We start from the raw sequence: 72,089 nt of genomic DNA on the forward strand, positions 1-72,089 counted from the left end.
AACACAATATTCCGATCTTAAATGGTATTTTTTATTTTGTCGGTGAAAACCTCATAAGCTACAATTTTAATTTTGAGTCATTCTGAATTAATTTTTTTTAACTTTGCTTATTCAGACACCACTTGCAGTCTTGCAATTATTTGAGTACTGACGGTAGTAAAGCCTTGGTCCTAATGGAGTATGTTCCTACAGTTTCCCGCACAAGTATCTTGCGTTCCTCTTCCTTTGGTACCTGAGGAGCATGAATCATTCCTATGGTTGGGCATTTATAAAGTGTCTGTGCATTCCCTGGTGTCTAATAAGGAGATACCATGATGTAGACCTTCTCAGAATCAGTTCTTATGGCATCCTTCTTTGCTCAACGTGACTAAAATCTGCAGGAAATGCTCTTTTGAGATATCTTTCTGCTATAACAAATTTAGCTGAAATGACATGACTGTCATAAAAGATACAATAGGGAACAAAGCAGATACAGCATGTTCCCACAACCTTTTCTCCCAAAGCAAACCAGATAAAGGCTGTTCATTGAGTCAGCCTCACTGAGTAGCATTCCCCATACACTGCTCTCCAGTGGTCCATCACACAGGCTGCGGGGAGATGCAGGTGTCTTAGGAGCCCTGTCAGAAAAGAGGCTGTCTGCCAGTAGGGACATAGGCTTGGCAAACAGGGGCGCTGATCCACTGCCACAAAACCCACAGTGACAAATAGCCTGCTCTGTCTGCATTCCTAACAGCTGCTGCATCCTCTTTTATGCATATAGAGCTGTATCTCTCTTAGCTGTAAAACAGGGCTATTTGCTTGCTGTGTGCTACAAGCACAGCCGTAATATTGATTATAAGATGCTCAGATATTAGAGGAAAGAAGGTGATATAAACTGCTTTATACCATATAATAGACAATGTGAATGTTTTAATAGGTTTCCCAGGTCATTCTGTAGAATTTAATAGGCTACTATGTCCTTGTGAGTCTACAATTAAAAAACCTCAACAAAACAACAGGACCATAGCCAAGCAAGCCAACTGTATTAAAAGCAGAGTTCAATTTCTATTAAATTCTGTGGTCTAACAAATAACTGTTTTGGTGCAGTGTCATGGCTGATAAACTCCAGGAAGCTTTTCCAAAGAGAGGGTGCTTGCGGAAACAACAGTTTTCTGAAAAAGAGGAGGAAAATTATCAAGTACGTGAAAGCCACAAAGATAGGAAGAGCTGACAATTAAAGTAAGATCAAAACAAAGGGAGGACATACAGAAAGTGACTTTTTGAAACAAGTTGGACAAAGTCCTTAACAGTTAAGAGAACAGTAGCAATAGCATAAAGAAATACTAAGGATGGTGGAAGTGAGAAGGAAACCTGGAATGTGGAAAACATGCAGTGGGTGGGGGAAGAACAATTGTTATGATTTATGTGCTTTGGCTGGCACAAACTCACCAGTATGCAGTTGCTAGTTTCTAAGACTCCTGTGATTCAGTTACTTGTTTGCTTTTTCTTGGGTTTTGTGGGGAAAAGCCTCAAAGCACCACAACTATACCTTGAACAGTGTGGCTAATCAAAGGGTATTGGAATATACTATATATAGAAATAAGCCAAGAACTATATTTCATTATTTATTTTTATCAACATAGCATCCCTCTGCCCAAGTTTTATATGCTGCCAATAAACAATATTTCTGTTCAGGGTATGTTAACGTGCATACATATTATTTGTTCTGCTCTAAATGGATCTTGTTTGCCTTTAGGTATTTTTTTTTCTGTTTGTTTTTTGTTTTTTTTTTCCTCCATATGATCCATGCATGGATTCCAGGAAGAAGACATATAATCACTTTTCCTTCATACAGGCCAGAACAACTTTCTAAAGCAGTTTGGTCCTGAAAGGTCATCAACAGAGGATATGCCATTGTCCTAGCTAATAAAATTAGGGGAAACAAGGAGCTGCCTCTTGCATTATACCTTTTAAGTGGTACAATTTAAGCTTTGTCAGGATTTTTCTGGGGTCAAAGTCCAAGGGACTACTACTGACAAAGATAAGCCTTCCTTAGCCATGCCTGGTGCTGCTAAGGGCCTGGGTGAGGACAATTAGAGCATTCCCACCTGACTTGGAGCTGCTGCAGGGCAGACCCTGCCTCCAACACTGGTAAACCCAAACTGCTGAGTGCTTTAGCTTGAGTTCTGGAACGATACAAAATGAATTAACTGCAGAGTTTTCTTCTAACTGTTCTGCTGCTGACTTCCAAGTGTAAACAGATACTTGTCAAATTTTGCAACTGAGTAAATAACTCTACTCTTTTGAGTAGATACATTGGCAGTGGAACTACTCACAAAACCACCTGTGTTAATACTCTCATGGTCATGCTCTGTGAATTGCATTTGCCCATGGGAATGCCAGAGGTATCTAGCAGCCTTGTCCGCTTTCATCCATTTGCTTTCACCTCGAGACAGTGAGAGGCTGTCAGCAACTTCTGGGGGCAGCTGGAGGCAAACAGAGGGAAGACACTGGAAAAGTCATGGTGGTAAAAACACCTACAGTTTTCTTCTGCTGTTGCACAAAAGCGCTTTATGCTGGAAGGTGTGTTTGCTAGTGACAGTGAGATGTGTACAAAAGCTTTTGCCACTCCGTGGCCATATCTTCTGTTGCTGCATAACTTGTTGGTAGGTATTACTGCTATCCTCAAATACATACTCTTTGTACCTAACACAGCTAGATTAAGACTCAAATGTATTAGACATAGCCCTAAAAAGTCTGAAAGTCATAGCCCTAACAACCTTATTTCAGCAAGAATGGCTGTAAAAAAATATTTCTGACCCAAGTCACAATGTGACTGAAGGATACCTGACGTCCAGTGATATCTTTCTAGCTCTGCAGCTGGGCACAAACCAAGTTGTGGTTGTGTGAACCATTCACTGTAATGGGTGATAAAATTTCTGAAGTGTTGTAAATTATGGATCTGCTCTGTCATGTTTCTTTGGTGAAGCAGATACAAGTAGTCTTTCACTCAAGTCCCCTTGACCAGGCAAGTGGTTGAATCACCATCCCTGGAGGTATTTAAAAGATGGGTAGACGTGGTGCTTAGGGATGTGGTTTAGTGGTGGTTTGGGCAGTGTTAGGTTAATAGTTGGACTTGATGATCTTAAAGGTCACTTCCAACCTTGACGACTCTATGATTCTAAGATAATGTCATTCCTTCCTGGAGAGAGAGGGTGGAAGCTGCCCAGCCTCCCTCCCCTATTTCTAATTGCCCAGAAGAAACTGGTACTGTGTACCTTGAGAAGTAGCAATTGTGAGCCATGTGACTGACCAGTACACCCTTGAAACGAAAGACCGCTCAGAGGAGATGCGCCAGGGTGATGTGCCCATGAAGCTCAGGGAATAATGCAGGGTGACTGACCACAGCTGTTGTTGACCACAGCTGTTGCAATCTCAGCACAAAGGGGTTTGGAGGGTGGCCTTTGTTTTAGATAAACTCTGAGTTCATTAAAGGAATGTGAATGTCTCCCTGAGTTAGCCAGACCAGCATGGGTGGAAAGAATATGTCGCTCAGCCCAACATAGAGTGTAAAAACTGAAGGGAGCAATGCATTTGGTCTGGCCTCAGCCCACATAGTCATCCCTGGTGACTGGGGATGCCCAGTGTTGTGATGCCGAGTATATTCTAGAGACTGGCAATGGGAATCACATTAGGATTGTGACTGAACTGTGTATTGCAATTGCTGTATATTTTGCCAAGTGTAGCTTAAGTCTGCACTGTATTACTCAACATAATTTTTATCGCTCTGCTAAATTAGAAATGATCTGTAACATCAGATTTCTTTAAATAAGTAAATTTGATATTAAACATTACACCCTCCAAGTATGGAATATCTAAAAGAACCTGGTCAAAGAATATTGAGCTCTGGTACCACCAGAGAAACGGGATGTGGAAGAGACCCTCAAACTCTGTGCTACACTGTAGCATACAATAATTATCCTGCCTGTTTATTATAATTCCTAACAGTTGTTACCTGCATGCAGATTAGATTGAGCTGTGTGATTTTGTGTGTGTGGTTTTATTTAGCAAATTCAGGATTTAGGCTTCTGGCTCTCACACTGGTGGTAGGAGAGAGAGGAAAGAACTCATTTTAATACCTGAATTATCTAGTTATACCTTTCAGTTTGTGGTATTTGCATGTTCTCTTACTAGTGATTATAATCATTTTTTCTACTCTGATAAGAAGACTTTTTTTTGCATTGCTTTATTTTCCTGATTTTTTTTTTTCTTCATTTCTGCTTATTGCTGGGCTCACAAGTAAATCTCCCTAAATAGCAAAGAAGCACTTGAAAGTAACTTGCATGCAAGGAATAGGACTAGGCTGTGCACACCCTCCCCTCACTCACTTTCCCTGGATTCAGTGGAAAGGAGGTCTGCATCTCTTTATAGCACCAGTTCTCAGTACATCTGTTCAAGTGGAAGATCTGTGAGCTAAAAGCAGGAGGCCATCTAATATTTCTTTTCACTTCCAGATTTTCTGTGCTTACGAGTATCAATTACAAGGTTTGTGTAAATTACAAAGATGATGAATTTGGAGAAGCTACATTATGTTTAAAATGTCTGTACAGGGATAATAAGGAGATTGAGAAAATCTGCTTTAGGAAGTGTCAGAGATATTTCCAGATAATTGGTGCAATGTGTGGAAACCTGAAATCAGCACTGTTTTTTGGGGTTTTGTTTTTCTTTTTTTTTATTTGTTTGTTTGGCTGGTTTTTAAATATATATAAACTAGTAATTTAGGAGTGCATTGCAGGAGCACGTTAAATTAACCATTATTAGATGAGGAAATATTAAGATTATTAAGATAATAAAAACCAATTAGTGTAGGTTTTTTGTGCATAACATGGGGCTCATATAGAAAAGCTATTATACAGGAGGGACAACAAATATTTGGGGGATATTTCAGGTAGAAGCCAGAGCTTAAGGGTCTTGAGCTTTTTTGCAGCAGGAAGAGAGCACTTTATGAACAATGTACTCTTTGAAACACAGTGATATGATGCTAAGAATTGAAAAAGCAGTTACACTGAGAGGATTTCAAATAGTGTATAAGAAGTTTGCCCATTAGTCTTAAATCCTTTGGGAGTAAGTTGGGGTAGCTTGAAGAATATAACTTTGTTTATTTGCTTATTTAATGATGGAAACAACTTGTCTGTTTGCCCATGTTAGAAATCTTTAGATATCATTTCTGGAAGATTAACACATCTGATTTTCTCCTGGTTAAGCAGTAAGCTAGAACTATTTTCATTGACATTAAAAGGTTGACATCACCGTAAGGACACTGCAGAGTTGATGAGAATCACTCCCAGTTGGTATCTCAATAAAGGATAGCATGATTCTGTGAAACTATTTACAGTGAGCAGTGGAAGATGTCATTAATATTAAGGCAATGCATTTTCATAGCTGTACCAAGCTTCTCAGACAGCTTGTATTCTCACATGGTTTTAATTTTGCTCCTGTGGCTGTGACAAATGATTAGAAGTTTATCACAACTTCAGGCAGAAATTATACAAGGTCAATAATTTCCCCATTATAACTTTATGACATCAGACACCCTTATAATCCCTGCATCATGTTCATTTAGCTGTTTCCTGGGCTGTTATCTGAGTCACTGCTATTGATTCGTATTGGTTAGTTTGTTGCTGTGTCCAAACCCATTTTTTCAGATTAGCCTCCAGCTGAAGCCAATTAAGGGGACCTTCATGACACGTGTGTTTCCCATCTGGTAGTTTATTCAAATGATCTCTCTTCATTTACTAATCCCAAATGCTAGTTCTTCATATGACAAATTCTTGTCCTTCAGAATGACTTCCATCCCACAAAGCATAGCTGTCAACCTAAATTTCACTTGATTCTTCCATGTGATAGATCTCTTGGAGATGCTATATGTAGCCAACATGGTATGGTCTTCACTCACCTCCTACTTCAGGAATAAGTAGAAGTGGTGTTTGTTTTGACGTGACCTATGGGCTCAAAATACGATAACTTCAGCTTTGCATGGAAATGCCTAATTGCACGTCCTTTGTATGTATCAGGTTGCCTGCCTGTTGTTGAGTCAGAGGTATTTCTACAGCACATCTCATCTAATTGTTGTTGGAAATAATCACCTTTTTTCAAATAGAAAAGTAAATTCACGGTCCCCATACAGTGTCTGTCTGCTGTTTTCTGTCTTCCCTAGACTAGGGGTTATCGTTTTGAAATACCTTCTTTGGAAAGACTATAAGCAATATCTGCTGGTTTGGCTTTTTTCAAAGTTTCCCAGGTTTTGTATATTACAGGGCCCTGAGTGCACCAATATGCCTTAATTGCCCTGATGAGCCTCACCTGAGACCTCCACCCCTCACATGTGCATCCAGAAGCCTTATGTAAGCTCAGACCTGGGCTATCAGTCCCGGTCTGAGCTGGAAGAGGAAGGTGGTGACAACAGCAGTCCAGTTATCATCGGATGAAAGTAAGGCGATGGGTTTGGTCTGTGGTGAGTGTGGGAAGCCTAAATAACAGCAGCTCAGGCACAGGAATGGGAGCAGGTACACCTGTGATATAGCTCGGAGCAGGACTGTGGGCCTAGGCCTGAGTTTAAACTATACCCCTGGATGTATGGGCACGGGCGCAGGTATTGGGCGCGTCTGGCCCGGGCAGGCAGGATCTGTCGGTGCACTTGTGGCCCTGACTGTATGTAGTTAAAATGCATGTTCACGTGAGTTTCTGTGGGGAGTTATATGCTAAAAGAGCAGCTGTCAGCTCTAAAGGCAATCTAAGCAGGTGTGTTCTGATTTCTAGTTTTTGTAGCGTCTGTTTTTTGTCTTTTGGTTTCAGACAGATCATTTCCAAAAGTGAATGTGATAGTTCAGGAAAAACCTGTGAGTTTCACCTGGTTTTATCTGGGAGAAAATGACTTGGTCCAAAACCATTAATCAACCTTTGTTTTATTTAAAAATTGGACCAAATTCTCTTGAATGTAATGATCTTATGTGCACCTTTGAGCAAACTGGGTCTGAGCTTTGTGCTTGTAACAAAACTGAAATGAGACCAAGGCTCTCAGCATTCTGTTTCATTGCTGATGTCTTGCAGCGCACCATTACATATCTGTGTATAGAATATCTATAGTAGTCATTAACGTGGGCTCATTGCAGCCTGCCATCTGTAGTGGTGACAAAATGAGCTACATTATTGCCTCAAAATGCTGTGAACTCGAAACAATTTTGCCCTGCATCTTCCTCAAAGCATGTGCAAAACAGTCAGGGAAATTAACACTACAAGGAATGCTTCTTTCTTTGCATTTTCTGTTATGTCCCTTTCACACATTCAAAAACTTGCTGTAGTTTTAAATTCCCCTCCAGGTAAATATAAGGAGATGTGCTGATCCTTGTCTTTTCATAATTTTATTTTATCTGGAGTTTGTCTTTTTTTTAGCTTTTTTTTTTTTTTTTTTTTGGCTGGGGGTGACAGATTTTATTGCCACCCTTTTTAAGTGAGTGTTGCTCAGACTTGGAGTGAAGGGTGTACTAGGTGCCTTTGGCTCCGTACCACTCAAGAGAAAACATATTGTAAGCCCCTGCTCAGACACAAAACAATGCATTTGTTCAGAAAGGGTGAAGACATGAAAGAAAGCTAGGATAAGGATAGAGACAGTTTCTGGGCATAAAAGGGTGACCTGATCTTGTAAGATTATGGAAGATTAGTGTTCGATCGAGGAGTGGAGAATAAAACCAATGGATTAAGCACAGAGGTACCTGTCTCTGGTTGTGCATGGCAACAGTGTTAAGGTTCTGCTTAACAGGAGAATTACACAAAAAGGCTGCTTATGCTTTCTTAAGTCTTCCATATTTGGCAACATTGCAAGCCTCAACAAAATCTTGGATGCCTCAGAGAAGCGTACATCCCCATTGGTCTGGGGGAGCACCAGGTTCTCTGTCGTAATTTTACAAAGTGTTTTTACAAAAGTTTTAAATGCTTTTTTTTTTTCCCAAGAATTGTTCAGAAATTATGAGAGACGGTAACCCCAGAAAACTTCATCAGACCTGTTAGTGCCCCAGCCCCTCTCTCCTTCCAGCTTTCCCCTTCTTTCTGAGGGGGGGGGGGGAATCCTATATGTCTTGTTTCTTCAGTTCTAAAATTTTCTTTTTCTTTCATTTTTTTTTTCCAAATATTCATTTTTGTTCTCTTCCCACTGCTGTACTATCCTGTTTGCCTTTTCTCCAAGAAGATGCTTCTCAGTCCTGGCAGCACTGCTGCTTTTCTTGAAAACTGCTCTGCCCTTTGCTTCCTCATTGTAATTTCTGCCTTAGATTTGACCACTAGCTGTAAGTTCAGTACCCAAAGTTTTTCATGGTGCTGTGATAAATTGCATAAAAGGTAAATTCACTTTGCTTGAGGTATGTAGAAAGAAGCTAAGCTTTGTATAGCCACAGTCAGAAACTGGCGTACTCCAATATCTATGTGAACACATATGTCCATGGAAAAGCATCGTGTTACTATCAGCATAAGTGGCCCTATTTACTACTGCTGCTCCTTTTTTTTAAATACCTTTTAGATTGGCTTTTGAAACTTTATCTCAATAAAAAGTAAAAAATAAGTTTAAGTTGTCCTTTGGCTGTCATCTAGATACAGCGAACTCCTATGCTTCTAAGAAAACAATACGTATTGAAGTTCTAAGATTTCTTATAAAAAGAGCAGTTGAGTACTGTGTTGTCCCTCGTGGCTCTGCTTAACATGCAGTAACGGAGCACTGGGAACTGAATCAAAATATATATTGAATCTATGATTACACTGCTTCCTGCACACCTAGTCCACAATTCCTGGAAAACCCTATTGAGATCCATCTGATTGGAAGATGCATTGGCAAAGAAGACAAAGTTAATGTGTAGAAAGGTTAGAAGGTACATACTTTTGCTTACAACTGGATCATATCCTACTTTAACAGTCTAGACCTCACTGTAGAGACTGTCAAGATCTGCATGGTGTGGATGCATCATTACCATGATGATCTTGATTTTTTTATAAGGTTGACTCTTATTCATTATTATTTACATGAGAAATAACTGAGGCTTTAGGAATGCTTCTATTGGTTAATTCTGAAGACAGAGTTACCTTCCTTGGAATGCTTGCTTCTCTCTATTTAACACCATTTTTTCAGAAAATGAAGGAGACTAAAAGGAACATGAAAAGCTACCTTGGAACTAATTTTGAACCTTTTAAGTAAAGCTTAAAGAGGGATTTACTTTAAAAATCTACACACACCCCACCCCCTGGCAGGATTGTAATGACAACTGGAATGTATTTGTCAGTATAGATAGTGGGGGGTGGCAAAGAGGAAGATATGGCTTGTAGATTTGTTGGAAAGCACTGCAATCTCATAGATATGATGGGAGATGAGACAACTTTCTAAACTTCAAAACAAGCTAAATGTGAAGCTTCCATGTGACACTGGTTCTTTGTTGTTCTAAAAGAAGTGAGGGGTACCCCGCAGGCAGAGTAGTAGTAACCAGATCTGCTGACTTTTACTGTAGTCTGGATAATCTTTGTTGATTGACTGTACGCTTTTAAAATTTCTCATTAAACCTGTCTCATTGTCTTGAATCTAGAGACAGCTAATGGCTGAATTTTTATGGGGGGATGTAATATGCTTTCGAGACAAATACATGCAACCATGCTGCCAATCTGTCCATCTTTCAGTTCTCAGTAGCTTGGGAATGCACTGGACGTGTTCAGCCAAATTTGATAGAGGGATATTAGTTTCAAAGGTGTTATGCAGTGCATATTGGTGGCTCAGAAAAGGCTATAGTGCATGTCTCCCCCTGAAGTGGAAAGGTTGTAACTAGGCATCTTTGCCATTCCAGAAAGCAGCAGCCAGCCAGACAGTCATCACACATGCAACTTAAGTTTGACAGCAGCAACTACTAGTCACTGTGGTTTAAAATGTTGTCTGTAGTGTCTTCAGTTTTATGCAGCTATATGGGTCTGGGAACTAAGAGAAGGCAGGACTGACATGGAAAGGGCATGGAGGACAGAGGGACTTGTTAAAGGATGGAGGACACAAACAGATAGGACGTTTGCTTTACTTATTTGTGGTACCCACAGGACAACTTGCTTAGCGTTTTTACTTTCTTTTGTTAAAAAATGTGAAAAATTGCCTAATAAATTATTTTAACCTAGAAAGGGTCTGGTGTGACCTAAGAAGAAAGTAGTGCATTGCAAATGTCCATACTGGATAGTAACATCTTTAACAGCAAAAGCAGAGTTTGAATAGAATAAATTGCAGTAAAACCTGAAAGAAGGCATTAGATAGAGGATTATGTTATATAATTGAGATGAAACCAGTGTTCTCTCCTAAATTGGGTAGTACAAGTGTGAAAACTGCTTATAGGGTTATTGATGGGAGTGCTTAGCCTGCTACAAATGTAAGTGTACAACAAAACACTTTTCAGTACAATGGTGAATGGTTTTGGTTCTGACAGGACACTTACTTTTTTAAGTTAAGTTGCCATAACTGCAGAATGCCTAGAAACCCAAGCTCTAGGGTTGTCTTTCCTTTTAGGTCTGTATCGAGGCTGGCAAATTTTATACAAAACCAGGTTCTTGCATGTTTGATTTAGTTCTTTGTGAAATGATAAACTGATGGCAAAAATGACAGATGTGTGGAGAGGCTGGAGTGGTATTCACCTGTGTTCCCAGGGTTTCTGTGGCTGGGGGAACCTTTAGCTGGGTTGAGGGATGCATATTACAGGAAATTACTGTATTCACAGACCTGCTGAATTGGTAGCAACATCTTCAGTGACACGGAAGCATTTATTCCTCCTGCCCATAAAATAGGAGGTTTCTAGACATGTCCCCAGTATGTGACTGTCCTATCCATCAAAACTGGAAAAGCAGGAGTGTGATGTGGAGGGAGCAAGTAAGATTCCCAGCTTCTGTGCTGCCTGGTTTTGGAAAAGATGAGCCTGGGCTTGCAATGGGAGAACTGAAATCTTGCCTCTACCACAGACCTATATAGTATGGAATACTTTGAGTGAGTTATAGAGTCTTTGTGCCTCCTGTTAGTACTATAGAGGTTATGCCACTGCTTTACTTCAGAAGTGTGGTGAGGGTAACTGCAATTAAGAGTTGCTGGGTGCTCAGCTGTTCTGCTAGCAAGAGCCAATTAATCTCTTAGCTACTCTTAGGGAAAGTGAAGGGTGAAAGTTGGGAAGGAGCTTTCAGGCTTTTATAGTTTCATAGGAGAATTTTCCTTCTATCATAGCATGGATGTCTTCTGTAAGAAAGGGTAAAGGATCTGGACTGTGATCACAGTTTACAGACTGGATTAACTATCCATTTAGTCACAATCACTGGCACCGCAAATCAAAGACTGGGTGCCATGGATAAAGCTACACAGAGAAATAAGGAAAAAATCAACGATGTTTCTTTCTGAATGAAACAATAGAAATTCAGTGCAAAGATAAAGTATGTAAAACAGAAAGAAAAAAGAAAACTAGAAACATCTTTATTTCAACTGTGATACTACTGTCATGCTTAAGAGAAATATCTGAAGTAGGTTTTTTTTTTTTATTATTGAATCTAGCCTTGTGGATATACAAAAGAGTGATGGATGGAGAAACCGACTTGTTGCAAGCCTCCAAGCTGACAAGAAGACTGTAGGGAATATAGTTCAGACAAAGACTCTACATGCCAGTTCTGTCATCTGTATTATTAATGTGCTGTGTTTAGTCCCTGTGGAGAGCTTAAACTGAGTCAGAGACAGGATGTGCATCCAGTGAACATTTCCTATGATACTGGACTCAAAGTTGTTTTTTTTTTTTTTAATAGTCTTGGAAGTTAACTCCCTCTCCCCTTTATCTGTCTTCCCTTCCAGAGATTTCCCCAAATGCTTGACTAGCCCTGAATTTGTTCAGCACCAGTCACTGAGTGTTTTACTTGTACTGAAAGAGAAAGAGAAAAAAACACGCGTATGAGTAAAAGGTAGAGGCAAATGAGAATTATCTTTAGCCAGCTATTGCTGGTCAAAGACTTGTGAATAAATTGGGAGTTTGTTTTGAAGAAAGAAGGTGAAAATGTAGGCTTAATGAGAAGGGACTCGGGAGTGAGTCCTCTTAAGTTCTCTGCTTGATATTTTATTTTGTAATCTTGTTTCCAACTATGCAATCCACCTTCAGTATTCAACCTTCTGTTGCTAGGATAAGCTTTTAGTATTTCCAGCCTCGAACTGATGTTTAAATGAACTTAATGCTGACAAACCCAGGGTGGTGTATTCTTTGGAGTAGTAACATTGTAGGTGTTGCGACCTTTTGGAAAACTTGAGTAGATCTGAGTCACTGGCCACTTGATAAACTGAAAGTTTGACTCCAAATTGCTATGAAGCCTGGTGTTTGGTGTCAAATTCTGGAGAGTCAGGGAAACATCAGCCCTACTCCAGCCAGGAAAAGCAGCAAAGTGACAAATCTTTTTGTCTCTAGTTTGTCACACACCATTACCATTTGTACCTCTCAGGAGCACAGTCTTTTGTAAGATCTGTAGCCAGGATTATTTAGTTTCTATAGTCCAGAAAACTGATTAGGAATTGGGTGTATGTTTCACTATTTGAAAATGTAGACTAGATGTTAGAGAACAGGGTAGCTACTTGTACTGCATCCCTACCGTATACTGGACTTTAAATGTTTGGATCTTGTCTCTTTTTCTTTTTTTTTCTTGTTGCTGCTCGCCTTTGACAATCACTTCTCTTCCCTCCTTACTACTATATTTTCTAGTGTTAATAGGATATGGCAACAGTGGAAAACTTCAGTTCAACCAACGAAATACGGCAGGGGTATAAAAGGTTTTGAAAGGCCTCTGTTTGATATAACAATCGGATCTCTTCAAACAGTACTTTGATCTTCTAGGCTTATGTTTCAGTATTTCTGTGCCCTTACGTACGACAAAGTTGTTTCTATAAATTTAACCATATGAACTCTGCTTTATGACAAGAGATTGTATCTTTCCAATTTAATGCCAGAGAATCCTGCTTTATACGTTTTTGGCTAAAGACAAGTGTTACTGTAGACATAGATCCTTCTCTGGCTCCAGATAAGCTGGAAGAAGAGACCAGTCTCCAGCTGGCTGTCTTTGTCACCCTGAAAGAATACACTGTCCTCTGGTATCTAGCAACTGAGCTGCTTGTGACATTTTCTCTAACCCTGTTCCAGTCAAGATGGACTGGATTAGTGTTAGCAAAGACCTGTTATTAAGCTGTTCATGCTAATCAGATTTATTTTGGCTAAAACAAGCGCTCAGAGAAGTAGCTTAGGTGGGAGGTCTGAGAGAGCAGTAGCTAGAGGGTGGAGGGAAGCTGTGACAGGGACATAGGCTGATGGGACCTCTTCTGCTGTGAAAGCTGAAGTTGAGAAAGAACTTGTAGCCACAGCCCTAAGTTAAAGCTATTCAAAGTCTGATGAGAATATGGCTCCACACTGCAAACGCAGTCTGTGTTTTTTTATATGGCGGTGAACTCTTTCTTCTCTTAGGCTGGAACGTTCTCCAACTTAGGTGCAATGTATTGTTTCAAACTTGTTCTTCCTAGCTTTGGCTCATCTCTTATGTTTACTCAGTAATTTTAATTGAGGAGCAACTCAAGTGTGTGGCATGCTGTCTCCCCAGCCAGCCTGACCCTGGGAAGGTAAGGCTTGTTCTCCGGCCATCCTCAGAAAGGAACACTTTTTATCATCAGCACTACACAATGTTTTATAACTGGGGAAATGAGCAATTTATTAAAATGAAATTAAAGAATGGAGAGAAATAGAGAGTGTTTAGGGCACAGAGGATGAAGTTATCCAAGCTGGAACATAGCCAGGATACTTAGATTAATTTCCACATTCTTTGACCATATTCCTTGGGATTAGTAATGAGAACAAATGGCCATTTATGTCTGAGTTGTCTCTTTCAGCCTGTACAGGAGGCGAACAAAGAATCCACGTTGCACATGGGCTCCAGAGTTTTACTGTATTTGGAACATTTCAGCTCAGCTCTCAAAACAAAGATCTGGCTATTCAAAAGTGTTTGCAGCTCTGATAAAACTCTTACTACTAACTGGTAAAAGTTAGTAATGGAGCAGCTCATTAGGCAATACTACCTCTCTCTGTATATTAAATGAAGAATGTTTTTCAAGTAACAGGAAGCACCTAACAGTATCTAATTATAGAGAGTAGTTGGTAACTATGTCACTTTTATTTTAATGGCACAATCAATTTTATAGATGAAAGTTTGAATTAAAACTTAAGGAAACTGTAGTTTTAGGCAGACAGCCAAAGTTTGAATTACTGTACTTAGTAAATTGAGGGGAAAAAAATTATAGAAGTTTACACGTGTCTTTATTTTTTACAAGGAGCTCTTGATTGCTTTTGTTTTATGTCTCTCTTGAAATATTGACTAGAAATCGGGCGAGAAATAATAATAAACTAGATGGCTCCAACTCAAGTGGGCAACACTGGGAAAATGTGTGTATCGTCTCACAATATATGTTAATCAGGACTGTGGCTGGATTTTTAAATGAAGCTATCGTGGATTCATGTGATGGAAGCCATTCAGACCTGCCTCTTAACAAGGATGATATTTAGGTTTTTCTCTCGCTTCTTCTGAAGCTGTTTGTTTTTTTTTTCCTCTTATTTATGCTGAAGATATACTTTTTCCTAGCTGAAGAGTTCATTTATACAGGACAGTTTTGAAAAGCTATGTGATCTCTCTGTGAAATTGTAGATACAAACGCCCCTTAACTAATACTGAGGTGTAGAACTCAAATGTCTCTGAACATACAATTTTGTACATAGTAAAAAGTAGGTCCATTATTAGTTCTTTGTGTGGGGAGTGGTAAAAGTATATCTGAGGGGTTTTATTTCAAATAGTGCTTGAACTGGCTATGGATGAAAATACTAGAGCAATTTTCCATATGCTAAAAATCTATATCTTCTCGAAAAGTCTCATAATTCAGAATTGTCTTATCTGGTTGACCTAAATGTGTTGTGTTTTTTTTTTTTTTGTTGTTGGCTGCTTTTTTTTTGTTGTTTTGTCTTCAAACAAGCTAAATGTCAGGATACTCTACAAATATTTGATTTTGGAGAACGTTGAACTGTCTAAATTGTATTTAAAACAAAACCTGTTGAAGAATGACTCTTACAATCAGTACTGTAGGAAATGGAGTAAACGTTCTGAATTAAAGTTTTTTCAACAATAGATAATTAATGCAGTGCATGGAAGAATGGCTGGAGATGATTCTTTCTTCTATGCACTGATTCTTTTAGTTACATACCTAAATAAAGGACCAAAGCTGTCTCTCCCAGGCTCCAAAAAATTATTTTCAATCAGTCAAAACTAAAGTCAAGAATTTCTAATTTTGCTCAGTGGTCTAACCAGGGAAATGCAATACTGAGCTGGTGTCACTTGAATTAGGCTGTGCTTAAATGCATCACAAAGACCCAAAGGTCTGCATGTATATTCTATAATATAAGTAAACTATAATTGTAGTGAGTAAAGGGTTAATACACCTTTAAACATATGTTATTCCATCCCTGGTAGTTTAATAATATTTTAGGATTACTAGTAGTGATTTTTAAATATGTTCAAAGCTTGCAAGCTGTGCATTCCAGGCTTTCTGGTAACAGCTGGAAATCCCTAATTATAGTTCACAGGTTACACATTCATCTGGCAAAATCTGTAAATAAACCCTGAAAGGCAAGAATTCCGCTTCCATAGTTAAATTCTGAATGCTGCAGACTCAATCACCAGGCAATGGGCAAATAACTCTCCAATAATACTACCTTTCAGTATGCCAAAGGATGAAAACATCCACCCCTTGTCAGATTAAGAAGGGATTATGATGTTAATATTTATGACATGCATGGGAGCTTGTTGGTTGTTTGCGAAGTGAAAATATTTTAAGTACTTGGATAAACTGTACCTAGTTGCTTGCTGATTTCTGACATGGATAAAGACAAATGAAACTAAGTTAAGCTTCCGCCAAACAGCAGATCTGTCTCTAAACCTGTCTGTCTCTTTTCCACTTATTTCGTGAGGGCTGAAATCTTGCTAGTCCAAAAGACGAGGCAGTGGATCCAGAGTGATTTTAAACTGGAGTGAAGATATCTGTGGTCTCTGCTTCCCACAGCACAGTGGATGACATACACTTAATTGGATCTTAAAGGTGGTCTGGGAGCTGAGCTGTTGCCTGATTTCTCACTCAGGCTTGCTAGAGGACAGGTTCTTCAGAATCCAAGCACTTAGGCCAGAAAATGTGATTAGGAAATCACGTTTTTAGTGAGAGGCGATAATTCAGTATCCTATTTGTTGAGTCCTTTACCTGGACTTAGAGGTAAACCAATAGCTGATTACCGATCTCTTGAGCCATCTACTCTCCCAAATCACACTTAATTAAAGTAACGAGAATAGTTACGATTTTAAGGGTTTGGAATAATTTCCCAAAGCAATTATATTTCTTCTTAGGGTTTTCAGTTTATTCAGTTAAAGCTTTGTTCAGATTTCTCAGTAGTTTTCAGAGCTGGATATATAATTATATAAGGCCAAGTGAAATAACTGTACCACTCGGTGACAATTAAAATGCCTTAACTTGCAATCTTCCATGGAGATACATCCACCAGTTAGAGGACTCCATGACTGCCAGTCGCCTTGCTTTTGTAGGAGAACTTCTCTATCTGTTTGGATAGAATACATTTAAGCTATTTATTTAGACACTTAACATAATTTAAACAAAATAAACCAACAAAAAAAAAGTAATTTGCCTGTGATTGTTGTACATGAGCCTTACCAGCATTAGCCAGTCTGAGTGTCCTGAGGCACTAGCAGATGTAGTGTCTGATAGAAAACTGTTCTACTGATTTCCTGTTCCAGAAAATATAGGTCTTATTACTGTGTAACACATGTCATTTAGTTGGATAGAAAGATAACATGAGGATGTTAGCATTTATAAAAGCATGATTTAAACTGCATCAATTTCTTTCCTTTTCTTTTGCTTTTTTTGGAAAAGACTATTCTCTCTTTCCTTCAGAATTTGTCCTTGCTTAATGAGACTGAAAAAATCGTACGTTCTGTCCATATTTCTGATCTCTCCTATGCCACTGTAACTACACTGATTACAAGGGGTGCGGAGGTGTTATGTGCTTAGAACTTCTGAAACATTGCCTATGCTTCTGAAATACTGCATCCAACAATTAAAACACCCCAAATTAAAACTGCTTATGGAAATAGATTTCCCTTCTCTGGGTAAACTCACTTTTGTGCAGAGGACCTGAACAAGGTCTAAGCACTGCTGATGTCTTTCATGCACTTGCTCAAGCGTGAATGTATTACTCTACCTATTTCAAAAACGATATCCATATTTACGATGGGTCCTTTTATCCCCTGTTGTTAATGGGGCTAGGTCTTCAAAGACAGACTGCTTTCTGTTGTACAAACGTCACATGTGCCTTTAGTAATCAGTGATTATAGCAGGGAAGGTGAGTGGCTGGCTTGGCTAAGTTGGGGCCAGCAGTAAGGCAAAAATCCCCATCTTCCCAGATCCTGATATGGAGCATAACTGTGTGGCCTAGGGAGCTCAGCTGGCTGCAAAGATATCTTCTCCACCAATTGGAATGCACTGGCAGAAATTTCTGGTGTATATAGTTGCCTAAGAGCCCTATAAACCAGACAAGTTGCTTAAAGGTTGATTTCCTCTCTGTAGTTTTGAATTTGTGTGGTGTTGTGTGTGTTGTTTTTTGGTTTTTTTTTTTTTTTTTGTTCAGCACAGCATCCTGACAGGACACAGCAGAGAAGAATGGAGTTCAGTTGAATATGGGAGGAGAACAGTACATTCACAGTACCTAACCTTGTTAGTGGCTAGTTTAGGGTTTGGCTGATCTCCCTACACTTGTCGCAGTGAGCGGGAATGCAATTCGGATCTAGTGTAGGTAATATAAATATCTGAAGCTAATCAGAATGTCCACTCTGCATTGATATGCCTGTTCTTTGGGATACGTCTCCTGCTTTTGTAGACTCCATGTGGGTCCAGTTGGCCAAACTGTTGGTTATCCTTCTTACAACTACCAATGATAGTCTGCAAACCTTAGTCTCTGTGTTAAAATAGTCTAATGAAGTCTGTCCAAGGATGTGCGCAGAGGTATTCACAGCACAGAGCTCCTAGGGACAGCTCTGTGCTGTGGTGGTTCCCTCCTCGCCTCACAGCCACGGACCAGACTGCAGTCATCATCTTCCCAGTTAAACCCACAGCACTGGCAGATTAAGACATCATCAGAAAACCTGAATAATCTTTTTTTAAAAGGGAGGAAGGGATCTTACTGCTGCCTTGAGCTGTGCATAAGAAGAATATACAATAGAGAATGAGAAGCTATTGTTTTAGAAAACAAAGGGTTTACTTCGTTCTGTCAGTCACCTTCATGCGTTTGCCACTTACTCTTACAGGAATACATCCTGCTATATTAGCCTTACGCAACTGAACAAAAGCCAACATCTTCAGTTGATGGAAGTTTTCATCATTTGTTGTTTCTAAGGCTGTACCCCAGTTACAAACAGTTTGTGTAACCATTCCAAAGCGTGCTGAACAACATTCACTGCTTCAAATGTATGTGGTTTTAACTATTTTTATTGCACATTATATATTGTACACAGTACACCAAATTAGGAAAACTGTAAACTTATTTTTATTACAGATATAGTGTTTCTTACTTATGTGCATGTATATACCTACTGAATGGAAATTTCTTAATTTGTTGTGGTCAGATAATGCAGAGTATTGAAGTGTGCCTTACTGTGTGCAATCCATTTGCTGCAATTTGTTTTGTTGCTAAAAGGGATTTGCTGACTAATCAAGAAGAGTGAAAGAAACGTGGCATTTAATTATTCTATGATGAAGGAATGCTTTATCACAGGACAAATATATATGCCTACATAAAGAGAACAGGTGTATTGTGAAATCATACAGCAAAGTTCTGTAAGGGAGACGAAAAATGATTTTGTGAATGGAATTTATTAGAATCTGCACAAAAGCCTTTAAATCCCTTTAATTTAAAGCTGTAAAACTAGTTTACAAGTGGAGGTACTGAAGACTTATGGTTTTAGTGCATGCCACTCTATGTTTTTATGTTTGAGCCAAACATTTCCACACACACATAGAAAATCAAAGCAATATGGTTTGTAGTACACGCTCTTGTGTGCAGTAAGCTGTGGAGGCCTTTCTGGCTGGCACTTGATAAGAGTCATTCTTGTGAAACAGGCATATTCTCTTAATTATTTATAGAGTTACAGGAAGGAATAATGGATTGGGAAATGGTACTTGCTTGAGGAGAGCAACCCACCTGTGTCTCCGAGGTAATAACCCTGATGCTGATTCTTATGTTGCTCATGCTTGTGCGAGGTCAAAAATATTAAACAGAGTTGCAGAGAACACTGAAACCCCAAACCAAAGAATTATGTTTCTGCTAGAGAACTACCTTTAAAGCAAATTGGGTTTTACTGTTTTTTCTCCCAGTATTCAAGTTCCAACAATATCTGATGACATTAGCAAAGCAAATTGCAATGAGGACAGCTGGGAAGCACAATCTCTGAGCAAACACTTGTAAAAATGACCTTAAATATCGGGACTAATGGAACAAATTCTACTCTGTTATACTGGCAGGAAAAAAAGACCCCAAACTGATTTCAGTGCAATGCCTATCTTTGAGCAAAGCTTTAAACAATGTTGTGGTTCCTGGGGGGGTGGGTAGAAGGGCGAAGGAGTGTGTGTTAAAAAGCATTAAGATCCTTGGATGTTTCTATATATAGCCTGTATTATCTTAAATAATTCATTTTAATACTTGATTCTTACATGACTGCCTGACTGAACTGAGAATGTGAAGAATTCCTGTGCTATAGAGTTAACAATTTCTCTTCTATTCAGGAGTGCAAAAGTGCTGAAAGAAGTGTAGTGGGAATGGGGGGCATAGATACATTTAATTTTTGTTCCTGGTGAGAAATCCTGTCTGTAGTTAAATTGCTTTAATCTAAATGTAGTTTAAACTGGGAGAAAGGGTAATGCACTCCACACTTAAGAGCTCCCATACTTACAGTTCTATAATTTATCCTCTGAAATAGAGGAGCACGTGAATCCAGCCTCTGCTGTTGTCCAGGCTTTCCTCTGCTGCTGTGGGATATCCTTATTGCCATTCGGCTGCAAAATTGCCATCTCTGGAGAGGTGTAAATGTATCTTGCCTGTTAATATCACTGCTCTAGGAGGAAAGGAGAATGAGTCTGTCAATGTCTACCTACAGCCTTATTGAAAATAAAAAATAAATTTACATGTACACTTATAAACACACACATGTGTGCAGTTGCAACATTACAAATGGAAGATATCTGCTGTTGAAAGGGGGTTCCTCAAGGTGCCAAAGGGGTATAAACATTCACCTGGGCAGGAAAGGAGAAGAAATGAGAATTTCACTACTTAAGCTTAGATCCTGCAAATAACTGAAGCTATTTTTATTCACAGAGGTGATTCATTCCTATGTGCTTTCCTACTCAAACACCCCTGTTGCAGGTAAGAAACAGTCTCGTATTGTTCTTACAATGATGCACTTTTAAACCTTGAAAGTGAGACCTGGCAGGGTTGTTTGGGGTTTTTTGGTGTTTGTTTTTGTGTGTGTGTTTTTTTTTTTTTTCTGAAAACAAAACATAATAATTCTTTAGCCTGTATGTTGAGCTTCTATGTTATAAATGATAAGCCATTAAAAAAGCTCTTGTATTACCTGCTGTTTTGTGGTGAGGTAGGGTCAGTGACTAATGAAAGTTTTTGTCCCTGATATCCTCAGATACCACTGGTTGTTTAGTTCCCCATCTAGCGTGCTTCTGGGGGTGCTGATTGTACAGGAAATGGCAGACTACCCTGATCAATATGGGCATGATTATTTTCTTATTTTCAGCACCCAGAGGACAGTCGTTAATATAGTGGAATGTCCACAAGGAAATAAGTGAACTTTTTTTAATATATATATATTCATGTGACATTTCTAGTAAATCTTCCTGGATTCCTGCATTTGTTGTTCTTTTTTTGCTATGTGGCAACTTTTGAATCAAAGTATTGTCACTCAATGAGCTAATGTGCTAGCATCACCAGAGACAGTATAGCAGTCTGGGTCAATGAATCTCCGCAGCTTTGAAACTTCAAATTCGTCTCACATGTTAATGAGGTAAAATTTCAAGGTCTGTTTCCTCCTATTTTTTTTTTTTTTTTAATGTGGAAAACTGGAGGTTAGGAGACTTGTTTGTCAAATGCATAAGCTCAAGGTCTATCCCCTTGTTGTGACCTTTACATACGTTAATTTACTGGGTGCTTCATAGGGAGAGATGGGCACTTCTAGGAGGTGATTCAGCCTGCTGTAATCTGAGTCGTCTTCCATAGGTGTCTCCTGAAAGTGTTGAAGATAATTAGACCCCTAAATTAAGTTTCAGTTAGTTTTGTATGCATCCCTCCTCATTTAGGCATTTAGGTGTTTGTACAGCACCTAATGGCATGGAATCTTGCTGTCATTTATGCAGTCTTTTAAGTTCTTCTGTAATACAAACATTAAACTTGTACAGTGTAACTCTAAGACATAGAGCAGAGTTTCTCCTGGTCTGCTGTACAGTATTTGAGTTCAAAATCAAACACCTGGAATGTGGGCTAAGACTGCTGACAATCTACCAATTGTGCTAGCAGCTCTGGTTGTGTAAACACCTGCATTTCTAAGTAAATGTTAGGAAATTCGTTCATTTTATATAGGCTACCAAGCAACCTTCAAATAGGAATTATTTTTAGCCAGACTGGTATGCCAGGTTTTGATATGGCTTTGTGCCATGTGTTTGATTTAAACTGGTAACTTAAGTACCCATATCTCATTTCCGAACACCTGAGCTATGCAAAAAGCTGGTTTTACTCTAAACTTAAATCGTTTTGCGAAGCTCTGTAGCAGAGTATCCACACATCAGAAATGATGTAACCTGACAGTGAAATACGTATACTGGTTAAAACAAAATCATCTATGTCATGAATGAGAAAAACAAAACAGATGGAACTATGTCCTTGGTCATGCATCAGAGGATTTTCAGACTCTTCTAATATAGTGTAATTTAATAAAGGGGAAAACCCTTCAATATTCAAAATGTAATAAAGCAAAATATGTGATTTTGTAATCATGTTGGAATTTAGTATCAGTAACTGCAAAATAAGGAGTGCATTGATGAAATGACATTGGATCTTAGGAAGAACATACACATTGATTTATGAATGATTGAACCGATATATGCTTCAACTGTGGTGTCACCAGTATGCTGACAAAGTGGCTTTATATTAGCATACCCATGGTAAAAGGAAGATTATATTGCCTAACGAGTAGAGTTGTGGTTAAAAGAAAGGCAAATGTCAAAGGACTTTGAACAGCCTGTTAGCCTCATCTGCAAAACTGCTCAGTGCTCAGAAATGGTTCCAAGCATGCAGTTCTTCACACACACTTTGTCTTCCAACACCGTGAAAGATGAAGCAGTTTGGTATAATGATTTTGCTAGAGTGAGTTGGAGCCACAGGGAAGTCGGCAGTCTTCACGTTTGGAATGCAAAACTTGAGGTCACCAGGAAAGCCTCATCCTGTCAAAGGCAGGGAGAGACGCACATGTACAATAGTACTGGTTACCAACTGGATGTAGAGCATGTAAATAAGAATTTATTCACTGTGAGGTGCAGATTAAGCAAGGTAAGGTTATAGACATTACACTTATGTGTAACAAACAATGCTGAATTTCAGATAGTTTGCACAGAGAGATGATTGTATCAGACAGCACCTACTTACGGATAAGTATAGAATCTGACCCACTGCTGTGCTCTGTATTGCCTCCCTTATTCCATTACCTTGGTGGGTAGTCAAAGCCGGTACTGTGTGTAGTATACCAGTGCTCCTCTCAGATCAGAGTAACAAAGGAACATGTACAGGGGATAAACACCTTTGAACTTAAACTGCAGCTTGCAGAGTCACTTCAGCTGCGTCAGTGATGATGATATCCAGTGTTTAATATGCAAGTGTTTTTGTGCTCTTTTCCTCTTACAATAATAAATGCAAACAATAACAATATTTTATATAATAATATTTTCTGTAGTAGGCAGTTGAATCACAGTAATATGGTCAGGATTGAGGAAGAGAAGGAAGGTCTTGGGTACCAGAGGTCCTTGGGGAATTTTATTACTGGAAATGGGATCTTTGCCAGAATCTGAAAAATATCCTTATAGAAAAGACAAGATAAATGGACTCTTAGTATAGGATTGTGCCAGACTTTTAATTTTCAGGAATCTATTTTTTTTTTTTTTAACTTAGCAGAGGGTCAACTTAATTTGTGAATCAGTTGAATAAAAGAAGAAAGAAGGGGGAAGGGTAAAACATTTGACATTTTAAGCTGTAGAAGCCTTCGCAGAAAACAGATTTCTTTTGGCAATCAAGATAAGCTAACAACCATAAACACATTGTCAGAGGGAAAAATTACATTTTGCTGTAACACAAATCATATACAGATGACTGATTTCTCTTTCAAGTTCAAGCACAAAAGGGCTGTTTATATATATTCAGCATCTGACCTAGCTCTTGAAGAGCTGAGCAATGGTGGCTAAAGGGCTCTCAAAATGCTTCTTGGCAAGGAATACGGGATAATAATCAGTGTAAGTATAAATAGCTCAGAATGTTGATAACAAGAGTGAAGTTGTTGCTTCAGATAATTTGCAATGCTTGTCCACTTACATAGATGCAATAGGAAAGTTTTTTTTGTTACAGTACATCATATATCAGTTGTGAAGCTGCTTTGGATGCACACTACTTTTCCTTTGCTTGGGATATGCTAGAAGTATCTGTGTCTATAGAAATCTAGAGAGTGCATGTTTGTGTAAATAAGGAATGTCCTGCGGTTTCTTTAATGCGTGATCCTTGTGTAGACAACTGTCTTCTGTAGGTGGTGCTGGAAATCATGATGATGTAAAAGCTTCAGAGTGTGATGTATTAGTTTATAAAGCTCCTTCTGAATCTAGAGACCACATGCAGAAAGCATATCCTCTTACTCTTCTATTAATTAGTGTAGATAAGGGTAAAGGGACTCTTTCAGCATACTCTGTTTCAGTGGTCTAGTGCTCAACTGTGGAAGTTTGGTTTGTATTTGCAATACCTGCCATTTCCAGGTGGTTTGTATCCCGTACTGCATTCACCTAGGATTGTTTAACTTTCAAGATCATACAAAATCTTGATGTATTCAACATAGTACAGTTTATACTAAGAGGAAGGCAACTATGTGAAAAGAAATATATAAGAAGATCCTCCTGTTATAATTTTCCCCAAGGCTTTGTGCTTCCAGTGGTGCCATACTGACAGGGTGTTTCCATAGCTTTGACGTTCCTGTTGAGTCTTCTTTTAGTTGTCATTCATTAAACAGATGTAATGTGCTGCCTTAAATGGGGTTTCCCACTTAATTTTCATATGAATAGGAAAGAGACAGTTGTCCTTGTTCTGTCCCGCTGCTGCTTATACACCTTGTTTTGCAGGACTCTGGGTTTCTTGGAGAGTCATATGTAGACAAACCTCATAATAGCACAGGAAATGGCAGTTGTGTGAATTTGATTCATGTCTCCTGCAGAAGGGTCTAACCAACAGGTTCTTCAGCTCTAAAAACTGTATAGCAATGTTACTTTAACCTTACAATAACCCTACAGATTTGATACAAGTGTTATGGACAGTATGGATGTGTGACTGCTAATACTGCTCAACTGCATGTAAATAAACATATAATTAGAAATTTAACACAAGACCTTGATTTTTATCTTCTTTTTTTTAATTGGGAAACCTGTAATCTACCTTCTGATATTCCTCTTTAGCTTTTAAAATAACATTGTTCAGCATTCTAGTCTTACTGGTTACTGCATGCTTCATTCCTATTAAAAGCTAAAAAGGTGACAGATCAAAACTTTGGAAAGTGTAGCATGGTCTGGAAACTCACTATATTATCCAAGTGGGATGAACAGATGCGCACCAGTTAAGCAATGTGCAGGACTGTAAACATCATTCTTTTTCTTAACTGAGCAATCTTATTTCAAAGAGAGTGTTCATTTGACTGTTATTTTGTGTGTGTTTAATGTTATGTGATTAAGGAGCCTAGGTCTTACTTGGTTGACACTAAGACTTTTAAAACTAGCTTGTGATTTGCTGGTGCCTTGATCAAATTATGTGTTTCTGTCTGTCAGCTGCGCTGCAGTAACTGTGTTCGTGCTCCTTGCAGAAAAGCACAAGAAATTTTAGAATATCTAACTAACGGTGTCTTGAAAAATTCAGCTTTTCAGAAAGCTTGTAGAATGCTCTCTGAAGGTTGTCATTCAGGCTGAATACTGGAAAATGCAAGTCTCTTTCCCACAACAGTTGAAGTGTACGTGGCAAGAGAGCTTATTCGTGTCCTCTTGGAAAATCTTACAAAGTAAGAGTTGGACAATGTAATGGACCTCTTTCTGAGGAAAGGGCAAAACAGGAAGGCTTCTGAGCTCCACAGAATTAATCTCCAGGCACTTCTGAAGACTTGTGCTTTCAACATAACTCTGTTTTGTAAAATATGGAATATAGAACAAGTAAATAACTTTGAAGCTTAAGGCACATACAACTGGGCTTCTTTCTCTAGGCTATTTCCTAACATATTTTCTGTTAAAAATACTTACACTTTGTTTTTACCTTGCCAGATTAGAAGAACATTCTCTCCTGAAGCATTTAATAACTAAATTCTGGTTTTCCCCCACCCCCTCAGATTGGTTTTACTGTTAATTTAATACCATGTCTATTAGGGTTTTAATAATGGAGACAGAAGATTGAGCAACACCTCAAAAACTGGAAAAGTTTGTCACAGCTTATCAAGACACCAAAGTATTTTTTTTAGTGTATATGTAGTTTCTCCTTTGCATCAGTACATATTTAAAAGTCTAAGCTTCACTGTATATGACCATTTCAAAAAATATTTATTTTTAAAGAATCTCATCATTTCAGAATCATCTAAAAAAAGAAATCTCAAGTCTGCAGCATGAGGAATGGTACATAGACATCAGAAATCTTAAGAACACGTTAAGCTGCTTAATCTTTTTTTTTTCCCGTCAGTGCAGGATTTCTTCATCTACAGTTTGGTCAGTGTAGTGCTAGACGTGTCAGCTATGGATTACCAAGGAATAAAAAGTAAAGGAATGTACTTTATCAATAAGACAAAGAATTAAACCCACCAGCAATAGAAGCTGGGAGAACTTAAAAGCAAGTGTGAGTTAAAGGAATATGTAGTGTAGTCTTGCTGATGAGACGTAAAACCAAGAGCCTGATTGCTTATGGTTATTAACAGCCCAATGGCTCTTTTTGTAGGATAGGGCATAGTAGCCCCAGTGTCCTGGCTGAATTCCAAATCCACATTCATTCTCCTTCAAATCCCCCTAAAGGATCAATTGGATATGGTATTCTCTTCTCTATTTCCTCTCATAAATCAGCATGTACTGGAGATTCTGCTTCCCAACCCAGGAGCAGAACTTGAGGATCCTCCATAAGGAAACCTGTTACATAAAGGTTAAAAATTGTTGTTATAATGCAATTTTTTTTCAGAGAAGAATGAGGCCAATTCAGCCCTTCCCAACATAGTTTCTCTTCGCATCTATGTCAGGAAATGTAATCACTTCAGAGCTCATCCCATATATTCTCAATATACTGGAGAAGGTTGACTTGTTCTGAATCACACCCTTTTGTTTGTTTCTCCTTTTCTTTCATGGCAGTTAGACTTATGAACTTGTTATGACCATCCTTTAATTCAGCATAAAATACCCCATTTATGTGTGGCGATATCCTTCCCTCCATTCTTGTTGTATGGATATTCATTATTAATGGAAATGCCTGGACCTCTCTTTTTAAACCTGGAGATTGGTGTGCATAATTTTAGGGTCTATCTTGTGCCTTGAAATGTGAGGCAAGTGTCTACATCAGTGGCTATCGCTTCCTTGAGATGCAATATGAGATTTCTCAGTTTGTATTGGGCCAGTCACTTCTACCAGCTATCAGCAAGTGCTGTGAGGAGGGAGGGAGCAGGAGAAATTTTTCAAGGAATAAATAAAACTGGAAAGAGAAAGAAAATAGGAAGTTGAGAACAGGAGTAAAGAGCTCTACAGCAACAGTGTCAGTGACTCTATGGGAATGTCCACATTGCAGAGGACAACCCAGAGTAACTGTCAGGTTGCTCTGCGTAGGTCTGACCCACCATGTAACTCAGCTCTGAAGGTTAGGCACACTGGCTCCGCATGTGACATTTGCTTTGGGTGAGGATGTCTGCTGTTGAATTTGGTCAGTTATAAAGAGAATGTGGTGCACTCTCTTATATCCAATAATAATGGAGTGGCCTCTGGTTTGTGGATGAGAAGAGGAAAGACGGTGAGGCATAAAGACAACTGTTGTAAATGGAGAACCTGGTTCAGTATCTTTAAGTCTTCTTGAGATTGGGTATATTTATGTACTGCTTTCAGAAACTTAAATGATGTGGAGTTTTTTCTGCCAAAGTGATGAAGTTTCTACTTGTACCAAGATCTAAATCAGTCTTCCTGAACTGAATGACCTCTAAGTAAACACAAGTTAATACTTCATGAACTCTTCAGATAGTACCGTATGAGTAGTCTATAAATATACTTGTTACAAAGAGTAGTTTTTAAATTGAATTGGAAAATTAATATTGTATATGCTATAAGCATTGCTCTTAACTTCTTGGAAAAAAATATGATTTTGAGTTCATCCAAACAAACATTAGCTTGCTTTGTTTTTTTACAAGATTTTGGCTGTTTAGCACTGTTGCAGTTTCAAATGTTGTTGTCCTGGATAGCAAAAGTTAATTGACTCCGGAAGACTGTTGCATCATTCTTCCTAAAATAAGCTTCCTCCCTGATAATGAGATTATTTTCTTGATTAATTTCCCCAGAAAACTCCAATACAGCCATTGTTTCTAGCACAAACTGAAAAATAGATTTAGTCTACTTTCTGGACATGCAGAGAACTCTCAGCTTCCATTAAAATGTGAGAAATCTGGAAAAGTATTCCAGTCTGGTAAAAGTGAACACCTACATCTCTTTCACAAACTAACAATGACATAAGACTTCATAAGAATTTCTGCTCATTACTTTCTTTAGAGGCAAATGTTATTCTCGGGAAGGTACAAAACTGCCAAAAGGGAATCCTGCTTTCTGCAACCTGATAATTCAAGAAATTTATCCTGCAAAATGCCTTGAAAAAGTAATTTGTACCATTTTAACCTGTGTAATATGGGTTGTGATCTTTGGTATGTAGTCTTTGTGAGATTTGACAGCATAGATGAACGGAAAGGATGATTCCTTTTAAATGTGGATCTTTATTAAAAATGTTTGTATATAAAGATACAGAAGTTTATATATATGTCTTAATGCGTACTTTTCTGTTAGCAATGCCATCAGATCTGTTAGGCTTGGGCTGTCAGTGGACACGTACAACAGTATTTGTGTAGGTCACCATCAATCTGGGATGTCCAATGGGAGACATCTCAGACTCAGTTCAGTGATCTAAAAGTAGTGCTTAGTGCTATTTGATGTGTCCCAGTCATCCAAGGATTCCCCATAAGGCTGGCAGGTACAGTAACAGGACCTACAGGAAATTCAGGTACCGCTAGACTGTCAGATAGTGGCATGTGAAATGCCCTGCTCCATCTGGCTCCAACTCCTATGTTTAGGCAATGGATTGAGTCTTCTATTTTGCTCATGTCAGAGGGAAAATTCTTACTGAGTTTTCCTGGGACCCTGCTTTTACTTTATAATAAGTATTAAATAGTACCAAATTAAATCTCACAATTTTTGCACAGCAGCTTCTGAAAACTCTCATTCTGGGGTTATTCCTAGCTACTGCTGACTAAAGTTGAATTGGAAGAGGTACATGAGAAATTACTTAAACCTTTCAGTATTTTCCACTCTTTGGTTGGATGGTTTTTGTAGTGTAATAACTAGACTTCAACTTCTTATCAAAACAATAAGTAAAAAAAAAAATCTAAGTAATAAAAATGATACAACACTCCTATGGTTCTTGTTTCTAGTGTCTGGGAAAATGTATTACTGGACTTTGAGAATCATTATACTCAGTAAGCAGTAAACACAATTAAATCCAGAATATACTGCATAACAGCATGTACTAAATTAATTTATCTTGACAAGTTTCATTTAGTTTGAATAATTCATAGTGTACTTTTATTAAAATCTGAAAGGAAAAGTAATGAATTCTTGGTTTCATGGTATCTTACTGTAAAACTCTTACGTTATTAAAATTATAAATGTAATCACTTGAAACTATTGTTTTTTGCAAAAAAGCTGATGAGGTGACTTTTTGTAGAGAACGATGGCACAAGAAGAACTGGAATTAGAAGGATGTGCTTAAATATGATATTGCTAGTTATCTATTAACCATTCTTTGGTCTTCATAGATCTCAATGCAGTTTGAAGAGCAGTTAGTATTGTCTCCACTGTGCACAAACCAGGGAGTAAAGAAGTGTAGAGAGGTGAAAGAACTTGCACACAGCCATCCAGGAAACCAGCAGCACAAGTGGCAACAAGACTTCAAAACTCTGTTCAAAGGCAAATTCTCTCTTCTTTTTTTTTTTTTTTTTTTTCCCTGCCCCCTACATTGCAGTAAGGTGATTTTTTTGTCAGTACACTATATATATATGTTTCTTTTTTCCATTATGATTTCTTCATGGCTTTGTCTCCAGTGGCTTTGTTGCCCTCCATGGTTCATGTCTCTGAACATCTTAATCCTGCTTTTTAATCTGGTTATAGTTTATAGTTCTTGGGGGGGGGGGGGGGAAGGGAATCTTCTGTGAGAAGAGATTTGAACTCTCTTGCTGCATGAAAACTTTAACACCTACTCTGTACGGTCTCCTGAGCATAATGACACGAACAGAAGATCATAAACTCAGATGCGATAAAAAGCAGCTGGAGAAGATGGTCACTAACAAAGAAAGATTTTGTTTTGTGCAAATTGTATCACTCTTTTGCAATATAAGCTGAAAACACGTCTTATGGCAACAAAACATCTGAAAAGTATGTTTGACAGTGATCCTTGAGCTTAGATTTCCTGACAAAGGCATTCTTTCTTAGATGTTCTAGTTTCTTATTTTGAGTGTGATAATGAAATAGGTGAACCATAACAATAATAATGATACAAAACCTTTTCTCTACTTAACCTGTCCTGACAACTAAGTTTTTGGTAAGTAAGCTCTGAATGGAATGGCAAACTTTGTTTGCTCTGGAATCCTGATGCTGTAGCTCTGCTCCTTCCCAAGGCCTTTCTCAGCAGTTTAACATGCTTTTTTTGCTATTTGCTGTGACAGCACGGTCTGTCACAATGTTTTTGGTAAGTGAGGATAGATAAATGAAGTTGTGCAGCATACTGAGAACGTAGCATTCAGTGACTTCGGGTTCTAACAGTGTGCAATAGAATAAAACTGTTCATGCGTTTGTGTTCTTCCCCAGTTCAGGACTTCGGACAAGCTGAAGCTAAGTGCTTTTTTTCACCCTAAAAGAATGTTTCATGCTACTGTTGATTTGAGCAAGCCGTAGAGCAGGGCAGTGCCATCAGAAAATTTCTCTTCTAGCTGCTGATTGTGAACTCTCACAAAAGTGACAAGTGTGCACTTGACATGGCACTGAGTGCCAGGGAGGGAAAGGAGGAAAACAAAAAAAAATCTTCTTTACTCTGTTCATACCACACAGTTCTCTCATTCTTACTTCTATAGTTTTCTAGTCTCTTTTCTGTTCTGACCTTCTAAATGACTTTGCCCTCACCACGTTTCCTCTCACCATGTCCCAGTTTCCTTTTCTTTGTCTTCCCATTTAGTTTAGAGGTGTTGATTTTAGCCTCATTACAAAACCATTACAGGATCCAGTGTCATTGGCAGGAATTCAAGAAAGGCTCCACAATGCAATTGCTGGCCATTTGCAGAGGAGGAGTGTCATAAAGAGACGTTTCCCCAAAGACCAGTAGGTTCTAGCCTTTTTATTAGTCTGTTCACTTTCATGAACACCAAATTCACATACATTTACATAGTGTTAAAACTATAACAATAATGTACATATAAAGCATTACTAAAAGATATGTACACTGTAAAATGTTGTAGACTCCACATTTAATGATGTGAGCAAGCTGTGCTGTAGCTGTCCGCCAAAACATAGAAAGTAGTTTAAGTATTTTACCCTAATATGGAAGATTTTTTTTTTTTTTTTGTATTGTATGTGAGAGATCTTTCTTTCTCTCAGGTCTCCCCCTGAGAGATTGACATCCATAGGACCTCTAAAAATGAGCTGTTATGTCCGCCATTGCCAGTATCAGGACATTCTGGTGAGGCAAAAATCTCACTAAGGAGGTGACACCTACAAAAGCTGTCAAGCAATTACAGACCCTGCAGATTTCAGGTCGGTGGAAAAACTCTTCTCTTCAGCTTCTTCTCTTACTAAGAAAGAAAACCAACTAAAATAATTTTTGTCTATCCTTAGATGCTTGGTCGCATACACACATACAGAAACAAACTCATTTGATATACAAGTGTTACTCTAAGAAGCAATTAAAGAAAAGGGATTCAGGTTGTCGCTCTTGCTGTTATTACTGCTTAAATACTATAGTGCTGAGGATATAAACTTGATCTAGATCAGCAGGCTGGCAGAAATGAGGTAGTAATACTATTGAGGAAGGCAAAAAAATTGAACAAATCAAGAAGAATAGGAAAGTTTTTTTTCCTACTTTTTTTTTTTCTTACCAAACATCTTTCTGGATTCACTGTATTTAACATTTATTTTTCTTACCGATCCTGATGAGTTATAATATGTCTACTGAATGCCAGCAGTAGTGAAATGACTGACCTCTGATCTTCCAAGTGTTTCACCACTGACATAAACAACTCCAGGAGAGACAACCAGAGGTTATGGTTTAGGTTCTATAGATATAGCACTATAGCAGCTGAGAGGTAGGACAGTTTCTTTTTGAGGTCATGTATTGATGATATTATATCTAGTCTGGAAACTTCCATTAGATTTGTATGAATCTCATCACCTTGCTAATATTACTCTTTGGATGTTTGGATACAGTGCACTTCTCCCAAGTTTGGGTTCTGTTTGTTCCTTAAACTCCCCTTTATTTTTATTACAGTTTTAGAAATGCTCAAATCATACCATTTAAGAGCTCCTCCTTGAGAGACTTCAACTGTTTTAAATCACGGGAAGTCCAGGTGGCCTCAGAAATGTCCATATGGTTTGCAACATGTGGACTGGATAATGATTTGTCTCTGAGAATGTAGACACCATCATTTTTGGGGATAAATATTTCTTAAATTTGCCACTAATATCCTCATTCTCTGTGTGGAGAAGCAAAACAATGAAGAATTCATTTATTCATTGTGGGCAGAAACATATTGTAGTTAAAGCTATATTCATATTGCTTTCTTGGTTGGACTGAAAACCATCTGAATACCCATTGTATCAGTCAACAAGTTGCATTTATTGTAGAATCGTAGAATAGTTTGGATTGGAAGGGACATTTAAAAGACATCTAGTCCAGCCCCGCTGCAATGAGCAGGGACGTCTTCAACTAGAATGGTTTGGGTTGGAAGACACTTTAAAGATCATCTAGTTCCAGCCCCCCTCCCATGGGCAGGGACACCTCCCACTAAACAGGTTACTCAAAGCTGCATCCAGCCTGGCCTTGAACACTTTCACGGATGGGGCATCCGCAGCTTCTCTGGGCAACCTGTTCCCGTGTCTCACCACCCTCACAGTAAAGAATTTCTTCCTAATATCTAATCTAAATCTACCTTCTTTCTGTCTAAAATTGTTACCCATTGTTCTATCACTATACTCCCTGATAAAGAGTCCCTCCCCACCTTTCCTGTAGGCCCCGTGTAAGTACTTGCAATGGTTTTAGCTGGGATAAAGTTGGCTTTCTCACTAGCAGCCAGTATAGTGCTATGTTTTGGATTTGGGATAAGAAATGGTGCTGATAGCACACTAGTGTTTTTGGTTGTGGTTAAGCAAGCAAGGCCTTTTCTGCTCCTCATACTGCCCTTCCAGCAAGTAGGGTGGGAGTGCAGAAGAAATTGGGAGGGGATAGAGTACAACAGTACTGGACAGTGTCCCGGGAGCCTTCCCTTCTGCAGGCCAAACAACCCCAACTCTCTCAGCCTGTCTTCATAGGGAGAGGTGCTCCAGCCCTCTGATCACTTTTGTGGCCCTCCTTTTAGACTTGCTCTAACAGGTCCATGTCCTTCCCAGGTGGAGCTGCGGCCTTTGCTCTCAGATGAGTTCCCACTGTTCTGCCTCATGGGTCAGGTAGGATGAATGCCCTTGACCTGTGCAGACGGTCATGGAACAGTGCCGGGTTTCTGGGTTATGTGTACCTCAAGTGGCTCACTTGGTCAGTGGAATGTCCCTCCACTGAAGAGGTGCCCTTGCTATGTACCCTCCTGTACAAATTGACATGCTGTGCCCTGGTGGACATGCCATGACCCGTTAGCCTGCTCTGTTTGCAGTGCTCCTGGTTGGGCCGGCTCTGGAGCAGTTCCCCTTGGTGACTGATGAGGTTGCTCAGAACCCTATCCAACCTGACCTTGAATGTTTCCAGGCATGGGGCAGCTTCCACCTCTCTGGACAACCTGTTCCAGTGTTTCACTACTCTCATTGTAAAAAAATTTCTTCCATATACCTAGTCTGAATCTACCCTCTTTTAGTTTAAAACCATTACCCCTTGTCCTATTGCAATAGGCTCTTAAGCACTTCATGCAAGAAAAATCAGGGAAGTATTTGAGTCAGTCATGTATCAGTGTTTTAACTGTAGACAAAATTTTCCACTGGAAAAGTAGTCATGGCTTGGGCAAGTTAATCAGAACTGAATTACAGCTAACTTAGTCATTTCAGGTTGTAATTCCATATGCTAAAGGTCTGAATTGAAGTAGGAGAGTGGGGATAGACCATCTAAAACAATTTCATTGGCCTGTTGGTTGAACTATTGCAGTTCACTTTTTCCAGACAGCATGCTTTCAATAACCTAGGTTTTTCTCAAGTTAGCTTTTATACATATGAAACATTACATATTTATTTATGAAATCTCTTTTTTGTCACTAATGGATTTTCTAAAGTGTATCACCAGTGCATAGGAATTTGATCTTCTCTTAAAAGTAGAATTCATTCTCATCTGCAAATAGGGACACACCTAGCAACAATATCAGCCTCATAACTGCCAATATTTTAGGGTGTTTCACAATGTTATTAGAAAACCTGGTTAAACATGAGAATAAATGAAAGCACTGTAATCAACCTCATAGAATAAATATGTTTTCCTACTGTAATGTGAACTGGAAACTATTTCAGAACAAATAATTTGTTCAAACCTTTGCCCAACTGCATGTTCTTCATGGTCATGAATCATGCTATGCATAATGCTGATAAAGGTAGTAGACTTAGCAGGAGTTTTTCCAAAAAATCCTCTGGCTCTTATTCAACACTCTTATGAACAGTTTCTTCCATTCACCCCTTCCTGGTTCCGATTAGCTTCTTTCCACATATTTTCCAGCAACACTTTGTTAGTTAAAAATTAAATTATGTGTTTTGATATGCTGTTACATGATTTTGAAGTACCTGTCTCTGACAAGAAGGCTTTAAACTAATATTCGGGTTTTCTGTTTCAGTAGCAAATTAAATGCATTTTGTAGCATAGATGGGTTTTCCACAAGTAATGTGGAGAGAAGTCTACTAAGGTACCCAATGTACCTACTAAGGACTATCTACCTAAAGTGTCCATTACTTTTTCAAAAGCAGCTGTGACCTCTTCTTATGTGTATTACAAAAGTTAAACTGAATCCATTGGAATTCAATGTGGATTGCTTAAATTTAAATGGCTTTAATTTAGGTTATACATGAAAGTAAATCAAAATATCTTTGGTTTAGTTTATATTAATTCTAAAGGAGAGGCTCTACAGAGTAATTTAACCTAACTAGTTTTGAAAAATCTTTCAAAAATGAAAACATGACAAAATCCAAAGAATCTGAGTTACTCTATGATTTAACAAAGCACGTGTGTGTACCCTTAGTTTTCTGCTAGAAAAAGAAAACAAGCAAGCTTGGACAACATTCATGCTTCAGCTAGTTCAAGAAGTTGGCTTTTTCCCAAAAAGCATCTGTTGGTGTGTTGTGTGTGGTGTGGGTGTTTGTTTTTTTTTTTTTTTTTTTTTTTTTTTCTGATGATCTAAACAGAAGATAAATTTGACAGCTGCCTTTGCAGATAAAACCAGAAAGGTGATGCTATGAAAAAGAATTATGGCAACATCTGCTGCTGCAAAAATTGAGAGTGAGCTGAGAGCCATCATTTCCCATAGTAAATATGGCACCAATGTGTAGGCATGTAGATAGCTGTTTTGGAGGAAGAAAATAGTCTATGTGGCAACATACGGAAAACTGGTATATTGTGTTGTTACATGTTATTCATATGCTATGCTTTATCAATATTTTTTTTTTTACATTAAAGAATCACTTGTCTGAAGAGGAGTGAATCACATCCTCAGTGGTAATGGTTATCGTCTTCCTGCGTCACACAATGATACTCATTCACATGCAAGAGTTAGAAGCAGTACAGATCCATCCCTGACATTATATCAGCATGTATCTTGCAACTCAATATCAAAGTAATAATTAACTGCAGGGGACAAGCATTTTTTTTTCTTGAGGTCAGCATATACATAGCTTGTTTATAGATTAAAATAGAAATGTTAGAGATTTTTAATAAGCTATGATTATCCAAACTTTTTCTGATCTGAAGAGATTAAACTACATCGTTGCAAACTGGGATGCATTTTCCTTTATAATGTAGACACAAAAAAGCAGCTAGGAAAGCCAACTTAGAAACTTTTGCTATACATTGTCAAAAGTCTCATATAAAGAAGATGGCATTTACAGATAGACATTTTTGCATTCTCACTAGAGTTAGTGAATAGGAAAAAGAACCTTGCCAGATAGGTTTAGCTGAAGGTCAGCTAGGCCAATAAGCCCTTCCTCTCATGGTACTTTCTAGCAGAATTTATATATATATATATATATATTTTTTAGGGGAGGAGAGTAGGGGTAAGTCAAGAGTTGAATGACACTTCCCCCTATTTACTCTGCCAAATTCCAGTATTCTGTGGTTTTGGGAATTCCAGAGCTGCAGATTATATTTGCACTATTTATGTAGTAGGTCTTGGTGAAACTCTGTTCTCTAAATTATGCTTTTTTTCTTTAACTGGCCTATGACTTTGGCACGCAAAACATCCTGTGGCAAGGAATTCAACAATTAAATTATGCATTGTGTGAAAAAGTGCTTCCTTTTGTTTGTTTTAAACCTGCTGCCTGATAATTTCATTTGGCACCTGCTGGTGTTTTTATGCTTAAAGAATTAGTGAATAAGAAGCCTGAAACTTCACAGAAATCTAGCATAAAACAAGACATTAAATATTATTGATATGACCTGTGCATACCTGGCTTCCAAATCCACTGTCGATGACTTAGTCTTGCAATAAAAAGTATATGATATATTATTCTCTTTTTTTATAGGAGTCTGTTGTGCTTGATTTAGTCCAGCATAATAAGGTAATATATGTCTTCAAGGTCATTAATGTGGAGCCTCTTTTTATGCCCCCTTTTTTTTTTTTAAATTTAGGGTATATTTGAGTTGCACATTCTCTGCATCTTAAGAGCAAGAACAGATCTACATTTTCTTCGGGATAATTATAAAGCATCTATGGTATTATGTTTATAGTTCTAGAAGAATAAGAATGGCAAACCTAAAAAAAAAATTATTTGAAAATTTTAAGGTTGTAGGAGTTTATTTGCATTTCTATGAGTTATGAGATTTCAGGAACCCAACTATAGTTAGGTTTTGCAGTGGTCTGAAAAATTCCGTCCTTCTTGGCTTACTGCTACATACCCACAGGCCAAGGAGCGTATATGGATATATTTGAATGAGTGAAGCAAGAGATTATTTTTGAGTTCTGTGTTGAAGTATGCTCTGCAAAATTTCTTGACTGGAATTATGCCAAATAAGTGTGCAAGTGCAGCATGCTCCTGTGTCATGGACAATTTGGAGGAGTAAACCTCTGAATTTATTGTTTTAATTTAAAAGATGTGCATCCAGCCATTAATTGCAAATTGTCTCCATAATATTTTGTTTGTTCGTCTTCTTAACAAATAGTTTATCCGTATGTAAGTGTATTTCATTCAGAGCTTTGAACCAAAGATTGTCTTCAGTAGTCTTCAAGCTAAGGCCCAAATACAGTGATGTGCTCTGTGCAATAGCTAGAATGACAACAAACCTGGCTTTGGTGTATGGTCCAGATGAAACACTCTGCAGAGAGAGGGCCTCTGCTGACAATATGTTGTCTAGGCTTCAGCTTTGGACCCTTTGGGGTGCTGAGGGCAAAGTAGTGATTGCAATATCTGCCTCTGTATTTGCGGCTTTGAGAAGTGTATCGCTAGATGGAGCTGAGCTTGACGTGAACAGATCACGATACAACCAATGTAATACTCAGTTTGGTTAATTAGTCAAAGCAGCTTAATGATGGATAGTTTCTGAATATAAACTGGAACTGACTGCATAGCCAAAGGTAGCTAGCTAAAGAAAGTGCTGTGCTTAAAAGGCTCATAGCGAGCTTTTATTGAGTATTGCACACAGTGCTAATATGATTTCAATTCCAAGAATTAAGAGATGCATACAATTTCCGTTAACTTTAATTTGTCACGGGAGTCCTGCCTACAATACTTAGACATACAAATATGTTCTTGTGGAAACTAACTAACAAATGACAGCCTTTGGTTTAAGAATGCTGCTTCTAATGTTTGTCATAAATCTACAGCTGGAAAGCAGGAATTGCTCACCATTTGTGAGTATGATCAATAGGGGTTACTATTACTCAGTTGGTTAAATATTTTGGTAAAACATAGTAACAATTGACAAGGTTTGCCAACACACTTCCTGAGATGCAAGGCCTCTCCCATGACAGTTTTAACATGCAAAAAGCAGTACTTAAAGCAACTTACAAAAACTGTAGTTTTGTCCTTTCATTATATTGCTGCATACTTATCAGAAACAGAGCAGTGGCTTGGCAGGCAGAGCACATAGTAGTAATACATAATTGAGCCTGGAATTTTTATGTTCATAAAACACAAGATGCGCATTCCCTGCCGTTTTCGATCCAGTGGAGGGTTTAGGTTTTTTATCTCTCCTCTTTTGTTAGAAAATGCAAGCAATGGTGCTTGAGTAGAACTCATCTGAAGTGCTGAGCTGGAAATCATTTCAGTGGCTCATGGCTAGCACAGCAGGCTTGTCTTCAGGGAAGCATGTAGTAATGTTTCTTTGCATGCAGCCAGATGGTGTTGATATGTACACCTTTGCCAAAGAACTGGAAAACTTGTAAAAGGAAGTGCAGTAAGGTTCAAGGGGAGAGAAGATCAAAGAAATAAATAATAATGAGTAAAAGGCATGCTGGTTCCCTATGAGCAGGGTGGAAATAAGAGGTATTGTTATTTTAGTGGCATGGATTGCCCAGATAGGAAGTGTGTTTGCTGCCACAGTGCTTAACTCTTTATTGACTGGAGCTTTCTCCAAAAACTACGTAAGGTAGAGCTTGTGTTTCATGATTTTGGGGGTTGTTGCAGACCACCCTATAATGTTAGTTGCCAACTAATAAGTTTGGGTTAGGATTGGATTTTGCAGGAAACTTGTATCTTTTTAGACATTTTTAGTTTCTCTGTTCAAGATTAGAGAACAACGTATTTTGGGGTGACTAAGGCCATAAACCTTTGTTTTCTTCGTACAAAAGTATTTCTAGACTGAAGTATCTATCGGGCATACCCAGAATGGTAGTGAAGAAATGCATTGTTGTTTCAGCCACAGTAAAACGAAGTTTGTTGTTTTTTTTTTTTTTTTTTTTTTTTAAATGTTAGAATTGAAAAATTCCCTTTAAAAATATGGAAGTAGTTTTGGGTGTGAGTATCTTATTTTGTTCAAAATATTTCTCTTTCTGCCATAAAGATGACTGATCAAGTTGATGCAGGAAAATATTTCTTACTGTGGTAAGGAGTTTGGAGTATGAGGATAACTTCAACATGTTTAAAGATATCGCTGGAAGCACGATAGGTAGTCTTTTTCAGTGTCTTATAGTATAGAAATTGTTCTCTATCCCCATATAACTGGGAATAAAATTTGGCACGTAACTTTGGATTTCTTACAAGAGGATTTTTCTGAAAAATCCTTTTAATTGTGGAAAGCGCAGCAATGGCTTGCTAAATATAATCAAACTTATAATGTGCTTTCACAAAACATGGTATATTGATGCTGGAAGGCTAGAGCAGGACTGACTGACTGCAATTGCCTCTATTGTTTCATGAGTCCCAGTATTACCTGAATAGTATCGGTAAAGCATTCAACGGACAAATTCTTATGAGAGGCATATCTGTGACTGAAGGTAGTTCTTAGAAAAGTGGTAATCCTGGAGCACGAGCAGCTTTTTGTAATAATTTCTGAGGGCTTTCCAACATGTTGTTATTCATGGAAAATGCCTGCAGAGTTGAATAGAGTATCATAACCAGTCTCTGAGATTTCTGAGTCATCTTAGGGAATTGTGGCTTCAATTCCAATAACAGGAGCTTTGTTATCAACTTTAATGGGCCTGTGTGCCTTCTATAGAATAGTTCCTTAAATTTAATAATACTAGAATAAAATGAAATAAATCATTCTCAATTGAATTCTTCTATTTTAGAGGGTAATTTTATAGATCCCTATTAAATTCTAGGCAACATTTCAATGATGGAGGTTTATCTTGTCTTTCAATACTATTAGACATAAAAGATCTCAGGGGGTGTCTCTGATGAATAATGCTTGCTCTTTCCTGGCTCTATAAGAAGGAGGAGTATAGCAGACAAGCATGTAATTAGCTTGGGTGCAGTGCAACACTACTGCTGCCATACTGCTTCTGGCAGTAGAGTTAATGGGTCTTTTTTGGTGCTGCATCGAACTGTGTAGACAATCCAGCTTGCACAGAACTAGGTGAGGCGTTTCTAGGATGACATCAGATTGTGCAATATATAAATGTCCTGAGATCTTACCAGTAGCTCTTTTTATGGAATCCTACTGGAAAGAAAGGAGGATGCTATAGTAAGAATGCCAGTTCTCAAGCACTGTTGTTTTAATAGGATTACTACTGAATCACCAGCCTGTTTAATTAGACCTATAAAAGTTATTTAGCAAGGTGTGGATTGGCGCTTGGAGGAGGAATATCAGGGGCAGAGCATGTCTGGAAAAGCATCTATAAAAATCTGTCTATAAAAGTCTCTTACTATGTGGCCTAATTAAGGTCTGGATACAGCACATACATTACTTACAAAACAAACAGGTTAGTTTCTCTTTACCGCACTTTATTTTTATAACCTGATTACAAACTGAAAGTGTTTGTTAATTTAGTCTTAGTTTAGGTATACAGCAGAAAGCAGTGCTTGTCACTGGTTTAGATCAACCCTACTCAAGGCATTCTTTGGAAATAAACATAACTGAATCAAGTTGTATCAAATAACTACTTTTTCAAATAGTTAATTTGCTTTTTCTTGTTGGTAGAAGGTTAGATTGTAAACACATCAATGATATCATGTTTTTGCCTAAGGGAAGTTAGCACACGCCTGTGTCTGGTAGAGGGAAAATAATTTCTAAAATGTGGAAAACTAAGCTGTAGGAGCTTGATGGTGAAACTATCACAAGAATATCTTCAGTTGCAAATCAGCACTGACTTCTTCTGTGTACAGGTGGTGACTGCAGTCAATTCCAAATAGAAGAGGCAATCTCTGGAGTTATTTTGACATTGCAGTATTTGTTCAGTAATTTGTAAGGGTCATAAGGTGATAGTGGCCACACCATCCCACCTTGGCTTCCCAAAGGAGTAACCAGCTGCTTGTAGTCAAAGTAAACTGTCTCGTGTATGTCTAGTGTACAAAGTGTAAATAGCATCTTAAATACCATGAAATGTCAATATTGATGCCTGATGGTATTGCAGAAATTCATTTGAAGTTGAGCAAGTCTAAATCTAACACAACTGATTTGTTTATATTCTCCAGCACTGAGGAACAGGTTATACCTCAGACCTTCTCTAGGGTTGTTTTAGTGAGATTTTTGCTTTATCTCCTATATGCGCCTCCTTTGCTGCACTGCTTTTATCTGCTAGAGAAAAGTCTAAAATAAATATCTGAGTGAGATATCAGCTGTTTCAGTAGCTTCTCAGACAAAATGAGCAATGCATTATGCAGGTAGGACATAGCACTTCTGCCTCATAGAACAGAAAAAAAAAAAAGAATTGTAACTAAATCTACCTGTAACAAGCTTTGGAAAGAATGGGGATCAGCAGGTAGTAGGTTACTGGGTGAGAACAAATTTATGGCCTAGGGAAAAATAATCCTGGTGGGATATAGTAGGATTATTGAAAATGACAAGATACAAGGTTCTGCTGGATATTTTTTCACTATAGTAAATGCTGGATGTGGTTAAAAAGATTGTGTATCTGGCTCTAGATCAAAAACTTGAGCTTTGCTGGTTGAAAATTTGTAAAATTCAAAGAGGAGGAAGAAACAAAGAAAAACTATGTCTGTTTATTCTGTTTGCCTGTCTTTCCCCACTCTTTCAGCTTTCCACACAAACATAATGATTTGCAGAGGTCTGTTCTTTAGATCAGAACAGTTTTACACCAATCAAATTTCTAAATCCCAGTAAAGGAAAGTTTCATCAGTTATTTCCAGCAGTTGCCATGTCACTTTTCTCCTTGTGCTGGAGAAGTAGCTGGAGAAGCTTAGCAAGAGTAAACTAATGCTATTGCCACATGATGTCCTGAATGCCCAAGTGGGCTTCAGAAGATAAGTGTAACTTGCGTTCTGACTGATGTTGGTGCTGGCATTTGGGATTGTTAAAGACGAATTTAATGGAGCTATGCTGATTTATATACGTGGAGTACAGGACCTTTCATATGCCTAGTTTTTACTGCTTTATAGCTACTATTTATTTTATTGCTGACCAGCAACCAAAGTGATTTCCTTTCATCTTTTTCTGGCCAAAGTCCGAGACCAGTGCCACAGGCTGTTGGAGAGGAACATGCACGCTATCACATAATGAACAATGCCCTGGAGGCCATGGCAGGGGCATGTGCAACTTCTAGTAAAGGTGTGCATGGGGAGTGATGGGGTCTCTGGGCATTGTACCGCAGCCCTTGCTCAGAGAGCCTGTCTATCAGGCTGAGCAGCTGTGTGTGGTACCAAGGTTGTGGATCGTGGGGAGAGGTTGCAGCACTCAGCTTGCACTGAGTTTCACAGGGGTGCGTAATGCCTCACCCTGGATGCTGTGGGGGGCTTCCCAGGTCTACTGATTCTCTTCTCTCTCACTCTGGTTTAACTCTGTGTTAAATCTCTTGGTTCCCACAGAGTCTACTTCTGCCATTGAGAGAAGTGCCTGAAGAATTGGAACCCTTCTGGCTCCAGCATTTTCAGTCCTATTTTCTCTTGTTATTTTTCCAGCCTTCTGCTTAACCCTTCTTGCCAAAAGCACTCTTTGGTGACTAGCAAACTAATTGGCCGGAGGAGGTGTCATCAAAAATTCATCTCAGATAATTAGACATTGAGCTATCATTATCCTTGAGGTTCAGATCATTTTGGTTTTCATTAGCTGTGTAGTTCCCTGTGGTAGATGTTTCTGATAATTTCTTGACGCTGAGGGGGTCATGAGTGCTGACATTCTCTCAGACGTGCTTCTCTTATATGTCCTTGCTTACCTAGCAGGAGGTGGGGGGAAGAGCTGTATTAGTCATGCTGCATATTCAAAATTGTATCTGTTTTATAGGGTATTTTATACAAGAAACAGAGGTTTCAATAGATTTGGCTAGATAGCTGGCAAATTCAGAGCTGCATAGTTTGTGAACGAGCATTTCTGTTTTTCCAATGTTTTCTGGTAAATGTCATTTGAAACAGCTGTTGGTAGCATTAGGAAATCCCATTTGCATTTTATAGAATTCTAATTACATAGTAATTAATTTCTGATACAATGGCAGATTAATATTAGAAATAGGTGTTTACAATTTTATTGCTTTATGTGAAGCAGCACTCTTTGTTATGAGTCCTTACACGTGAAAAGAATAGAACCACATTTCTGCCAGCACTGCCTTAGCACTTTTAAATTTTTTTAATGTAACAGTGACATTTGGGGGGGGAGTAATTCCAGTGATGAATAATCTGCCTTAGTCTATGATATGAAGAAAAGCTCTATGTGTTGGGGTTTTTTTAAGCTGCTGTTCTATATGTTACAGGAATAAATAATTCTGAGTATTGAAGCCAGCAAAACATCGCATTTGTATCTCTTGAAAATCCTGATATTTGGAAATTTGTTTTCATTCTTAATGAAAATCCAGACACAAGAAAATATTTGCCCATAATATGTACCTAAAAATTTTCTTGGATATAGTAAAAAATAGTAAGTGGAAAACCATTTTGAAAGGGAAGCTGAAAATACTTTGTATGGTTGGAAGGAAAATAATTCAGGATCAATATGCTCTTACAGAAAATACAGATGCTGCTGAAAATGACTATTTTAATTGAAGGAGATGTTATTTGTAAATATTTGTTATATTTTATATGCACATTATATCCTGGAAGTGTAATGTTGTTGGACTACGTACACATATTTAAAATTTTAAAATATTTTGAATGCATTTAAAAAATGTATTCCTATTTGCTAAACACCTGCACATTCAGCCTTTTATAAGACACAGAAAATTATATCATGTCTTTAGAAACTTAGAATAAACAGTCAACAGTAATCGTTAACCCTGATGCTATCGATTAAAAAGTTTCATGGCTTTTCTCTTCAGCTGTTGATTGCTTCCAGCTAAGAGAGTAACTGTGATGCTGCTCATACCTTAGAAATGTGGAAATTACTTGCAGAGAACAGTTGATTTACAGCTCTTCTCTGTCCTGTATATGTAGCTCTTATAAATTCAATACTGTATTCAAAATGCAGTGGCATACAAGTAAGTTATGATCGGGTTTCACCCTGTGCTTGTCATGAATAGCTCACATTTTGAATTCACTAAGGCGGCTGGGTGATCACTTCTAACAAAGCGTGGACTGAAGCAAAGTTAAGTAAACAAACCTTTGCGATAACTCTAGAGTTCCTGTTTGTTTTTAATCAAACCTGGTTTAGTTTCCTGGGTCGAGATCTGAAATTTAGTTTTACACAAACATTTTGATGAACAGCGAGCTGAGAGGAAAGATAGGTGGAGTCATTAGAAACAAACCCAGCTCAGTGTTACACATCTCAAGTTCAACCCACCTTTAGCTTAGTTGAGCTTAGTACTAGGCTTGTGCTGGCACACTTGTTGCCTTTGACTTCAGTGGAGCTCTCCTGATGTGCACCAGCTGGAAATGTGGCTGAGGAAGCTGGTAGCTTTCTAAAGCTGTCTTTATTAAGATTACTTATCTTATTGTTGTCTCTGGCTTTTACTTCTGAGTTATGAACAACAAAACCATACACTCTGTAGGCACCTAGATTTCCCAGTGGTTTCATTTCACATCTTTCAAGGATATTTTGTTCTTTCTCTAAAACTTGTAGGGTGTCTTCTCCATGATATACTGCTTTATCTCATCCCCCACTGGGGGCAAGTGTGCTGTTCTGTACGCTAAAACTGGATGGAAAGATGAGTGCAGGTCAATATATTTCTCCCCTTGGCGTAGGAAGCAGTGTTCCCCTCTTACTGCTGACTTGAACCTAGTTGAAATTTCATTCTAGTCTATTAGCAGGTAGGCTGATAATTTGAAATTTCAAATTCCTTTATCAGTGTCAGCTGGCATTTGCAAGCTAACTAATGATGTGAAAATATTTGAAGGAAGAACAAAGCGAACGAGTGTGAAGGTTGTATATTTTCACTCTCATTTTGAAACCAGGACAAAATTAATAAAAAAATCACCAAATAAGTAATATCTCTATTTTGAAAATGTGGCATCTGCTTCATATCTTGTGAGCAATGCAGTCATTAGAGTGAAACAATGTTGAAGAACTCACGGGCGTGTTTAGTGTTAAATAACATGGTAGAAGGACACCGAGACCTTCATCTTTCTTTGATAAAATAAAGTATTTTTGAAATGAACATCTTATCAGATCAGAAAAGCCGGTAATATTAGCAGATCAGCACAACTCAGTCATGTCAATCTGACATTTGATCATAAATAATGTACTTTTGGTAAGAGAGAAAGTCAAAGTGAAGGACAACACAACTTTCACATGCAGTGTTCCAAACTCAGGAAGATGGTATTTTAAAAATATTTTCTATTCCCATTTCAAGTACCAATCCTACTCTTAGATCCTCATAAAAGGAACTTTGTACTTGCTTCAACATCTTTCCTAGATCCATACATTTGACTCTCTCTGTTAGCTCAGGAATACAGAGCAGAAGAGAAGTTTGGTTTTTTTTGGGTTTTTTTTTTTTGTTGTTGTTGTTGTTTTTGTTTCAGATCATTGCTGTAAAGAATGTTGTATCTGAGCTGTTAGGTTGACTGCAAAACTTTTATTAATTCATTACCTTGGTGAACTGCAGTTTAATTCTTTTGAAGGAATGCTTTTCTTTGAGCATCTCATTATCGCTAGTCAAGCTTTCATGTCTGATATCAATACATGGTGATTGATAAATGAGTGAACCCCTTCCCAGGTATTAATTTCACTATTGTTTTATTACATTACAATCAAGTTTCCTAAGTTTACTCCCTGCAGCTTGCTAGACAATTATCCTTGGTGAGGGTATCTATGTGAAATATACAACATATCAATTTTTCTGTCTCTGCTGATATCCTGTTGGACTTGAGTCAGTTCCAGACCGAGTACTTGTATAGTGGAATAGATTAGACATAAGTTAATATATTAGGGAAAGCAATCGGGCTCTGCTAATTTTACCTCATCAGTGGTTAATTTATTTCTGGCTTTTGATTGGCTTGCAGCATTGGTGAGGCAAGATTGCATTTGCCCATAGTATACATTGTAGACCTACTTTAATGTGCATCACTCCTGGTGAATTCAGTATAATTTCTTATTTCATAGAGATTTCTATTGAAAGGTAGAATTTGTCAGAAAACATGAACCCCTGTCCTTTAACTAGGGGCCAGTTTATAAATGCTGCATCCACAGGTATTTATAATGAGCTTATTTGTCAATATACCTTGAATACAAAGAGTATCTACATGATTTTATAAATTATAAATAAAATGTACAGGTATCTTTTGGTAAGATCAATCTATTCTTGCTTCAATGACAATAACTTTATCAGCTTAAATCTCAAGATTTTGAACAGTGCTCAGACACAGACTAGAAGCCCTGTGAAATGAGGTCTCCTGTGATGGTTCTGCTTCTATTTGGGAAAAATGGTCTTTTTCTCATATTTCCTTCAGGCTAAAACCAACAAGAACAGAAAGATGAAGTTGTATTATTTTAAACTTTAAAAAGATATTGTTAATTTTATCGTGTTTATCTTTTAGGTGTGCTGTATTAAGGTGAACGCATTGGTATACTGAGCCTTGGAAAATGAGAATAACAGCAAGCAACAAAGGAGCTAGACTTTATACATTCTCGCATTCCTGCAGTTACCACCCCCCTCCCTGAATTTCAAAATCACCAGCAGCATCTCTGCATCTTTAAGAGATCATCCCTTTGTAAACTGGGTGAGTGTTTCCTTTGGTCATTTCTGGAGTCCTGTAGGGCCAGTACGTGGATTGCCCTTGTGACATATGAGATCCATCATTGCCTTCTGTTGTGCTCTGATACCTGAAGAGAAAGAAATATGGAAGCCCTCATGACTGACTTCTAAGTTACATGCTTGAGCATTTTGCTGAGCTGGCTTGGAAAGATCTGAAAGTTGCAGGTTCTTCCCAAGATCACTAAGTAGCTTGTTTTAAATGGAACATTAAAAAACAAAAGCAGAAAGTATTGTGGAAAGAATAAGTACTTGTCATAGGGGCTGAGGTGGAAACGGTAGTAACTGCCTGTGAAATGTTCCTAAATACTCTTGTGTACCATCTCAAGCAGGAAAAGATATGGTGCTTGACTGGATAGAAAAATGATTGTTTATTGCTAGTGAATCACAGGCACTGCAAAATCAGTATAAAGCATGAGAAATGTCTGAACAATTATATTTGCTTCAGTGTTCCAATTACCTAATGTGCTTATTTTCAAAATGCAGAGAAATGAGTATGGGATCAATTATCTGTGACACTCAGTGATGGCAAGGTGTAGTGCAGGATGGGCTTCAAACAGTCTCATCGGGACACTTTCTGAAGGCTGTTGGGAACCTTTAGCCCAAAATCTGGTGTCACTTATCAATAAGCTGTAAGTACAAACACAAAATAGCATAAAACCTGAAATTTAGGATTTTTTTTCCTCTTAAAAAAAAAAAAAAAAGGAAAATAATCTGTCCTTTGCAGTAGAGCTAAAATGTTTTCCTGGTCATCGCTTGACCATCTGGTATGAGGTAGTAACACAGAGATCAGCTTTTCTAAAGACTGATGTTGAAAACAAAGGAGTAATTTTTCAAGGCTTAGGCCATAGTCATCAGAGTTTGCCATGTTAGCAGAAAAACGGGACAAAATTTATTATTATGAACAATTCTACTGCTATCTGCTAATCCAGCCAAATAATTTAAGTTGTATTATATCATTCTTGCCAATAGTTTTTATTATATGCTAATTGCTCTATATTTATACCTACCTTAGGAATTGTATTCTCCTAAAGAAAGGTCCCTGGGGCCTTTATCCTGGTTGCCGTTTTTAGCAATACAAGTATGGCCATATTTTGTTTTCTTCGCTGATATTTGGGTTTTCTGCTGTTACCTCCTCCTTTCCCTGTCTTCCAGGCACAGCGTGCCGCTTCTTTGCAGTTAGCAGTTATTTCCCTCCTTTCAGCCATATGGTCTGGAGACACAGGAAAGCAGTGCCTTTCCCCAGCACCATGGTGGGAAGGGGGAAGTCAATTAACCATAACTGTGAAGAGGTGGAAAGGCTTCTTTTCTCCGTTTTCCGTAGTGGTACTAGGGGAAGAGACAAACTTTGCCACCAACCTCTCTTCCTTTAACAGAGATTAAACTGTCTGAATCAACTGGAATGAAAACTCCCAGCCATTTTGGTTCTGCCAGGTAAATACCCATATTTCCTCAAGTAGCAAAAGAAAACTTCTGCAAAAATTAGGCCAGTAAGCACACTGGATAGAAACAGGGTTAAGGTTTGAGAGAAGGCAAACAGTAGACACAAAATAGTATTTGGAGTCTAGCTACATTGAAGTCTTAGCTTAGCTTAGGCAGATGAGAACCTTTTGATCTAAAAGTCAGGAGCTAACATATTTGTAACAGTGTAACTGGGAGCTTGTTATACCTACTACAGATCAAAATTACGTTAGTTTTGTGAATACATTTACTGTATTTGTTAGAATGACAGATATTTAGTTCCAGACTAGGTTTTAAAATGGAAGAAAAATGAAAATTATATCCCTCTCCCTGAGAAAAATAGTATCTGATAGTTCCACTACATCTCTTTTAATTAAAACCAATGAGGTTCTTATATACGAAACAAATGATCTTATGGCCATAATTACAATACCGTTTTTCGGCCCCGTATAATTTAGTAAATTTAGTGTCTCACTATTACTGTTTACCACGACATTACCTTGTCCTGAGCTAGATCATACTGATCTGCCAGACTTTGGTCCATGGTTGCATGTTTGCAGTTGCCTCTTTAGAGTCCAGTATTCCTGAAGTCGATTTCTGCTGTTTTTTAGTGTCCTGGCATTAGAACACATCCTCAAAGATTCCCTAAAATATTGTACTCTAATGTATGTTCTCTCTTTCTGTATCTTCCAATTAATTTTAAGATAAAATGGGATTGGCAAGAAATCATTTTTTCTTGTTTCTACTTTAAATTTTTTGTTTTGGATGAGTTCTCTTAAGGAACAGATGGAGTTATTTGATAAATAACATGGAGGACGGAGAAAGGAGATTATTTCTAAAACAAAAGGCAATCTTTTTTTTTTTTTTTTGGCCTGGATATAAAATGAGTCAGAGACTTGAAATTTATAAAAAGGAAACTTGAAAATAAAGGTCACATGCAATTAGTGAGGGAAATGATTTGGGGGTTATTTTTATTTATTGTTGCATCTCTCAAATGACCACTGTATAATGATTCTTATAAACTGTTATTCAAAAATGAAAGAATGAATCCAAGGTAGGTGTTAAAATGTTTCTAAAAACAGCACTTAAGATCTATTGTGGGGAAAGAAGGTAGTAATTTTTTTTTTTTCTCCAGTCTGATAATAAATACAAATACTGTTCTTAAAGAAGGCTGGAGTCACTCCTGTTCAGTAGTATAGCGATATTTTAAATTTTGTGTCTTCCCTCAGCCTATAATTTACTATTTACAAGGCATGTTACAAGTAGTGGTGTTTTCTATTCTTCTTAGGGAACATTAAACTTGCCTATTACAAAGGACTTTTGCTAGTATAAACAGAATTCAGAGACACTGACTTTTTCTAGACCTCGTGCAGCCCAGAAATCCCATCCTACAAAACAGCTTCTGTCTACACTGCAGCACAGTGTTGCAAAATGCAGAGGTGGTCCTGCAAGGAGCTCTTGCAGATCTCAGCAGGAAGTGAAGTTGCTCTTAGCACCCGGGATGATGTTGAGGTCTCTGTTGTTGCAGTCCACGGCTTACAACACATGAAGCTGTAAATAGCGTCACTGCTTTGAAAGTGCCCATTCCACTATTTGCAGTAAATCAGAGCTGTCTCTTTTGGATGGCTGTGAGTATTTGGCTTGGCCCTGGAAGTCTTAACTCATTGCTTCTTTGGATGTCAGGTTATTATGAGGAGAAAACATATCCTGCAGAGCAAGCAACTGCAAGAGAGGGGGTTTAGTGTAATCCCTTGGCCTACGTGCATGGCAATGCTTTCAATTGAAATGATCAAATATATATTGTGTGTGTTGAGGATTTTTTTTAGCTGATTAAAAACTAACAGGGAATATGAATACAAAATATTACTTGTCACTTGCCTCAGTAATTAATTTAATAATCACAGACTGAGCTGTCTTCAAATAGCTAGTTCTAAATAAACTGGGTTGTTATGATGTCAACTCGAAAAATCAGCCAGGTTTGAAATGGATATCAAGGATGCTTTCAAAAAGTCTATTGCAGTAGTAACTGTGTAAGACAGAACTAGGTGGATGCATTAATATTTGAGCTGTCAGAATTACTATACAATTTACATGTCAAGTGTCAACCTGATGGGCTATCTTGATAAATTCCTACAGATTACGCTGCTACGTAGTGCAAAAACTTTCTTGTTTGACAGTTCAGATTTGGAGACTTCTAGCTAGCTCTTTTTTCTTTGAAACGAAATACAAGGTAACATCTTGGCACACGACACTTAGAGATGAACCCTGGCGGTCAACAGCTGAATTGCAATATATGATAATTCTGCACCAGTAAGGGATCTGAGTCAAGAGAGGAAATGTAATGGCACCGAGTATCCTGTGGTATGAACCTTTTGCTCCTGTTAAGATTATTATCTCTTTTGTCGTATGTATTGAATTTAATAGGAGTTTTTTCCATCAGCTTCAATAATTACACCGGGCCCTAGCAAAGTAGATGAGTGTGGGTTTTAAGACATTTTGCTTAGCGAGAGATTATTATTTATCTTTTTAATCATCAAGTATAAGCGTCTATGGGGTATTTTCTCTTTGCAGAGAAGATTCTCTCCAAATTCTCGTACAGTTGCATAGAAGCAAAATTGTTGTCATACTGAATAAAATCCGAAGAGGAAGTTAGGTATATCTCTCCAATGGTTGGAGCTGCAGGTGCATTAGTAATATTTTTCCTTTATTTAATTCATATTACCAGTGATATGAAGGACAAATCTTTGTCCAAGATCAAAAAACTATGGCTATACTTTGTATTTCTTTTATGTCACAGGATGTGGCTCTGTCAGACTGTGAAATCTGAAATATTGTGTCTTCCATTTACAAAATTATTCCCTTTTTAATCTTAAGGTGACTTTCTTGTTAAATATTCAACTTCAAACATCAATATATTTATCCTAAATATTTCTGCTGTGATGGGTTAAAGAGGTTAAAAAAAAAAAAGACATCGTAGTTTAATGTTTAGTATGGGTTCTTAGTCTTTTTTAAAATTTAATGAATATTTTAAAATCATAGGATCATTGTAATGTACCTTAAATTGAATAAATGACTAGGAAAGGTTTATTTTGTGCAAGAATTTATATAGTACACTTCTGCTTTACATGTCAATATGTAGATGAGTACATGGCACTGTTGTTAACATACCTTGTGCATTTATGATTGCTTTTTTCATGCATCCACTTGAATTCCATGTACACTTTCTAAACTAAACAGACTAATTATTGCTGCCAAACATTATTATTAACAGGGATAAAAGGAGAAGGTGTAGCTTATGTCTTTCCAAAAAGAGAGATAGGTTTTGTTTGATAACAGTGACAAGTTTAGTTCCTTGCTTTGTCAGAGAATCCCTAATAGACTAAATGTCTGGTGAAATGGACAGTGGGATTGAGCGCACCCTCGGCAAATTTGCTGATTACACAAAGCTGTGTAGTGTGGTCGACATGCTGGAGGCTGGATGCCATCCAGAGGGACCTTGACAGGCTGGAGAGGTGGGCCTGTGTGAACCTCATGAAGTTCAGCAAGGCCAAGTGCATGGTCCTGCACTTGGATTGAGGCAATCTCAAGCACAAATACAGGCTGGGCAGAGAATGGGTTGAAAGCAGCCCTAAGGACAAAGACTTGAGAGTGTTGGTTGATAAAAAGCTCAACATGAGCTGGCAATGTGCAATCGCAGCCCGGAAAGCCAGCCACATCCTGAGCTGCATCAAAGGAAGCATGCCCAGCAGCTCGAGGGAGGCGATTCTGCCTTTCAGTATTTAAAGGGGGGCTACAGGAAAGATGGGGAGGGAATTTTATCAGGGAGTGTAGTGATAGAACAAGGGATAACAGTTTCAAACTGAAAGAGGGTTGATTTAGATTAGATATTAGGAAGAAAGTCTTTACTCTGAGGGCAGTGAGACACTGGAACAGGTTGCCCAGAGAAGTTGTGGATGTCCCATCCCTGGAGATGTTCAAGGCCAGGCTGGATGGGGCTTTGAGTAACCAGTTTAGTGGGAGGTGTCCCTGCCCATGGCAGAGGGGTTGGAACTAGATGATCTTTAAGATCCCTTCCAACTCTAACCAGTCTATGATTCTATGAAATCAGAAAAGGATGTGAAGGGAAAGGAAAGAAAAGGAAAAGCTGAAAAAAAGAAAGCAAAAAGGAAGGAAAAAAGGAGAGAAAAAGGGAAAAATTATCTAGGCACTGACAGTGGACCCTGACATCTTAATGTCTTACTAAATCCAAAGTTAGTTTAATTCCCCCTATCCTCCAAACACATGTCTAACCATGAAAATAATTTTGCTTCACTGAAGTCCCGCAGGCTCCTATAATTCCTGCTTTTGTGCAGGAGTGTCTTGCTCTTGCTAGAGTGCCATGAGTGCCTTGCTCTTGCTAGAGCTTACCACCTTGGAAACGTTCTGTATGTAAGGCAGATCAGGAGGTTCATTCTAAGCATTTCTGTACCTGTGTTCCCGAAGGAGCTTACTGTGTTCGCAATGTGTAACAAATAGTCCAGGACTGGGGACCACAAAAAAGATGGTGACGATGATCCCCATGTAAAGATATTGCCAGAGCATGAGTTAGATGTAACTTTTACGTATTTCACCCAGTACACATAAACCAGAAACTGCTTCAGACTAAGAATCTGAACCCAGTTTTTTTGATACTAGGGGAATGCCCTTATGGTCTCAGCTGCAGAAGCAATGCTTGCAGTGCTTTATAATGCAAAGTGGCATGACTTTAGAAAGGAGTGTGGAGACAGGATGCAGTATGGTATTCTGGCTTACTCCTCTTCAAAGGAAAAGGAGATAAGGATCAGAGCTCTTCTGGGAGGACAGAACTGAACTGGAGTCTGTAATGTTCAGGTGAGTGCTATAACTCCTAAAGCTCTGCTGCGACCTCTTGGTGCTATTCTAATACTGATGATAATGGATTACGTGATAGATGATTGTGTGATAGGGACTCTGCCTGCAGTTATATTGAGAGAAAATTTATACCCACAAACACAGAGACAAGTGGGACTGTGGAACTGTTTTAACTTTAGTTTCTATTATGCCGAGTTGGGCACAGACTGTTCCTCTACAGGGGAAAGGATAGTGCAACAGACACTATATTACTTTGGTGTCTCCATCTGCCAGCTGTTTTTATGAACTATGAGAGATGATGGCATATCCTTAATATTCTTTGACAGTACAATATTTTCACTTAGACTGTCTATTCCAGAATGATGCTTCTCTGATAGAATGGCCAGTCAATCTCACAGCGTGATAGAAAACAGATGTAAGATTAGGATGCAAAGTAGTTTTCCAGATACTTGGTCCCAGCATGCTGTACAACCCAGCCCTAGAGTTAACCAGCCAAGTGCTGACACATGTCTTATAGCAAAATATCACTCACAGCCACAGTTCAAAGGCCTTGCTACCCTCCAGGGCAATTAATACAGCATCACATTCAATGGTGCTTGAACCAAATCCATCGAACTCTCAGGGGAGGAATAACGAAGCAATCTCAGAGCTCAACCATGAGCAGCATGCTGCTGAAGCTAAAGTTTCAGTTCCTAAGAACACAGTCCTTCCTTAAGAATGCTTGTGTGACAATGCATTATAATAAGTAACAACTTCTGCCATTTAAATTTTTGACAACACCCTCATTAGAGTCACTAAATAAAAATTCAGACTTTAGATGTGGATCTCCACTTTTCAAACTTATCACAAAGGTAGCTCCAAATGTCTTTCCCTGAGTATTTGGAAGTTGGCTTTTGGATGAGAATTTTAAAGACAGTTGAGAACAAATAAATGAAAGACCCATGCTATACATATACTTTTTTTGTATGAAATTGTATGTATACATTCAGTGATTGTGTTAGTAATACTAATAGCTAACCCTAATACCTTTTGCTTCAAGTAAGTACCCGAAGTGATCTCACTTCATTTTAGAAATTATGGGCAGATTTGAATGCTAATGCTTGTATTATGCAGCATTTATTCAACTAATGGTGCTATTGAAAGTACTGAGGCGTCTCATGGTATAATTTAGTACTTGGTGTGAACATGATTTGATAGCCACCTTGTATCTGGGATGTCTGAAATTAACTATGTCTATTATATAATTGCGTCACGCTATAGAGTGCAGGGAATAACAACAAGTGGCTTTTAACTTATGATTTTATTTCAGCAGTTCCCACTTTGATTTCCATTTATTAGTGTATGAATGATGTGCTCCCACCGATCCTTCTGTTGTGGTTATGATGGTTCAGAAAGAAATAAAAGCTCTGTGTAGATGAGGCTTACACTCTGCTGAACATAAGTTGAACATTGAGCTGAACGTTTTTATTAAGACAATTCTTGGGAATTCCCGGACTGGTCATATTCAACAGAAACCCATAAGTAGTCTGAGTTCCATTGTAATTAAAAGTACCATGTGATAATGTAAAAAAAAAAAAAAAAAAAAAAAAAAGAGTAAAATTTTAGTGCTTCTACTGTTTAAGAAAATTAATATTTTAGTGGTGGCTTCGTACCCCACATTTTTTTCTTTAAGGAGAATCTGGGCCGCCTTAAGAAGGCATGTTTACATCCTGTCCTACAGATGAGTGCTTACAGGAGTCAGTTTATTACCAACCTGTGTGCCTGCATTTATTTTTTTTAATAGATAAAAGATTTATAAATGAGAAAGATAAATCTCACCAACCATTTTTTTTTTTCTTGTTTCAGATCTGTGTGATCAGTTCCACATCAGATTCTCCATACCTGTTTTCCTCCTCTATTAATTCCTCTCAGGTATGTCAGTTTTGAAATTATCTTCGAACTATGCTTGATTTCTCACACTCGCATGTAGATGTCATAGATGTGGACAAAGATGGCAGTTTCGCGCCTCTTCTTACAATATAGGTGCTGGGATTTCTGAAACCGAATTCAATAGTATGTATGACATCACTTAGCCTTGATAGGAAGGGAATAATGGTGATGTGAAATAATAGCTAAAGATGACAGGGCTTTTTTGGACCAATTTAATTAGGTCCTTGAATACATACTGGTATTAGGAATATCTGCCTTTATCTTTACAGATTATATGAGTCTACAAAGCTGGGAGTATTGCATATAAATGATTGCTTTGGTTGCTCTAAATATTGTAAGGTGTCTTGTCTAGTGAGTGTTGCCAAGTTTGTGGGATAAAAATCCTTCTAAATAATCTACATATTTTTTTCTATGTTTTACTGGAAGATACTTGTTTTTTTTTCCAGTGGGATATTTTCAGTATAAACTTACTCTTATTAAGCTTACCTCTGCTTAATAGTGACAGGAATGGCATTTGTCCTATGAAAGGGGAGGTGAACTTTGCTTATTTTCTAGCTCTTTAACCAAAAAGCCTATATGTTGCTTTGTTTGTCTCATCTCTTAGTACTTCCTCTAGATCAGAGCATGAGTACAGTGGAGAAGCAGTTTGGGGGAGCTAAGGTGCTGGTTACCATAAATGTTTATCATTTGTGCTGTCAGTTAAGACAAATTCATTCCTGCCTGATCCCTCTAAAACAATACTTTGAGGATCTGTAGTTGAGTACTTATTTGTCTTTCACTATCAGAAGTTAAATGCAAAACAATGCAAAAAGTTCTATAACGACTAATTTAGAACAAATAGTTGATGGGCTAGAAACTGCTTGGTAGGAGTCTTGTGCAGCGTTAAAGCCTGTTGAGATAGAATATATAGCAAGGTCCATAAACGGTCAAAAAAGAATCTAGGAAACTACAGTTGTTCTAAAGAAACTAGCCTGATTATTTTTTTTTTTTTTCTAAAGTCATCACTAAAAAGCTAAAATTGCACTTTTTTTTCTTTGCTCATGTATTGTCCTTCAGTCCCTGTAACTGGTTGTGTTTAATAGACCCCCGATGCCTCCCTTTTATATGATTTTTCTTTCATAGCTCATATTACTTTTATTGCCTCTCTCAAGAACAAAGGCATGGGAAGAAGAAAAGAAAAATGGTGACCGAGAATGATGTCTGCAATCTCCCACACTTTAGCATTATTTTTCTAAATGTTCATACCATGATTTAATGCAGCTTTTGCTCATTATAATTCTAGGAGTCACTGTAGACAATTCTTCACCATCCTGGGTATCCCAAACTTCTATACATTTATAGAAGGTAGTGCTTTGCCACCCTAGTGATAAAAATTCAAGTCCAATATAATTAGAGATTCTAAACACGTTTCAGTTACTTTCTTTAAATTTTATTTGCCATCTGGCTATATGAGCTAGTATAGAAACTTTCAAAGTTAGAGGCATGACTGTTTTGTTTTGTTTTGTTTTTTTAAAAAGAATGCCAGACTATCACATGGCTACAGGTACTGATGATTTTAGAGAACCCCCAAACCTTGTAAAGAAATAGTAGCCCACTTCAACATATGACTATATGGAATTTTAGAAGCCTAGTGCTTGGTATCTCTTTGCCTGAGGTGAAATGTATTTCTAGGCAGTGGAGGGATTTGTATCTTGTAAGCACTTAAAACTACCCTCTGAATTTCATTTGCTATTCTTGGGAAAAGTTTATTGCCCTTAGGTATAGAGTTGTAGAGGTAAGCAACATATGTATATTTGCAGGAAGTAATCTCTAAGGTTGTACAATTTTTGCAAGGTTATGTTAACTCTAAGGGAAACAGAGAGCTCGTGCCTGCTATGTGAATTTCCACAGCCTGCTGGTAGTTGTGGCTACAGCTCTCATAAGGAGTAGCTTTGTTTTGTTGTAGGTATCAGCACGAACTTCTCCATGGTGCTGTGATGTCTTTGTCTTCCCTCTCTTCCCGTGTGAAGCCTCTCCCTCATCCACAGGTTTGGCCTCTTTCAATAGCAATATCCTTACTAATGCAATATAAGCAAGACTTTTGATGGTACAGTTCGTTCTTGTAATGACTGCATAGCTAGTATCATCTTCCATTAATCTCCCAGTAATTATCCTTGTGTTTAGAAAAAAATAATAGTATAAGGATATTTAAAAATTGGATGAGCCTGGAAGAATTGATTTTAAAGTGAAGTTGTACATCATCTAAATTCTGTTTGAAGGTACGAAGTCTATAAACCAAAGAGAAAGAAAAAAGTCAATGGGGGACTTGGCTTAGATTTTATAAAATCTGAAAAAAAAAAAAAAGTGTGTTGTGTCTTTCTCTCATTTTCAGCATACATATTTTCACAGGTACTTACAGCAGCAAAAAATGGATACATTTATGAAAAAGATGCGGTGCTGCAGAATTACAAAGAAATGTGAAAAACTTTCAGAAGTGCTATTTCAATGGAGCTGTTCATTTCTGTAATTGGTCAGATCTATGAAAAGTCATGGATTTTGATGTCTAGTAACAGTCTGAATTACCTTCTAACTAAAGCAACCTGCTTCAGGCTTGACCTCATTTTCATATATACATTAGGAAAGCCAGTGATTGTAAACACAGATGGTCTGACACATCATGTCATGCTGCTGCCCTTGTGTTGGAACAGGCTAAATCTTGCATTGAGAATGAGGATTTTTATGTCAAACAAAACACTTAATTAAGAACAGATTTCAATATTTAATGACTACACAGTAGCTTATTAAAATATTTGCACTAGTGTTTATGATGTTTGGTGGATTAAATATTTGTTAGCTGTAGAACGACTTTGCTATTGCATCAAATCTGAGCCTTACCCCTGTGATGCTACAGAGGCTCCCTAGCCTAGAAAAACAGACTTAATCTTTGAGGATCCCAGACAGTGTCTGGAGAACTCGGCATGATTTGGGAAGCAGGTTACAATCAGAGAGTACAAGGAGAATTTGAATAGACAATTTGGTAGTCTTTCTTGTAGGACTGCTACATTCCTATATCAGAAACAACTGGGTAAAGTTTCTCTGCTTCCATCCTAGCAGAGCATCATCTTCACTAGCATTTGGAGGGTTAATGGCATCTGTAGAGATTCCCACAGCCACACTAGGATATACACATGTTCACAATCTACCCCAATTTCTCTCCTGAAATCATGGATTGAAGCCATGGGTGGTTTCTTTTCCTGAGTTTAAGGTATGAAACTTATGAAGTCTGTTACATTTCAAACTAGAAGCACACAGTTGCAATTTAAATATATGGGGCTGCAATTTAAGTAGATGTCCTTTTAACTTAGACTCTTGAAGAACCCACCCACTCTCTCTCTTCTAAACTGTGGGCAAGAGGGCCATTTCCTTTTCCTGCAACACATACCTTGTCTTGGTGTATGGTGAAGATCCCTCACTGTTTTCATGCCATTCGTTTGTTAAGTGATAAAAATGGAAGACCACAATGTCTCTTCTCTTTCCAGGATGAAATTTTTTCAACATTTCTCTTATTTTTCTAGCAGCTCATTTAAAAAATGATAAACAAACATTTCATCACTCTCTTCCTTTAGGACCTTTTCCTCCAGAAGAAAGAAAGAATTTCACTATTCAGTTCCCTAAACGATGCTTCTTCTGAGGAAGTCATTGTGGCTTCAAACTCTTACATATGGTATTGTACATACATACTTAATGCTATGGTCCTGTGAGAGATGTTTGCAATTTATACCTCCATCTGCAATAAGTTATGACCACCTGCATCAGCTCAACCATGCTGCTAATGTGCGAGCCCTCCTCCATTCCTGCTGCCTTTCCAGATTATCATTTATGGAGAGAGTCTAGTGCCTTTAGAGATGGAATTCAGGCTGTTACTCATGACCTTCCATGCGAAATGTCGTTAACGAAGGGCACCATCCACCCCAGCAGAACTGGGTGGGTTAACATTTGGGTAAAAATGTGATCCGTTTGTGTTTAATTTGGAGAAAAAAAAAAAGCATCTGTTTTGTAGTCTGAATGACTTCTTACAGACTGTTCAGAGAGCTCTGCACATCATCATGGTTCCTCTTGTACTGTAGGTTTTTGTATGCTTTGATGGTAGAGCTGCTGGATGGGGCCTCTGTCAACAAATTATACTAATGATTTGTCATGCGTATTTCTAATTAAATCTAAATATTCATTTGAAACAATTTAAAATGAGATTGCAGTTTTTTTGCCACCAAATACTAAGATATCATAAAATATGTATTTTAAATTTCTACAGCAAGGAGTTAAAAATTGGATGGAATAATGTTTTTGGACAGCAACAAAATTTCATTATTGAATTAATTAATTTTTATTAAATCCAGCAATACTCCTTACAATGTTACATCCTTTAGAGTGTAGACTTTCTCAATTTCTATTTTCTGGATTTAGATCTGGCTCTGTATATTTTCTCTCTGTCTCATATTCAAAGGAGTGTAAGACATTTTTGCTACTCAGTGCAAAATCTTATTTTTTTGCATTTCCATGATGTCTTCCATACAGGAATCTCAAAGATCTTTAATATTCTTGATGCAGATTTGCAGCACCCTAGAGACAGGCAGCATCATGGTCAGTGTCTGAACAATAAGAGAAGTCAGGCAAAGAGAATTTGAATAACAACTAAGTAGACAAACAAGCTTGTGGCATAGGCAGGAAGAGAACGCAGATATGTTCTTTCCAGAGGAGATCTATTAACTTTTTATTTTATTTTTTTCTCCAGCAAATACTTTCCCAAGCAATGTAATTTCAATCGTAATGAAATGATTTATGAATTTGAGTAGAATTTATGCAACAGTTTTAGATAAAAGTTGGGGGGGGGAGGGGAGGGGAAGGTCTTGATTCCTAACTACTGAAATGAACCTCTTCAGTTTTTTATTTAGAATCTTTCAGCATGCCCACCCTGGAGAAAGTAAGGCCTTTCCTTCCTCTTTGTGTAAGTAGGAGGGAAGGAGGGCTGTGGAACCTAGTGTGCAGTATTGCTGCAGGGCAGGAGAAAGGTGCATGCCTGCAGGGTTGCAGGCAGGGTTGCAGGCCTCTCAGGCAAGCAGCACAATTGAATCTTGCTATTCCATTTTTGTACTGTTACATAAAAGTATGACAACAGATTGTTTTTTTTTTTTTTGTTTTTTTTTTTTTTTAGTCCTTTGCTGCTGTCATTTTCCTAAAAGACTTTAGGTCTGAATAGCCTGGCTTTGAAATATCCCTAATGAAGCAGTTAAACTAAGAGGAGACAAAGAAATACAGCTTTTTGGTTGACTAAAAAGTGACATTAACTGAATGCAATTTTTGGTTTGTTTGCTTAAAAATATTGTTTACATGATTTTGCTCCTAGGCTTTAGTCATATGTATTTTCCTTTATGAAAACACAGGGTTTCCTTACAGCTTCACCTGGTTGCGTTATCCTTAGGAGCATATGCTGGGGTGCAGTGAGTTGTTTTTGTTATTATTTCTTGAAAAACAGCAATATAATTTTTGACCTCTGTTACCTCATTGGGCCAGATAATTCTTCAAAAGTATAAGTCACTGTTGTTTCTGAGTGCATCTGGAAGGATAAGCCACATCTTATGCTTCACCTGCAGCTGGTCTGATACTTCTTCACCTCCATGGAATCTTGAATCATTTTTCAAAAACAGAGTTCTGGATAATGTCTTGTTTTAGGTTATCCACAAAGCATTTGGGAAATTTAATTCTGTTAAAAGGAATTTGAGAAAGGCATGTTTTTTTTCTATTGTCCTACAGATATTTGGTGTATTATGTAAGTTTTTGCACAACTGGAAGCAAATTCATAAAGTTTTGCTGTCTGTTTAACCCTAACAGTATAGCTAATCACTATAGTCATTAAATATTTTCTCTATTTATACCAGTCATGTTGCGACATCTCGCCTTGATTTCCAGACCTTTCAGATTAGTACAAGGTTACTGAGGTATGTATGAATTACTTTGGAAGTCTAATTATTTTTTCTGCTCAAATAGTAGAATATATGGCTGTGCTGAAATTGGGGAGCAAGTCACAGCAGATAATTTAATAGATTTTTTTTTTTTTTTTACCCCTTTCTCTGTGCAAATATTTTAAGCACCTTTTTCTGCAATTTGCTTGCCTATTTTTTCATATTATGTAGTTATTTCTGTGTGAACAAGTTCAGGCCAGCTGATTTTTTAACAATCTGCTCCATATAGATCACTTTTATATTGTGTTTTTTTTTTTTTTTTTTTTACCAAGACTGTCTGGCAATCTGCTCTTTTCTAAATCTAATGCAGCATTGTAAATGATTTAATACAGGGGGTTTATTCTCTCAGGCTAAGGGAGCAAGAAGGACAGAAAGAAAAAGTAGAAGGTGAGTTCATCTTGGAAGTTTGACAATAAAAATTCCCCTTGGCTCTGTCATAAGAAAAAACATTGGACGTACGGACCCAGTGTTCAAAATATCCTGATCCTCTTCTGACCTTTGGATGGAAGATATAATTTAGGCTTACTAGCTTTCAGGAAACTTGAGATCCCTTTCCTCTGCTACTATATTTATGCCATCTGATTACATGTTCGTTCATTCACATGGTCCTGTTTGGAAGATTTGTCAGACCTTGATCTGGTTGATTTAATTCCCCTGGGTGCCTGAGCTTTGAATGTGAGTACAATTTTGTTTATCCTGTAGCCCCAGATCAGTAGCATAAGCAATAGCCTTTTTGAATGCTGCCTTCTTGAGAGCAGCTACATATTTTTAGTGTCTTTTTCCCATCTCAAACTGAATAAAACTGCTTTCTTCGGCCTATGAGCAACCTGAGGTGAATTCACTGACCTTTGTATTTGTAGACTGTGTTGTAGGGCTTGCAAATGCACAGAGCATGGGGAACAAACAGGAGGAGCTAGAAATGTGTGCACACCTCCAATCTCATTGGAATTGTAGAAACTTGGTGAGATGACTCCTATGACTGGAGTGTTGCCATGGAAGGCTACAGGCAAGAGAAACGAGGAGGCGGTGTTGCCTTATGTGAAGGAGCAGCTGGAGTGCTTGGAGCTCAGCCTAGGGATGGATAAAGAGCCAATTGAGAGCCTATGGGTCAGGATTAAAGGGAAATCGGGAGCAGGGGACATTACAGTGGGGGTCTGCTACAGGCCACCTGACGAAAACCGAGTGGATGAAGCCCTCTATAGACAGATAGGGGTGGCATCACTTTCACAGGCCCTGGTTCTCATGGGTTACTTCAACCACCCCGACTTATGTTGGAAGGATAACACAGCAGGGCATAGGCAATCCAGGAGGTTCTTGGATTGCATTGATGACAACTTCCTTCTCCAAGTGGTTGAGGAGCCAATGAGGAGGCGAGCTATGCTGGACCTTGTTCTTAACAACAAGGAGGGGCTGGTAGACAGTGTCAAACTCAAGGGTAGCCTGGGCTGTAGTGACCATGAAATGGTCATGTTTGAGATCCTCAAGGCAGCGAGGAAGGTGCACAGCATGCTGACCACCCTGGACTTTGGGAGAGCTGACTTTGGCCTCTTGAACAATCTGCTTGGTATGGTGCCATGGGATGAAGCGCTGGAGGGAAGGGGAGTCCAAGAAAGTTGGTTATTATTCAAGGATTACCTCCTCCAAGCTCAGGAGTGATGCATCCCTACAAAGAAGGCAGGCAGGAGGCAACCAGGAGGCCTGCACAGATGAACAAGTAGCTCCTAGATGTGCTCAAAAGGAAAAAGGAGGTCTATAGGGAGTGGAAACAGGGACGAGTAGACTGGGAGGTATACAGAGGAATAGTTTGAGCAGCCAGGGATCGGGTTAGACAAGCTAAAGCCCAGATAGAACTAAATCTGGCCACAGACATTAAGACAAACACAAAATCCTTCTTTAAGTATGTCAGTGAGAAAAGAAAGAGTAGGGAAACTGGGCCCTCTCCAGAAGGAAATGCAAGCACTGGTTACCCAGGACAGAGACGGAGCTGAGGTACTCAATGACTTTTTTGCCTCAGTCTTCACTGGCAAGGACTGCAGCCACACACCCTTGGCGCAGAATGTAAAGACAAGGATTGGGAAAATGGAGAACTGCCCACTATAGGTGAAGATCAAGTACAAGACCACTTGAGGAATATGAAGGTGCACAAGTCTATGGTACCTGATGAGATACATCTGCAGGTCCTGAGGGAGCTAGCAGATGAGGTCGCTAAGCCACTAGCCATCATATTTGAGAAGTCATGGCAGTCTGGCGAGGTTCCTGCTGACTCGAAAAGGGGAAACATAACCCCTATTTTCAAAAAGGGAAGCAAGGAAGACCCAGGGAACTACAGGCCATTCAGTCTCACCTCTGTTCCTGGCAAGATCATGGAGCAGATCCTCCTGGAAACTCTGCTGAGGTACACAGAAAACAAGGTGATTGGTGACAGCCAGCATGGCTTCACCAAGGGCAAGTCATGCCTGACCAATTTGGTGGCCTTCTACGAAGGGGTTACAGTGGCAGTGGACAAGGGAAGACCAACTGATGTCATCTACTTGGATTTGTGCAAAGTGTTTGACACTGTCCCACTAAATTGAAGAGAAGTGGATTTGACAAACGGACCACTCGGTGGATAAAGAACTGGCTGGATGGTCGTGCTCCAAGAGTTGCGGTGAACAGCTCGATGTCCAAGTGGAGAGCAGTAACGGGTGGCATTCCTCAGGGGTTGGTACTGGGGCCTGTACTGTTCAACGTCTTTGGCGACATGGACAGTGGGGTCGAGTGCACCCTCAGCAAGTTTGCCGATGATACCAAGCTGTTTGGCGAGGTAGATGTGCTGGAGGGCAGGGATGCCATCCAGAGGGACCTGGACAGGCTGCAGAGGTGGGCCCAAGCCAACCTCATGCAGTTGAACAAGGCCGAGTGCAAGGTCTTACATCTAGGTCGGGGCAATCCCAAGCACAAAGACAGGCTTGGTGGGGAATAGCTGGAGAGCAGCCCTGAGGAGAAGGACCTGGGGGTGCTGGTTGACGAGAAGCTCAACATGAGTTAGCAGTGTGCGATCGCAGCCCAGAAATTCAACTGTATCCTGGGCTGCACCAAAAGAAGTGTGGCCAGCAGGTCAAAGGAGGTGATTCTGTCCCTCTACTCCACTCTCATGAGACCCCACCTGGAGTACTGCATCCAGCTCTGGAGTCCCCAGCATAAGAAGGACATGGACCTGCTGGAGTGTGTCCAGAGGAGAGCCACGAGGATGATCAGAGGGCTGGAGCACCTCTCCTATGAGGAGAGGCTGAGAGAGTTGGGGTTGTTCAGCCTGGAGAAGAGAAGGCTCTGGGGAGATCTTATTGCGGCCTTCCAGTACCTAAAGGGGGCCTACAGGAGAGCTGGGGAAGGACTTTTTACTAGGGCGTGTAGCAATAGGATGAGGGGGAACGGCTTTAAACTGGAAGAGGGTAGGTTCAGATTGAACATTAGGAAGAAGTTTTTCACTTTGAGGGTGGTCAGGCACTGGACCAGGTTGCCCAGAGAGGTTGTTGAGGCCCCATCCGTGGAGGTGTTCAAGGCCAGGCTGGACGTGGCCTTGGGCAACCTGGTCTAGTGAGAGGTGTCCCTGCCTATGGCAGGGGGGGTGGAACTTGATGATCTTCAAGGTCCTTTCCAACCTAAACCATTCTATGATTTAGCATAGTAGTTCCTTCCTCAATGCTTATGAGAATATTTACACTCTCCTTTTTTTTTTTTTTTGTGGGGACAGTTCTTATGAAAGTAAAAATGCCCAGTACTAAAGGGACTTTGTGGCAATAAAATCATAAGGTTCAGAGTGAGTAACAGTATTATTTTGTCTAAGGAATTTTGAGAGAAACTAAACTTTAAATTATGCTTGAGGGTTACATCTTTTGTTAGTTGAAATCTTGGAGCTGAAAAGAAAATAGGTAGTCAAACAAGTAAACTTAAGAGTATGAACAGAGGAAACAAAGTAACTAAATTGTGAAGGGTCTTAGAAGGAGCCTAGGTATCAGGTGAAAGGGCTTAAGACTGTGGTGAAGGAGGTTTAGGAGGTATCAAAAGGTAGTAGGCTATATTTTTGAATGGATGTTCAGCATGTTCTACAGTATGGGCATACAATGGGGAAAACACGAACGTCACTATTTCTATACTGTGATTCTGAAGTCTTTTGTGGTTCAGAGGCTCATAATTTGGGAAATAACATGGGGAAAGTTCTTTGGACAGTTTTACTGGGAACCTTTGTTGGTGTGGACAGAACCACAGTGTGAATCACAGTTGCTTTGGACTAGGTCACAGGGACCAGATCAGTAGTTAGAGGAAAAAATGGATGAGTACTCTGTTTCTACCATTTTGCTCTACAAAATTGACATTATCAGAAATAGATGTTTAGAATGAGGGGATTTGCATTTAAAGTTCATGCAGAAAAGGGGTGGCACAGCTGGGAACTAAACTCCAAGCTCCCCATTCCTAGGCTAGAGTCTTAACTGTGAGACTATTCTCCCTGTGTTTACAGATCCTTTACTGATGCAGATAAATGTTATGGTATGAAATACAATTCAGCCGATTTACATCAATAAGGAACTGACCTTTTACAAGAAGACAAAACTTCAGAGTTTGATTATCCACTTGAAAACTATTTTGATTTCTTAATACAAGGACTATAATCCAGAAGAAAGCATGTCTATTGCAGATTAAAATTCATCTTGCTTCACTCTATATCTGTTTTATCTTGTAATAATGTTATACAGAGAGAAGGCTATTATTTTTTTTTTTTTTTTTTGTAATCACATAACAGTCTGTTAGGTATTTGGATTCCATGCCTGTGCTGTATATAATACTGGCATCTGTTAACCCTGTTAAGCTTGTTTCTTACAGAAAGACACGCTATATGTGATTATGGGCTGGGGGAAGAAAATGAACAAAAACACTGCAAAATTAATTGCAGAGCTATGCTCACTGAATAGAATTGATAATGAAAAACATGACATGGAAAGAAAAGTTAATGAAGAGAAGGATGATAGCAGAATGACATTTAAGAAGAGGTGAGATTTGGATTTGATCTTTGTGGTTGAGTCAGATGCCGTTACTTTTTATGATTATGATTGAGGTTCAACTATATGGGAGGTGCCTCAGTTGTCTGCATCTTTGAAAACACTGTAAATAAACCTGAACTAGAGGGACTGCTGCATGTATTTTTGAATCTTTTGTAATGTATATAATTTATCATTTTAGAGTGGTAGCCAGGAAAGGATTTGACTGAATTGTGGGGTGGGAGAAGACCTGAGTATTTTTGGGTTGTTTTTTTTTTTTTTTTTTTTTTTTTGATAATGATCATCAGCCATATGCCATTTCTGGTGAACTCTTGATTTTTTTTCTTCTGGGAGTAATATTTTTTTGTGACATTTTGACATGTTTAGCTGATTCTTCACCCGACATTTCATTAACTCATTGGTCTTGATTTTTTCCCTTACAGGAATGAAAATTGAGAGCAGCATATTGGTGTGCAGCTAGTGTGAGCGAGACCCGGTTTGAATTCAGTGACAGAATCCTCCCTCCCACCAGCCGACTGCTGAAAACATGCTAATGTGTCTTTTGGGATTCTGAGACTGCAGCTAGAGGTTGGCTAATAATACAGCCCATGTAGCCTTCACCCTTGTGTTAACGACTGCTGTTCTAGCACAAGGTCTTGCACAAGAAAGTGGTGAACCTGATTGGGGAATTGATTTGGCTTAAAAAGAAACTGGCAAACACCCCTACTTTATTTTTCCACTAAATCATTTTCAGTTCTGCCTTGTTGGGTGTCTGCCAAATGCTTATAATGCTCTGGTACAACGGGTAAGAGCTGGCAGCAGGCATGTAAGATTGTCATTATTTTACCCTAGAACTGCTGTGAAAAAGTTATTGTGAAAGTGGAGATGTCTTGAGATGTTTTGCCTGTGTTGCTACTGTTAGGTGCCCAGGACAAGCCTGCAGTTCTTTAAGCTAAATTGAAAATGTTTCCCTGGTGTGGAAACCTCAGGAATCTTCCTCCTTCCTGGTTTTGAAGTTATAAAAAAAAAAAAAAAGTTTTTTTGTTTAATATTGAGCAATTTTGTAATTATATCTTAAGTGTATTTGTTCTCTGGATTTCTGTGTTTGCCTTCTCTGCGGTTTTGCAGATGCCTTTTAGCACATGATACACTCAGGGGCCATGAAGAGACTCTTTGTAGAGGAAAATAATACACCTGGCAATAGTGTTATATATTTCATGGACTATCTAAGTAGGTCAATCCTGACTGGGATGGGGAGAACAAACTTGGTTTCTGGTGAGGTGGGGAAAAAAAGAATCCTATGTCCTTCTCAGTGCTGAATAGGATGGAAAATATCAAAGATGTTTTACTGTCCTTGATAGATATTGACAGGAAATGTAGTTAAATCTTTCTTTAAAGGTTTCTGGAGGCCTGCACTTGTGTGATCCTCTTTTTCTCCAGTGTTAGGCTAGGGTAGGTGAACTGCTGATTAATGCAAATACATTAACATAAAATTGGAATAACCTAATGCAGAAGGAGCACTCTGATTTTTTTTTTTATTTTTTTTAATTTTACTTTATTTTTAATTAAAGGTTCTTTTTCAGTGTGTGCTGCTGACCAGAGCCAAGGTCAATTGCAGCTATCTACCACTTGAGCTATGGGTGATTTCCAGTTGTGCACTCAATCTTTATTTCAAAGTGCAGAGTTCCCATTTTGACTTATATTAGCAATAGACTAGTACTTTCATTTTTGATAGTCATAGTATTTCCCATAAATGGGTATATATATTTTTTAACCCTTCCGTAAAGACTCCTGGCTTTGGCCTTGATTCTGGCATTGTCTTAAAAGGGACATTGCACAGTTAGGAATGGGGCACCGGTGTTTGGCAATACCACAAAATTGAAAGAACTCAAATACAACCAAACGTTATCAAGATTTTTGGCTCCATTCAGAATAAGGCAGAATTTTCCTCACTCCAGATTGCTTCACACTTAGACGCTGCCAACAGACAAAATAGTTTTGTGGGGTTTTTTTTTGGTTTTTTTTTTTTTTTTTACAGCAGCCAAAGTACTGTATTTACATTTTCTAAGTGCATAATGAAGCCATTAAGCTGAAACTTTCCTGGATTGAGAATGCAGGAACGTTTGATAAGAGAAAGATTGCGTAGTGCTAAGACACTGTAGACTGTCTGATGGGTGCCATCAGAATGGGCAGAGCTCAGCCAGAAGGCTTTTACAGGGGATGTAGGAATATCAGATACTGCTATTTCTACTGTCTTATTTTGACCTGCAAGAGACATTACAATATGTCATGATCGCAGGTGTAGTTTGCTTTGTGAGCAGGACGATTTAGACATGTAGATGTCACACTTCTAAAACACCAGGATAATGACAAACAAGGTGTGATATCAGCTGTCTTATACAGAGTTCAAGTTTTGAATCGCAGTTCTCTATCCTGTTATCTTTTTGTTGCTGCTTTTGGCCTTTACTGCTGCTACATTACATGTCTGACTGCTGGGCTGGCTGAAGCCCGCCTTCTCCTCTTGTTATTTGCCTGCTGCCTGCAGAAGCCCTAGGGAGGGAGGAAGGAAGGAAGGAAATGGACTTGAAATGAGAAGAAAGGAGGTTAGGAGCGAAGTTTGGGAAATAACATCTTCCTCCTACTTCCACAACTCTTTAGTTCTGGTCGATGTTTTCATTAACGACTCAAGTGGTGGTATAGAGGATTGCTAGACTTATGAAGGACTTGCAAGGTTGTTACATTTAAATTAGAAGTCTAAATAATCTGGAGAGTTGAAGATGTGACTTGCAAAAGTCAGGATATTGTCCAGAAAGGAGAAATGGAGGTTCAACATCTAGGCAGAACTAATAAACTGCTTCAGTATTTGGTGTAGGAATATGGGCTAATAACAATTCTGAAGGAAAATGTCTAGGTTAGAGTTATAGCTGATTATGAGTTGGGATCAAGCCAAAGGCCTCATGATGCTGTGAATAAAGCAAACATGACTGTGTGTGGAGCGTAGCCTGCAAGATAAGTGTAGTCAACTTCCTACTCTGTTCCTTGCATGAGTGTTAGCTGGAGCAGGCTGTCCAGTCCCGGGCACTGCATGTTGCAAAGGATATTGGCCAATTGGAGAGGGTTCAGAGGGGGGCAAGGACAATGGTCAGTGACTTGAAATGCAGGGAAAGTTTGAATAAATTGGGGTTGTTCAGACTAGATGAAAGATTGAGATTCATGTAAAAATGCAGAACAAGTTGCTGAAAAGAGGGAGGGAATAATCTGCCCTCCGTGTCTGACAGTTGGGACAAGAAATTAGGAAATTACTCTGCAGGAAAACAGATTTAGATACTGAGTCAGGATAACTCTTCCTGAGAATGGATAGAGGCATACCAGGATAAATTACTAGCAGAGGCTGTTGAGTCTCTGTTACTCCACAGAGGAAATTTTAAGGAATGTAAACTATAGATCTGTCAGGAAGGGTATAGATATCATGATTCTCCCTTGTGGAAAGGGTATGGACTAAAGAATTTCTTAAGTCCACTAGAGATATTTTTTTTTTAACCTAATTAACTATGTTTGACTTAAATGTGATTTGTTTATTTATTTGTTTATTTTTTCTCTTAGTTGGGAGATTAAGAAGTGGGGGCGGGAAGAAGCATAGGATCACAAGATAATTCATGTTTGAAGGGTCTCAGGGAGTCTTTTGACCAATCCTGTGCAAAGCACAGGGTAAATGAGATCAGATGTGGTTCTTCACGGCTTTATCTGCTTGGGTCTTGAAAAACTCCAAGGATGAAGACACAAAAGTAGCTGCTTTTACCACTGACTTGCTAGTGCCTCCCTTTTCCAGCTGATGCCCACCTGGTGAATGTTCCTCCTCTTTACTGGCCCAGTGCAATTGAACACCCTGTTTCCCCGATTTCCCATTCTAACCCCTGAAAGAGACTTCAACCCTTGCTCAGAGTAGCACCTTGTACCACCAAACTGAGCAGAGACCCTCTGATTGTGCATTCACTGAGTCCTAGTTAGTGTACCCACAGAGACAACATTCTTGACTTAAAAGTGTAATTTTTCAAAGGAATTCAGGAGAGTTCATCTCTATAAACCACTGCCCTCCTTTAATAAACCCCACACCCAAGTGAATACAAGACTTTTAAGACAGATTTTTCTTTTAAGCTCTTTCTTGTGGATGTTTTAGGAGGTGCTGGACTGAAAATAATGCTTGTGTTACATGAAACAGTGGAGAGAGCAATGGAGAAGGCTGAAGTAGAGGAAAAGAAGATAAACAGGTACCTTGGGAACCATTGATCAGTTGAATGAGCGTGAAGAAACGAATGTGAAATAGGACATCATAGCTGACTTTTGTATCAAAGAGAATGATGCATATTTAAAAATAGTTTTCTTATGATTTCTTAACCACAGTGCTTATTCTTCAGTTTGTTCTCCAGTTTATTGTAATTTTTCTAATTGTTCTATAATAGTATTACTATGAGCAGATACTCTTGCAATAAAGGACTTAATCTACCTTCCTCTGAAGACAAGGAGAGATTTCTATTGATTTCAGCAGGAAATGAATTAAGTTCGTTTTCTTTGAACTTGGCACCCGTTGTCATCACTTAGAGCTATTGTTCAGGAGAGGGTAAATAATAGAAAAGATGGAACATAGTGTCTGATCATGGTGCCCAAAATGTGCTATGGGCTAGGCCAAAATCAAATTCATGTTTGTATAAATTGTCCAACATATCAAATTGTCCTTGTGCAGCAGTTTGTTCTCTTTGCATGCTACTGTTCTGAACCATTTTAATTGTTTTACCTTCTCATCTGGGCTTTCAAACTCTATTGGCCCTCACTTTGCTTGTGGCCTCAATAGTTTGTGGTCCTCAGCTTGGGGATGGAGTTCTCATTGTGCAATGGGTTTAATAAGTAACGTATGTCCTTATGATGTTTCCTTGTCCAGACCAATCCTGTTCTTTTGTTGTTTGGATGACCTAGTTTCCTTCTTTAGCAGACTGCTGAGTAGAAAATATCCATGCAAATGGTCTCATTCCAGTGAGCTCCAGTGATGGAGGCTTATTTCCTCTAACAGCTGGCTGTACGTCATTGTAAAATTGTAAATGCTCAAAACTTTTGCTCCCGTTCCCAGGGGTTCTCCCATTAAAATGATTTTGCATTCACTACCTGCCAACAGGGTTTGTAAGTGAGCCAGAAAAGCAACAGATTAGGCATAACTATGAATTCTGAGTGGAACAGAGGGGTTGGAGATTTAATTTTTAGTTGAAGGAAAAAAAAATGGGCCTTTCATGAGAAACAAAAAACTGAGTACCAAGTGCTCTGTGGGGTCTTTATATTGAACTGTAGTTCACAATTAACACCTCTGCTGTTTTCTCGCCATGGGAATAAAAATCTTCCAAAAAGTTGATTGTGTTAAGATTTGCCCTCCACGTTTTGGAGATCTTCTTCCAGCCAGATCCTCTTATTTCTGTAGGCAGAACAAGTCATTGTGACTTTCTCTTTAAAAAGAAGCTGGGTATTAACTGCACCATTCCAGTCTTTTCCCTAGGCTTGTAATCAATGGATCTAAAGTTTTAATTCTTTGGGTTTTACAGACCTGTAGAAATAAGTAATGAGAGAAAAGCCTCTTGCATATCTTCACCTTTAAGTGCCCAACTTTTCAGTGTTATGAACAGCCCAATTGTGTAGTACAACAGATGCTGTGGTCTTTCATCCTTCATAACAAGGGAGGGAAAAAAAAAAGTCAATTACACATTTGCAACCTGGAAATGTTTTCTAAGGAGTGAAGCTATCTTTCCATAATGAATATTTATAATATGATTGTTTCAGTTCTTAATTATCATTAACAGCATATCTCTTCTATTTTGCTTCTATAACCTATGCTTGTAAGCGCATCAATTTAATCTTTTTCTTGTGATACAAGCTCATATGTGCCAACAATCTGTGTTTCTAG

Source organism: Vanellus vanellus (assembly GCF_965231255.1).
Source record: "Vanellus vanellus genome assembly, chromosome: 8".
Taxonomy (NCBI): domain Eukaryota; kingdom Metazoa; phylum Chordata; class Aves; order Charadriiformes; family Charadriidae; genus Vanellus; species Vanellus vanellus.